The sequence below is a fragment of the Gymnogyps californianus genome, chromosome 5 (assembly GCF_018139145.2).
Source record: "Gymnogyps californianus isolate 813 chromosome 5, ASM1813914v2, whole genome shotgun sequence".
NCBI classification, from domain to species: domain Eukaryota; kingdom Metazoa; phylum Chordata; class Aves; order Accipitriformes; family Cathartidae; genus Gymnogyps; species Gymnogyps californianus.
Window position 1 is genome coordinate 40,012,592 of NC_059475.1, and position 72,089 is coordinate 40,084,680.

Genomic DNA, 72,089 nt, shown 5'->3' on the forward strand with positions numbered 1-72,089 from the left:
TGAGAAGTGTTCACTCCCAAAAGAATATATAACACATGAGCATTGAAGAAAGCTGAATTTGTTTTTCAGACGAATCTTGTGAGGATTCAGTAATTGCTGCAAAACAAATCATTATTAATTGATTTGTACAATACTACAAGCTTTGGTACTTTCCTTTGTGGTTCTCTTGTTCTCTTGTTCTGCACCTACAGTTTAGTATTTTAAGGTCTCAACACCTACACCTTTTAATTTTGCTGTGAAATGTTCTGCAACTTCACTTTTCTGTTATTGCTTTGTGTTTTGCAGGCAGAGTATTGATTTAATTTACAAGCATTCCAGTTTTCTATAGCTACAGTTCTTCATTTTGCATACTTTTTGTTTGAATATGTCTAAATCTCTAGAAAATTGAAATGCCACACTAGTAATACCTGCTTCTACTTAATACGTCAAAAATGTAGTTTTATAACTGAGTATAAAAAAGACATTCATATTATTGACGTTTAACTGTAAAGAATATGAGACTGCCATTATTTACAAGTGGTTTATTACTTTCTTTTATGAATAGGTTTAAAGAACTTTGTTAATTATATGCTGTATGAGTGCAAAAAAGCCTCTACTTATACATTTTAAATGCCCCTTTTTCTATATAATTACCTTTAAAGTAAGATGAGCATTGCTGCACTGCATTAAATTTATACTCTCATATGTTCTCTGAATGTGCTATAAATGCAGAGGTTCTTTCTTTCTTAATAGAATTTCACTTTTCTCATCTAGAGTTTCAATATTTCAGAGGTCTTTTCATTTGATTATACATGCAAATCACTTGGGAGAGCTAATACACTTATCTAAAAATTACTCATTCCTGTATAACGAATTTAACAATCTTACCTACAGCGAATAAGACTTTCGAAACTGTTTCCAATTCCTCCACAGAATTGCTCTGTTTCTCTTGAATACAGATCCTGCCACCCAGCCAAACTGTAATCAGTGCCCTCTAAGGTCACAGGCAAATTAATGTTTATGTAAAATACAAAGTTTAAGCCGCCTCTGAATATTTTACGCTTCCTGGTTTGGTGGGGTCATGTGTACAGGGCTGATTCCTATGCATGACTGACTTAGGTTAAGCTGGAAGAAATACCTCCAGAAGAATATTACTATCGCAGCATCTGTGGTGTCAGGTAGTCACAGCCATGCCCCTTCGTTCTGCCTCTGCTAAAGAGACTTTGAGGTGAGATGTCGCCAGTTTCCCTCTGGTAGCAAGATACTCATCTGAGGCAGGCAGCTGTATGCAGGCAATGAGCAGTGTGACAGCCAGCAGCTACTGGGAACATCATCAGTTTAGTAAGGAAGGCAGCCTTCTGGTAGAATTGCAAAAAAAACCCAAACAACTAAGGTACTAAGTAGTTTTATTAAAGATTTGGGGAATTAATATAGTTTCAGAGTAAAAGTAGTAAGTATAATCCTTACACAGCTGTCTTATTACTACCAGTGTTTAACTGGCCAGGTATATGTAGACTCATTTTTGCCACCCTTGTTTTGAGAAATATTTTCTGTCCCCAGTATTAGTGAACCTACACGCTATGTAAGATACTCCACAGAGCAAGCAGAATTATATCACAAACCAATGAAAGTCAAACCGTGAGGAAACCATGGGTAACTACAGTTAAGGTCTGCAAACCCTGCAAGAGAAAGCTAGAAGCAAAGTGTTGAAGAATATAATATATAAACTAATGGAATCTCGGAATATTTCCCACTGGCGTACCACAGAAGTAGAAAAGCATTTCAGGGGAGTCTAATCCAACAGAAATGTAGATTTAAACAGGTAATACAGCTAAGGCAAAAATCTGAAGCTAGCTCCAGACTGCAAAAAGGGTAAGAATGGCTGGATCTAAAAAGCCTGGGGCAGGAAAGTGTTTGGTGGTCAAAATGTGGGAAAACAGGAAAAAAATAACAATCTAATTGACATTCCTACGTACAATTTTTCTGTGAGTGTCAGATAATATGGCATTATTCTTAAATTCCATTGCTCCTAGGGTCCTCAGATTACATGAAATATTTTTTTCTTCTTTTGAATTTTTCTTTGGAAAAACAGTTTCCAAACTTCATCTGATGAAAAATATTTCTTTAAACATTTTTAAAGCATATCCTATGAGATATAAGTAAAAAAAAGCTAACTGTAAATCCAAATATTTTATTTATATAGATAGATATGTCACATATATATATGTAGTTCATTATTTTAAGAAATTTTAATTACATGTTGTGATTCATAATTTTGGAAAAGACTAGTTGATCACACTGACATTTTAAAGTCAACAGGATAAGTTTTTTACATCTTAGTCTACTTGTCACATACAAAAACACTAATACTAAAGTCTAAAAAGAAGAAAGTGACCATTCTTGCCTTCAGGAAAGATATATATGTATAAAAAGATATAACATGAGGATCACTTGTATTTCATATTTCCAAAAATAAAATTAAGCCATGAACAGGATAATGATGAAAAGTTCAAGTCCAGGACCAAAAAGAGAAAGGGGGAAGGAACAGTAATCAGTTCTTGACAATTTTATGACTCCTTGTGATGCCACTGAATACTGTACTCAGAATATTGTTTTGGCATTCTAAATTTTACTAGCTACTTCCAAAAAAAATTAGCTTATTGAGAGAAAGTTTAAAACAGATAAACCTGGATACCACTATATATGCTATTAATTGGTTCTTCTACATTTTCTGTAGCAAGTTTCAAACACAATGAAGCCACAGTATATGGAATTAGATCTTCTCTTCCAGTTGCCCCATGCCTCCAGGCTCCAGCTACCACCTTTACTACTGCTCTTTTATTTCTCCAGGATTTTTTTCCCTTGTGTTATATTACATGCTAATAGCACAATTGTTGTTTCCCATGTCAAATACACTGTCTTTGGTAAATTGTAAGAACATAAGTTTTCATATTTGCCTCTGTGAAATAATAAACCCTTGTTTAGCAAAAAAGAAGTCAGTGGTAATAGCTTAGAAGTGTTCAACAAGTTAAAGGTTTAACTTCTAATCTATTTATCAATATATATATTCTATAGGAGAATATAGTCACTTTCATCAGAAAGCCTCATAGAAAGGCAAATGTTCTGTTAAATAATTTGGGAAAATACCATCCTCAGACAATAGCCCAGTCCCGAAGAGCCTATCAGCCAGCACTAGAGTTGCTCGACATCCTGCATAGTACAGGATTTCCTACGTTCAGCTCCTTTATCTCTTGTAAAAAGCATGTGGAACATGACTTTTTATTTTCATTTTTTACAGGTAGTTGGACACTTTTTTTAATGATAGATCGAGCTTCATATTCAATGGATCTATAAGTGGATGCATTGAATCCATTGCACATATGCCATCCGACTTACCCTTACAAGCACAGACTGATTTGTCCTCAACGTCAATATGAACAGCAGGGTACATTCACAACAGTGACTGCTCTGATTTTTCAACACTCTGTATATGGTGCTGCATGGGAGGGTTCATGGTCTTAAATGGTTTTGTGTATTATGAATTGTGGTATTCTCTTCTGAGATGCCTAACTCTTCCTTCCCATTCCTTTTATAAAAAATCTGGCTGGTCAAAGATGAATGTCTTCATGCTTAACAAACTGAAGCCTACTTCCTGTGGTAGATTTCATGTTTTCAAGGTATTCAAACTGCTCAGTGTGCCTAAAAGATAACTCAATCATTCTGGCAAAATGTCCCTATCTGACACCATGATTATTTATTTATTATTATTTTTTAGAATCCTGCATGCAGGAGATTGAGCTTTTTCAACACCCAGCTCTAGACAATGACTGTGATTCTTAGGAATGATCCCATGTTTATCACCTTCAGATCCAATTACAACATCCATCTTCTTGCAGTTTAGTTCCCCAGCATCATTGCACAGTGATCTTACGAGCCTGTATATGATCTGTAAAAAAACCCCATTGTAATGCACACAATAATTTCCCTTGGAGAAAGGACAAGAAGGCAACACTATCAGACTAGACTGGACTACCTCTTCTATTCTAAAAAGAAGCCTAGGGCCCAAAACCAATGACCCTGCTTGTAGTAAGAGTCGGTGTTACGAAGTTCAGCCTGGTTCATTAGCGAACTATGTATTTTGATATGCTAAAAAACTAAATTACATTACCATTAACGATACTATGAAAAACACCACCTAGACCATGACCTGGGACAGAACAGGAAAAACAGCATTGGACAGGGAGTTGATTTCCTCTCAGAGAAGCATCAGTGAGAACTAAAAGGAAAACGATTCCTCTCCAAGCCACACTTCAGCAAACTTCAACTGTAGCTCTTCTTTCACATAAAGAACACCAAGACACACTATCCCCTTCCAATTATTAGGGAAGTTGCTTTTAATTTTTTTCAAATTAAAAAAAAGATTTGTTCATTTCCTTCCAAAGAGCGAGGATGAAGTGGGTCTACTTTGTCTGGAGAACTAACTTCACTGTTCTGAAAAAAATAAAAAACTCTTAAATGAATGGAGTAAAAATATGCCTCAAAAAAGAAGACTGATTGCAATTGTAACTATGTAGAAATTATCGGTCCATATTAGACTCTCTGGTGTAGAGCTATAACCTGAGAAAGCACATGTTTTCCCCAAGGAAATGACTGCAGTCATTTACTTCCCTGCCAATTTTTTCAGTGTTCTTCTTTCCCTCCCTTTTTTTTAAGTTCTGATGTTATTAAAAATTCATAACATTTTACATCATGAAATATTTAATTGCACTAGTTGATTTCCCATTATTCTGTGTTTTTAGTGGTTTTTTTTTTAAGTAGAAAAAATTATTTCTTGGTGACATCTAGATAGGAAAAAAGGGACTATTAATGGGTGAATGAATGTCACTTGGTTGAGGGTAAAACAGATGATCCAATCATTTCTAAACGGACTACTTTCTATTCTCAGAAAGTGCTAACAGAACTAAATAGAGATGATCAGAAAAATGAAAGAAGAGTACATATTGGATACTTTCGACTTGCCTACAGCACATTGTACTTCTGAATTTATGGCAATTTGTGATAAGCTAGGATCCCTTCACATTAAAAAAAAAAGTTAAAATTATCAGTATATTCTAGAAGATATACTGGAAATTTCAACAAATGAGCTGCAGTCAGAAAGAAGTATAGAAAAGCTGTTGATATTAGAGGAAATGGTTCTATAAAAGGTAGAGAAATAGATACACCGAAAGTGTTCAGGACAGGAAAAAAGTTTGATAGTATATGAGCACTTATAAAATGAAAATGACAGATCCTAGTAGGAAAGGGCTAAAATAATTGAGGGATAAAAGAAATTTAAAAAAAAAAAAAAAAACTGTAGTTGAGTTTAAAGGACTTCTAATAAACAATGCAAGTACAAAGATTTCACACTTGTAACCAATTAACTCAATAGACGCTTTAAAATATTTTATAAATAATTTATTTCTATGTTTATTTGTGCTTTGTTTATAGCATAAAATTGCTCACCTCTGCCTATTTGTGGCTAAGAGCTCAAAAGCACTAAATGATAGATTATACTCGGTTTAACATGTTTCTAGGACACTTGTGCAGGCAGCCATGCTTCCTTCCACCTCTCATGCTCCATCTCACTGTATATGATCTACATGGGCAGCCACACTGTTGCTATCCAAGAAAGTGACCACATTCAGGCCACAGTAGCTGGACCATCTTTGTATTCCAGTCTCAGTGGTCATGCAGCTAACCTGTGGAAGACTGTTGTTGTTCAGATGCTCCTACTGTCCCTACAGACCTTCCCAAGGTAGACAATACAAGTGTCTCTGGTGCCACTTTTCCAGTTGATGAATCTGTACTGTCTATCAAACCCAAGTTTTATGCCTACATGATACCAAACAGCTTTATGACCAGTTTTCCACAGAGTTGTTGTCAAATGTATTCTGGGTTAATAAATCAATACAAAGTATCTATTTTAATAAGACTACCTAGGGAACACAGAATTAGTAGTTGCATTCAGTAGTAACAAAGTGTAAGAACTGAGATGCTTATGCAACTTTCATTAGGTCACTTTGTGGCTAAGTTTTGATACTACCAATCATTAATTAGAAAATCACATCTGTTTTTCATAGGATACTGGGCTGGCCAATACACAGGACACGTAACCCAGTAAGACATTATTGTCTATAAAAGACTTTTCCTTTGGAAACTGTAGCTCAGTGACTGAAGGAAGAGTGGAAAGAAAAGGGAGGATCTATGAGCTAACGCCATTAAATACTGCCATAGAAAACTGTAATCTCCCTTCCCTCCATGCTCTGGAAACAGAAGAACCATACCTTCTCTTGTCCTTTGTACATGCAGATAGCCTTTTACGACACCTTTTAATGCACTAATATATATAAAGGATATCTGCGCTGTGCAATGGTGTTTGGTGCAAAGATATACCTTGGATTCTGAAAGCTCCACACTGCCACAGACCGTGCTAACATTCAGTGTATGCTTGCTCTTGCTTTCATACACTGGCTACGTTTCCTAGGCTAGTAAGTTCCTGTCGTGGTTTAGGCCCAGCCGGCAACAAAGCACCACGCAGCCGCTCGCTCACTCCTCCCCCGCAGTGGGATGGGGAGGAGAAAATACAATGAAAGGCTCATGAGTCGAGACAAGGACAGGGAGGGATCACTCACCAATTATGGTCACAGGTAAAAAACAGACTCGACCTGGGGGGAAAAAAATCAATTTAATTTGTTACCAATCAAATCAGAGTAGGATGATGAGAAATAGAACCATATCTTAAGAACACACCTTCCCCCCACCCCTCCCTTCTTCCTGGGCTCAGCTTTGCTCCCGATTCCTCTATCTGCCCCCCCAGTGGCACAGGGGGGCAGGAATGGGGGTTGGGATCAGTCCATCACACGCTGTTTCTGCCGCTCCTTCCTCCTTGGGGGGGAGGACTCCTCACACTCTTCCCCTGCTCCAGCGTGGGGTCCCTCTCACGGGGGTCAGCCCTCCACGAGCTTCTCCAACATGAGTCCTTTCCACGCACTGCAGTCTTCCACGAACTGTTCCAGCGTGGGCTTTCCCACAGAGTCACAGCCTTTTCTGGGCCCAGCCCCCTGCTCCAGCATGGGGTCCTCCATGGGCTGCAGGTGGATATCTGCTCCACCATTAACCTCCATGTGCTGCAGGGGGACAGCCTGCTGTCTCACCATGGGCTGCAGGGGAATCTCTGCTCCGGCGCACCTCCTCCCTCTCCTTCTTCATTGACCTCGGTGCCTGCATGGTTGTTTCTCTCGCATCCCACTCCTCTTTTTCCTGTAGCTCTTCTTCTTCCTATCTCAGCAGTTTTTCCCCTTCTTAAACATGCTATCACAGAGGCGCATCCACCGTTGCTGATGGGCTCAGCCTTGGCCAGAGGCGGGTCCGGGTTGGAGCCAGGGAAGCTTCTAGCAGCTTCTCACAGGAGCCACCCCTGTAGCCCCTCCCCCCCTACACAAACCCCCGCCACACAAACCCAACACAGCTCCCTGCAAGCTTGAATGTCTTCTTGTGCTAAAGAAAATTGTTGTGTATAAAAGGTGTAGAAGAACGCTTACTATCCCTATGGCTACAGCACAGGAACAGGAAGCGATGGTGTTTCTCAAGCTTCAGTGCTGTGGGATATTTCTGCCAATGTTTCTAAAGCAAAACCAAGCCTTTCATTAGCAATATTTTGTTGTTCTGGTTTCTTTTATTCTTTTTTTTAAATTAAAATATTACAGCTTGATTCCTATTTAGAACAACAAAGAGTCCAAGGAAGGCATACTTGAATATTAAGAAATTGTAGGATTTGAGCATCTTTCCTTGTAAGTATTGCTGTACTTCAGTAATATATTTTAATCTAAAGCACTTGAAAAACTGTCCACAGTACAGTTAATGGATTTAATTACAAATAAACCTGTTCTGACCTTTCTCCATCTAAATGTAGACATTTCACCCTCTAGCAACTGCATTTTTTAAATTCACTGATGACATATTCTTATTAATAGACAAAAGACCATTGATGATATCCACAGATCTAAAGCTTTTGATTTAATCATCATGTTCCCTTGATTAAAGAAACCGCTATTCTTTGGTCAATTATTCCTGCTATTATCTTGGGTTGATTTTCATGGGCTATTGTAAAAATGTTAGAGACAGATTCTGATAAAACTAGTGCATTTGTATGTTATTTGAAAATGTTGATTGACCCTTATTTGTGCTGGAAAAACAAACCATTCGATAAGGAACAGCTCTCTGAATTGAACGCAGAGGCCTGGGAATCTCTGTTTTGCCATACATCAGTTTGGCAGAACAGATTTATACAATCCTGTGTTTCAGCAGAGGTTAATGGTACCTCGGGGGTGCTGTAAATGATGCCAAGTAAATACATTTCTGAAAGAACTATATGTTAGCTGAACATTATTGTGCACTATTTATACTGACAGCATGACGTCTGTGCTATGACTGATTGGCATGGGTCTGTCAGAAAACAGCTTGAGCTTTGTCTCAGGAAAAGGTCTTTCCACTTGGACTAGGCACTATGCAGGAAGCCCTGGATGAGCCTGTACCTCCCAAAGCTCGTACCGCAGCAGCCTAGTGCACCTGAAAGGAAAAGATTTTACCCTCTCTGTATAGCAGCTCAGCTGGGTCCTTCAGGACCAAGAGGCCCTATTTGAGGAAGTTTTTAATCCTGGGCTGGCCTGTTCATGTCACCTGTGCAACACAGAAGGAGGTTTGTGCTTGATCAAGCCTACCAGCTCTCTTTATTGCCTTAAATACTGGAAACCAAAACACAATCTGTGAATTTCAGAAAATTTCTAAAAACCACTCATGAGACTGTCCCCTCTAAGACAGTGACAGAAATCCAAAGACATCAATGAAGCCAGTAGCTTTTCTATAACTAGTTATGTGACACTATGCCAAGCAACCTGCAGGTTGTAATCCCAGCTGAAAGTTACATTTGCATCCTACCTGTTTACATGAGCCTATTTTTCCTTGAAATCTCTGACAGTGCAAATACATTATTTTTGCTTTGAAAAGCTCAGTAAGACTTACAAGCTTACTCACTTACTCTTACTGAGTTAAACTACATCTGATTCAAAAGTCTTGTTCTTCCTGTTATGAACTGACACTCCACTTCATGTATCTTGAAAACACCCCTGAATCAAGCGAGTTTAGTCATGCAGATTTATTTAATATATTGCATGTTTAGAAACCTGAAGCTTTATTTTCGCTGTTTGTTCCTACATCCTGCAACTCACCATATATCTTTCCAAATAGAAATTATTTACTTTCAGTTATGCTAAAATATGATCTACAATTATAATTCTACTTTAAAGGAGATATCTATACATATACAAGGTGGGTGGGTGGATGGGGGAGGGGAGGTTGGGGGGGTGTATGGACTTTGTCCTTGACAAAAGATTCCTGAAGTAGTCGTGTTCTTGCAGATTTCCCTTGGAGATAATCATACCACTTCAGGACATAACAGCCACCAGCTGGAATAGAACCTACATTAAATAGAGAATTTGAAAGAAATGTACAGACTGTTGTCCTAATAGCAAAATACTCAGTGGCCATGAAATGCAAACACTAACCTGACTGCTTATTTGCCATAATATACATAGTTATTTTATCTGCTAGCTAGCTCCAGAAGAGGAAAGCGACCTCGTTGTGAGATTCAGTCATAGAATCATAGAAATTAAAACTGTGAATGAATAATGAGACCATCTAAGCTTTCTCACTCCAAAGCTAGATTACTTCTCAGTACATGGATTTGATAATGCAGCCAAACTTTTTCATATTTCCCAGATAAGAAAACCTTTACTGGTGTTTTTCAAGTTACTTTGCTGTCTAATAGATTCTAGCCTTTAGAAGTGTTTTAAACACTCGGTTTAAATTTTCCTGTAATTTATTTCTTCTTTCTAATATATATGTACCCTAAAACTGCTGTCTTAAAAGGATTTCCCTTCTACATATATGAAAACTGTTACCATATTGCTCTTACTCACTGTTTAATCAAACTAGATGTATTCAGCTTCAAAATTAGTCTCAGATGATTTTTCCCATTGATGGAAGTGGATTATCTCTTCTAGGGCTGGCTTAAAAACTTGAAAGTTTTACACAGATTTTTCTTGGGTAAATTTGCCACTTGTTTCCCTATGAAAAACACTTATCCAGGTTAGTAGTGACTGAAATTCATTATCATATAATGGCAGCTGGTATTATTATAGATTTCTTTCCCCTGTGGCATATGTTTTCAATACTGCTATTTATGATACAGCCTGAATGCGCTAACAGATAGTCAAAATCACGCAGCAAGTGTGCAAGGTTCTGAGCCAGACGCAAATTTAAAATAAAGAAAGCATTTCAGTGTCAGTGCCATGATTCAAATGTTCTTTTCTCAGCCAAGATGGACTCATAACTAGCATATTTTGTTATCATGACTTTAAAAGATGTGTTTTTCTCTCACTCCAACTCTATCAAAAATCTTTCTTAGTGGAATTTTCAAAGTGCTTATATGAATTAGGAATACAAGGTCCATTAATTTTCCATTAAAATCTATTTTGTTTCTGAGGCAATTTGTTTTGGATATTTACTTTTTTTTTTTTTAATTAGCCCTTATACATATTGCATTATTGATCCATCTGATTCATTGTCTGTCAGTCCCCCTACTCCTCATAACTTCCAAAACTGTTGGCCAGTTTCTGCCAAAGATAAGAATGAGGTCAAAACCTTAAAGAGAAATCTCACAAGTTTCATTGAATTTGATGGCTGGATAGAAGACACAGAGCCAGATTGATGTCCCACTAGGCATAAAGCATCGGTCACAGCTCAGCAGTTATCTTTTTTTATTGACCTCTTGCTATCCAGTCAGCAGGTATTCTGCCAGCATGTCAGTGCAAAAGTAGCTCTGAACTACTGAGAGCGTATGATGTCTTCTGCAGAGCTGATATCTGCAGACATGAAAGACAGCTGAGGGGACACGCAAGGGAAGTCTAATGGAGTTGGGCATAAAGCTCAGCATAAATGGACAAAGGTGCTGCAATGGGGCAAAGGAAGGCATGTAAGAATATCAAATACAAATCCCCAAAAGATCACTTCATTAGCTCTGCTGTTCTCAGAACAATTTGTTTTATTTTTTGTATTAAGACAACAGAAACCAGAACACAACCAAGGAACCATGACAATAAAATGACTCCTTATTACAATGAATTTTGAACACCAACAGGAACAGAAATTAAGCACAGTATCTAAAAGAAAATGCATTCTCTTTTTAGATTGTATAGATTGAACACAGCCAGCTAAGTGATCACGCTATAGAATTTTGCAGAGGAGCTTGAAGGAGATACACAGCTACATGATATTGCAGTTAGTGTGATAGCATCTGAGGAGTCCATCTCAGCACCCTGCCGCACTCAACACAATGCGTGCACATGAAGAAAACAAATATTCTCCACTTCCCATGTGATTTGGTTTTCATCTGTCTTCTTTTATGTCTTCTCCATCTATACATAAGGATAATTCCAGGGGCAGAAGAAGAAAACCTCATTCACAGCAAACACCTAAAAAACCCGCTACTGTTAAGTCAGTTCCCTGTAACAGCTATTCTGGTTTTTTAGTGGCATAGGGATAAGATGACTGTGTGATGGACCCCAGAGTAGTCCCCGTAGTATTCTGTCAACTTGCTGTCAATTTTCACTCCTTCTCATGCCACCACTGTCAAGCTTGTAAAACCGGATGCTATGTTACTGATGCAGTGAGATCAAGTTACATTGATATTGCAGAGGTAGGTTTGTGAGTAATTAGAGAACATTGGACTTCTGGGCTCCTGACTGGTACTATCTTGAGCAGTAAATTTATCGCAGAGCAGAACTAAAAAAAAAATTGGTTTGACTGGCTGTTTGGTTGGCTGGTTTGAAAGAAAAAGGAAAAGGAAAAAGGAAAAAGGAAAAAGGAAAAGAGGAAAAAAGAAAAGAAGAGAAGAGAAAAAAGAAAAGAGGGGAAAAATGAAAGGAGAGGGAGAGGGAGAGGGAGAGGGAGAGGGAGAGGGAGAGGCAGAGGCAGAGGCAGAGGCAGAGGCAGAGGCAGAGGCAAAGGAGTTTGCTTCAGTCCAGAAAATAAAAAAGGAAAACTTAAAAGTTTTAGAAATAAGACCTCTTAAAAGCCCCCAGGAGTTCATACTACACATTGTTGGCTTTTTTTAACATAGTAAGACATAATGCAATCACTCAGTCAAGAAAATATTTTGAGATGCTTTTCAAAACTTTTTTTTTTAATTTTGGATAAATACGGAAAAATTTATCCAAACACCAAAAAATTATAAACCATGCAACATCCCTCTCCCCCGTAAATGTCATGAGATTGCTTAGAAACAAGTTATTTTCAGAAAACAACACAATTTGAATCTTCATTTATTTTTTCTGGGAGTTTGGGAAACCTTTTTACTAGTAAACTAGAAAATCCCTTATTTTTTAATGTTAGAGTCCCACTTCGTAAAGAGCAGGGTGCTGGTCTTTATGAGACTAGGGACCAGAACTGCAGCTAGCACCAAGTATCCCTCAGGCTTGTGGTGAGGTTGTGAGAAATCCATTCTTGGGAATCTTTCACTGGTTCACAAATATCTCATTAGCCTCCCTTTGTCCTCTTTGTTTCAAGGGTATCAATAATTCAGGAGGAGCCTATACCAGCAAGACATTATTCCTAATCCAAAAGGTTATGAAAGTCAACTCTAGGGGACCAGCTTCCTCCTAACCTCCTCCAGCCACTGTTGCAATGTACATTGTGAGCACTAAACAGTGCCTTTTCCCCAAAACTGGGGGTCTAGGCAGACCCTCCTCCCCTTCAGCCATGGGATAACAACATGGGCGGCATAGGTATGGGCTGGTACACAGCCTTGTCCTTACCTGATAGAGAGGAAACATTTTATCCATTTTGTGTCATTTCACTGTTATACAGAAAGAGAAGAAATGGCAGACTAGTTTCAGATAGTATTGAAAAATCAGCACTGTACAGCCTTATTCAAAGTACTTCCCTTAAAAACTTCCCAGGAATAAGAATGCTCCACACTCAATAGAAAATAGCTACAGCTTGGTCATAACCGAGGAGACGCAGCAGAGAACTGTTTGCGATAAAGCAAATATCTCTTTTTTTTTTGCCTTTCGTGACTCCTTCATTTTGTGCTCTGGAGGTTCTTAATGAAAAATGTGCACTTAAAACATATGAGCTTTTTACAGTCTAGCATGAGCAAAGAAGCAGCTATTCATAGAGGCATATGCCCAGCAGCTTATTTGAAATACTGTTCCTGCTGATAGCCGAGCAGCATTCGGAACAGGGAGTTTGTGTTTTGGACAAAGCATTTTTTACAATTACTATGTGATATGACAAGAAGAGAATACAAAGAAAAGCAATGAGAGGAAGGCAAGGACAGAGCTGATGTGGTTTCATCAGAATTACTGTAATTACAAAAGTTTTCAGCAGTACCGTGTACGTGGGTGCACTGTTCTTTATTGAATACTTGAAATATATCACCTGCACCCCTGAGAATGCTGACAGCAAATTCAGTACTGGCAGGAAGGTGCAGGGACCTGATGCCATTGCTAGTCAGACTGTGATGCTCCCCAATCATCACAGTTTCTTCCTCTGCCCTTGTGCATCGTGTTCCAGCTCCCTAAGTGGAGTCAAACCACCCAAAGTCACTCAGAAATAGGTCCGCAGCAAAGCAATTAGATCCCAGCAACAGTTTTGTTGGCTCCAGAAGACTTAAAGCTGGGTAGGTGTTTTACTGCTCTCTGGATCTGGACCCAGTTCTCATATTCAGGCTTAAAGATGCTGCAAAACATTTCCAGAGAACACTTCTCTCTTTTTTAAAAATGTGTTTAGCCAAAGAAACATAATTAAGAAAGCATGTTTGGCCTTCACTTAGTTCTTTACTAGATTTCAAGGAAAAGCAAGCAAAAGAATTTTTCCAAGTTATCCAGAGCAATAGAGCCAGGGGAGACCACGTTATGACATTCTCCTATTTTGATACTGTCCACAAACCTCCCAAAAAGGGGCAACTCCATTCACCAAAATGTTGTTCTTTCTTGCTTAAAGAAGCTTTTGTTTAAGGGTAATGGAAAGCATTTCACTGGCATGGCTTTATTTGCTTTCTGTTTTTTTAAATAAGGGACACAGCTTTCATGTCACAGGTGTGTTGAATTGTCACAGCAGCTAACAGAGGAGTCATTCTTGTCATCTACTCACTTGATTATGTCTTTGGTAAGTCATACAATAAGCTAGTAACATGTCAACTGACTAATGCACCATGGAATTATTTTTTTTTAATAATTATAAGTTTGGGGGTTTTTTCTCTGTCCAAGCACTAAGGGTCTTGTATGCTGTTTCCATTAATGTAGCTACTTATGCCATGAAATACCACTGAAATCAATGGGACTATTTATGGAGGCATTTGCTATTCAAAGGGCTTGATTCTCTGATTATTTATTCTGGTTTTTCACCAGTGTTACTCTGCTTACTTGAACAGAGTTACTTCTATTTTAGCTGATACAAAAGAAACTACAGTCAAAGGTGACAGAGTCTGGCACTAAATCGCTTTGTAAATAGTTGCTTCAAAATAAAGAAAAATAATATATTTGGATAAGTGCAGATCAAGGTTTAACAAAAAGCCCAATCTGGATTTTGTATGTTCAGTTGGATATTCCAAACAAAAATTAATCTTCAAAGGTAGCATTATTTTTGAAGCTCGAACGCTCCCTACGTGCTTGACAAATAGCATCTGTCTAGAATTAAATCATGCCTCCCTGATGTCATTAGGAGACCTTAAACAGAGATCAGATTTCATCCTGGAGAAACAGGCTTACAAAGGCTTTTGTTAACAGAGTTCTTCATTTCATAATGCAGAGGTGCCCAACTGATGGGCCATTCCAGCATATTTCAATTATTTAATTGAGTCCACGATCTACTTCCAGCTACCTCCTTTCCCAAGCGCCTCGAAGATGCAGATGGAGACCAAGCTGCAGGTGAGAAGGATAATCCTGATAGCTGCAACCTCCTATTTCACAGTCATCCTGACAATTTGGTCCTCTGCCCAAAACACAAGCATCCTGATTGCCTGACAGGTACAAAGCTCATCCCCTTGCAGGGTGGGGTTTGAATGCTCCCCTTTTTGACATTTCCAAGGCAGGCAGGGAGCAAGAAATGATCTACAACTGCCTGTGTAGGAGCTATTGAAGGAAACAAAAAGGCTTCTAAGAAGCACCAGACTTATTGTGCTTGCTTTATACGGGCTCTGTGTAAATGTGTGCATACTTTCAGATTTTATGCACATGTGAAGATCAGCTGTCCCGGGTACGCATGGTGGGTGGCATGCTGTGGCAGGAAGAATGGGCTCCACAGTCATAATTGGTAAGCTTCTGATGAGCTGACTGAGCACAGTACACATCATGTAGCACTTTTCACATTGCCAAGTTAACAGCTATCACCAGAGGTAGAATTTAAACTGCTGGAATAAACAAAGTCAAGGGGAAGTATCTTGCTGAAATGTCACCTCCCACAGAGCTTGTGGAAAGCCATTACTATTGTAAAGATGCATATATGGGATTTCAAAATGTATATTATGCCTTAAAAGGTATACTTCAAGAATGCGAAACATACAGCAAGGGCAAACAATTATCTTTCCCAGAGTTTAAATAAGATTGCCATTTTTAATATGTTGGAAACTTCCCGGTAGCTTTCAGATGGTTTATTATTATACAAAGTAATCTGTCTAACTCAACTAAAATAGTTCACTTGAGAAAAAAAAAATTAAGTAATTTGTGGTTATAAACTTTATAGAGATTTAACTTGTCTGCCTTACTTTGTCTGAAAGATAGGGCTATAATCTCATACAGCTACCAGGAGAATTAACTGGCTCGCAAATTGGAAGCACTTTATCTAAGTGCCAAGTGTACTATTGTCGGAGGTAGAGCTGCTCAAGCAATAACCCCGTGCCAAAGTAGCCCCAGAACTGTGGGTCTCAAGAACAAATATCTTCCTTCTTTATTCTGTCCTTTCTTTCAGGACTGTAAACACAAAGATACCTCCAGCTACCATGTTTCTCTTATGGCCTGCCTTTCCTGAGAGAACAGAGGACCCCTCCAGCCGGACCAGCTGGCTCTGCTGGGCTTTGGAAAGGTGGACTGAAGGGCAGGGCCAGAAACCAAGCAGCCTGTGCAACCCCCTATAGGTTCCCTGGGGGATGCCTGATGCTCGAGACCTGAGCAGGCTGTGCTGCAAAAGGGAGGGCTGTGCTGCATGGAGGGATCTGCAGGGCTGGCATGGTGGCCCAGCTGAGTGCTGAGTTTCGTCTTTGGCCCTTTTCCCTGTCCTTCAGGGCCAGGCCACAAGGCTAGGGCCCTGAAGCACACTGACAGCAGGTACCTCTTGGTGCTGGCGGGATCTTATCTGGGGGGGCAGCCCCAACCACAGAACAGGGAGGAAGATGTTGAAGGCTCTGAATCCAGCTAATACTGTCTGATTTATTGTTTATGGGCACTGAACAAAGACTAGGTAGCTAGGGAAAAGGGCAGCACATTGCTATCCCCAAAAGAGAAAACAGACTGGAGACTGCATGTTTCGCAGAGGGTTTATAGGCTGATACAAAAAACGCATTTCCAAAAATAACAGCTGTAGGGATTGATGGGCTGCCCTGTCCTCTCCAGGATTTTTTGCTCTTGCCCTGGCAGATCCAGCAGCGAGGTGCCTTGATCCATAAGAAGTGTCAGCTTTGCCTGAGGAGCAACTAGAGGGGGTGGGAAAGAGTGAAGAAAGGGATGGTTGCAGAAGCGCGGGTTGCTGGTCAGAGAGCTCCCAGCCCCGCTCTCAGCCCGGAGCAGACCCCCAGCCCTGGCCCCAGCCTTGGCCGGGGGCAGCTCCGGCTCGGCAGCCCCGTGGCAGGGAGGTGCCGGCTGCTCCGTGTGAGCAGGACAAACTGAGCCATCACGCCACTCGCTGTAGAGCGTTTGCTGGCGACCTTGGCCATGCCAGCAGTCATTTTTTTCTTGCCCGTAGCTAGCACGGGTCATCCAACCTGTGGCACTGTTGCACACAGTCGCTGGCGATCAAATAAATAGCTAGAATATGGGAAATGCAGCAATTCAAAGAAGACCAAGAGCCAGCAATAGGGAAGTGTTACCTTGGTATCAATCACTATTCTGTTTGAAATCCTTGACACACAGAAGAATTGCATCTTTTTTTAATTGTCCTCTCCCCCGCCCTTCCCTGTCCCCCTCGCTGAGGTGACCCTGATGTATGCGATGTATGCAATATGTGCATGTGAAAGCGCTATTACCACGACTGTGAAATCCCAGAGCAGCGTGTATTTCCCTGGCCCTGGCATCATTTCGCCTCTTGCACTGGAGTCTGGGGGGAGGCAGCCGAAGTGCTGCTAACAAATTAGAGAAGCTAACAAGCCTCAAAAGGGACAAAGGCAGGGCAGGAGGGGTTAGAGCAGCCCGCAGCCCCGCGCCGAGAGGAGGCGATACCCAGCAACCCGGACAGGGAGGAAGGAAAGAGGAGCCCGCAGGACCGGGGAGAGAGCAGGGGTACCGGGGCTGTACCCTCGAGAGACCTGCTCCGGTTCCTGCCCTCCTGGCTGCTTTGCTTTTTGATTGTTCTTTATCCCCGATTTGAAGGAAAGAAATATAAAAGTTGTTTGTTTTTTTTTTATGAAGAGGGCAGACAAGTAAATGATTATTTTGATTCTTGCTTGACTTGAGGGCTAGAGACTAACCTATTTAGCCCTTTCGTTGGTTTGAATTAATGTCAGGAGGAAGAAACGCACCCGGGAAAATTAGACAGGAGAAGGATCACCTTTTGCTAAAAACGTATTTTCGTTACTTTAATTTATTTGTGCTTATTTTTCCCACGTTGGTTCTCCGATTGTAAGGAAATATGCCAAGTGTGAAATAAATGCTTCGACAAAGTAAATAACTGTTATTACTTCTACCCGTCCATAAATATGGTATAAAAATAATAATTGATCACATCACTTTTCATTTCCCTGCTTCCACTTACTGAAGGACACCGTGCAACGAAAACCGCCAAGGGCGTTAAAGAAACGAAGCGTGCTTTGAAGCGAGGACGGGCGCTCAGAGGCGATGGTCCTGCTGGATAGAGGCGATACAAGCCCTCTTCCCCGCAGAAGAGCTCGGGAGGGCTGTCTGAGAAGTGTGCCAACGAGGAAGCTGATTAGAAAAAGGAGGGCTGGAGAGATGCTCCCCAGGCTGATGGAGAGGTCTGAGCTTACGCCTAAGGGCGCGGGAGGCGGTCCCCCCGGCCTTCAGGACCCCGTTTTTTCCCCAAAGCCCAGGGTTCAGGTGCCACTTGGCAAGGTAGCGGCACACGGGGCGGCGATGGGTCCTGGAGGACGTGCCAAGGGGCGCGGGAGGAGGAGAGGACCCGGGGGCTGAGCTGGGGCTCCCGCCACGTCGAGGGGCGCTCCCCGCAGCGGCGGCGGGGCCAGGCGGAGGCGGCTCGCCGAGGCCACCGGGCCGCTGCCGGGGCAGACGGGTTCCCCCGGCGGCTCCGCGGCGCTCCCCGGCTCGGCCCGGCCTGCCAGGGCGGCGGGGCCTGGGGAGGGGGCCGGCAGGGTTTGCCTGTCCTCGCCAGAAGCCGGGCAGCTACGGCGAGATATATGGGAATGCGCCAAGGTATTCCCTTAGGGACACCTCCTGTGGTGGCCCCGGTGTGTTTTTAGCCTCCTCCTCTCCAACGGAGTCGAGAGCAAGGATCTGCTTCGTAATAGCCCTGGTAAAAGCAAACATACTGGCAGGCTCCTAACAACCCTCCAGAGAGGGAAGCTGACATGACGGCTAGGATGTGACATCCAGCGGACACCTTTCCCCTTGCAAGGGACCAGTAATCTCGTTTTCCTCCCCTCCGCGGCTGTAGCGCTAGGTTGCCGAAGCGGGTTATCCGGGGAATTAGGCAGTCAAACCTACCCACTTCTGTAGGAATCGGGGAAACACAAGGAACGTGCAAAAAAAAACCAAAAACCAAAACAAAACAACAACAACAAAAAAAAACAAAACACAAAACCCCCCAAAAAAAAGAAGAAAAGAAAAAAGAGGGAAATTACAGGTCTCAAGTTTTCCTTAGTTTATCTGCCAAGGCTTCCAAGCAGGAGGGAAAAGGAGCCTTTGCCTTTTTGCTAAAGGAATCTCTGTGCATTCCCGACCGGAACGAGGTCTCTACACCGCCAAGCACCTCTCTTGCGAGTATGTTCACATTAGTTATGATGATCATAATAATAACAACAATCCCCAGAATTATGAGACAAAAGCACGTTTGACAGTGTTTGAGAAATTCAAATACAGCTGCATCGGCTTTGTCTCTGGTTCAGTCACATTTATTTCCCCAAGCTAGGCAGACAGCCTGAGTGAAGCATGACAATGAGTTTTGTAAATAGCAAATGGAAGGGTTTGCTGGGTTGTTGGGTTTGTGGGTTTCTTTTTCTTCCTCCCCTCCCTGTTTGATTTCACTCACAATCCAAATAACCTTCCTCAGTGAATGTTTCAAACAAGAGAATGTGAGCGGGAGGGGACGAGGGGGGCTTATAATTGCAGGTTCCCTTTGGAGCTGGAATTAAAACGCTGACGGCATGTGTTGCAGAGGAAAGGTGCAGAGGCAGCCTCCGCTCTGACTGCAGGACGGCTGTGTTGTTGCTGCCATAGCGTTTATTTACAGCCAAGCACTTGAGAGCAAACACCGCTTCAAAGCGGGAAAGTTGTGGGCCCTACTCTCTATGCCCGATTCGCCAGGGTCCCCCTGGCAGGAGAGGGACCCCCGGCGGGAGGGACACCCGGGACCGGGGCCCTGCTCCCTCCGCTGGGACGAAGCAGCCCGACCCCGCAGCCGCGCAGGGAGCGCCCCGGTCGCAGGGCTGCCTCTGGGCAATGCCGCGTTCGCACCTTCCCTGTTGAGATCTGCGCGTCCCGAAGCTGGGGGGGGGGGGGGGGGGGGCGGGGGGGAGGGAGATGGTCAGCTGGAGGTGGCTTAAAAAGATGTTAGCCAGTACAGCAAAGAGGTGGATATTAAGACAGCTCGTTTCGACCGCTTACTCTTGTCAGGTTCAAGTGTCCTGTGCTTGGAACTGCGCACAGACCCGTACCCCAGCGAAGGCACTGAGGATGGGGTGAAATGAATCATTTCTTTTTCGTGCACCAGAATCCTCTCCCTTATTCAGGTCAGGTCGCCACTCCTACGGACCTCTCCTGCTTTCGCTGGGTGAGAAATGTATTCCTTGCTTTTATCAAGCTCTCATTCTCACCCTCCCCCTTCCATTGTCTCAGGGGAGGGGGGGGGGAAAGCAACTTGTTCTGCACAGACGAGTTAAAATACATTTGCAAAAGCGTCTGCAGCTCTTCGAAACTTTCCCTGCTTCCTTATCAAAGCCACCTTCCCCGTGGGAGAGTCGGGGGAGCTTGTTTGTTTGTTTTGGGTTGGCTCGAAACTCTCAGTCTGTTGCTTGTTATTGCCTAGCGTGCTCGTCTCCTCACGGCCGGCTTCCCTGGATGATGCTGTGGTCCTGGCAGCTGGATCCGAGCCGCTGAGCACTTCACCTGATGCACAAATAACCCCCAAAGTTTCCCGCAGAGACTATTGTGCTTTGCTAAGTTTGGCTGAACATACCAGTAACTATTTTTCTTGGACTCTTTTTAGGCTCCGCGCCTTCAGTGAAAGCCTTTTCTTGTGGCTGCCACTGCAGCCCCTATTCATGAGGGAGGGCAGGAGACGGACGCCGGAATCCTTAACTTTTCCTGGGAGGGCAGGAGGGAGGAACGAAGGGAAAGCGTTGTCGCTTTGGGAAGCCTCTCACGATGCAGGCGAAGCCTGTCCCTGCTCTCCGCAAGGCAAGGAACGAGATTGTAATAATAGAATACAAACATGTGTTTTGTTTTCCATTAAGTCGATAGACCAGACAAGGTCTGCCCGGGGGAAAAGATGACTTGAGCTGTTAATGAGAGCTGACACTAAGATTTGAATAGTAAGGGCTCGTTTCGCCAGCGGTGTCTCAACAATATTGCTTTTTTTTTTTTCTCCTTTACAGCTCCGGGAAGTGCCCACGCTAGGCTCGGGCAGTGAGCGCAGGGAGAGTGCCGGCCCACGGGGACACCTCGGAGGGGGAAGATGGAAGGGACCGCCACTCCTGCCTTTCTGCTTTGTTTTCATGGAGGTCTTTCTTTTTTTTTTTTTTTTGGGGGGGGGGTGGTGGTGGAAGGAAGATGAAAGCGTTTAGATTTTTTTTCTCTCAGTGCCCCGTGTGCGTAAACACGCAAAAACGACACCTCGAAGAGGGAGCACGCGTTTTGTACTGATACCAACACTGCACCGAAAACTTTGGGGCGTCGGGGGGGGACGGGGGGGCGGGAAAATACAACAGTGCCTGATCCTTAGAAAATCAACGGGAAACCGCGTTCCGAGGGGCGGGGGAGCGTGAGATGTGTTCCCCCGCACTCGGGCAGACGGGCAGACCAGGTAGCTCCTCTCTCTCCCCGGGCTGGCTGTCTCCCGCCGCACCGCGGGCCAGCGGCGCGGCCGGCGCTGGCGGCCCTCGGCCGCTAGATGTCGCCGGCGCCGTTCGCATCGGGCTCCCTCGCCGCGGGAAGGCGCCGAGCGCGGCCGCCGCTGCCGCCGCTCCCCTCCGCGCCCGGCCCGGGGACGGCCGCCGGGCACCCTTCGGCTCGGCTCGGCTCGGCTCGGCTCGGCTCGGCTCGGCTCGGCTCGGCTCGGCCCTGCCCGTGCGGAGTACGCGGGCGCCCCTCGCCCCTCCGCTGGGCACCGCGGGCACGGGGTCCCAGAGGGGAGCCTCGGAGGTCCCAGGGGCGGCAAGGTTTTCTGCGGCCCCGGCCGGGGCTCCCTCGGTTGGCGACACCGGGGCGGGGCGGGGGGCTGCTAGGTGAGGGACTTTTTGATGTGAACTACACCGAAAAAATGGTCTCTGCGGAAGACACACGCGAGGTGTCGAGCGGGAAACCTCGGTAGCGTGTCGCCGCGGGGATGTGCGGAGTTTGTGCTTCGGATGGTTTGCAGGGGACTGGGGGACCCCGGGGCGCTGCGGGGTGCTGGGCTCCGAGGGGATCAGGGTCCCCTCGGCAGCGGCTGCAGGGCACCCCGGGCTCCCCCGCCCGGGGCCTCGGGGCCGCCTGCGACAGCGGCGACGCACGGAATCGGCGGCTGGCCTTGGGAAAGGCTCCAGAGATGAGCATTTCTGTTGTGCGAAGTGCCCGCATTAGCAGCCCGAACACGTAGGAAAAGGCTGACATCTGCGGTTTGGTAAGAGGCACCCGAGAAATGACAGACCTCTTGGTTCAGAGGGGAGCCCCCGCCTCGGCTCCCGGCGGGGAGGGACCCGCCGGTCCCCGGCTGCGCCTGCGGGAGCGGCTGGCCCGAGGGAAGGAAACCTCCTCTTCTGAGATTTCCTCAAGTTTAAAAGCAGGGATACGACACAGTCTCTCGATTTGGGACATTCACCGTCAACGCCCAGAAGTGAGAAGACAGAAGGAGACCTTCGGTATAAACTTTGAGCCTGATTCCAGTGGGAGCACAAATAATGAGAGTTTCCAGGCTTTTGTCCCCGGTTTACAAAATAACACATAAAATCGAGGGTGCACCGTGGGTCATTTTTCTCAGCCTTTGTGTCAACGCACCTCTGCTTTTGACTCCTCACTGCATAGTTTAATCCACCCCTGAATTTTTCCAAGCCCATCTAGATCTCTGGCCTGAGTTAGAACGAAGCCAGAGCTACTTTATTTGTAAGGAGCCGCAAGGGCTGGCGAAACCCGCCTGAGTAGGGGAGACATTGGGGAGCCGGCTGTGAAGGACTGCGCTGCGCCCCGCCGCACGGGAATCCGCATCCGCACGGGTCAGTGTAGGGTCCACCCCCTTATGAGCACACACGCAACAGGGGCAGAAATTTGGAGACTTGTCGAGAGGGGAAGATAAATAAGAAATAACAATAGAAAAAGAAAAATTCGTTCGGGATTAAAACAAAACAAAACCAAAAAAAAGTCCGCAGAAAGAGGAGTCCTGAAAGTTTCCTCTAGCTCTCCTCTCATTTTCTGTAGTTTGAACTGGGGTGTTGGAGTCACACCACGGAGGGCATATGCTGTCTCCGCGGGTCTGTGTTTGTATGATCAAAATATCAAGGGGCACTCTTTCTACTTCGATGGGTTTCCCAGTAAGGGCTCAGAAAGGAGCAACACGGCTAAATGGCACCTTTAAGAAGCAAGCTATGGGGCAAAGGATGTATTGTAAGAACAGATGAGGGTATGCTTGGCATAGCTGATATTTATTGACATTATCCAAAAGGAAATAAGTTAAAGAAATGTTAGGTATTCCATGACACAATTGTTGCACAAACTGCATTCAATCAAGTTGGTTTGTTTTCAGGGCTCTTTTGCAAGCATCTTCCACACGCTTGGTTTGAAGGGAGAGTTCTCATGGGCTGTTCTGCATTTTCAGAGACGATCAAGTCAATCCTGAGAGAAAAGAGTCGCTTTAGAAGGAGAAAAACTGCTTCTTCGTGGAGTTTAATGTATTTTTTTAAAAGCCGTATCTCAGAGAAAAGGCCTCTTGTAACAGATTCCTAGATCGTGTCAAATTATAACAAACTGAATCGCAAGAAGCAATTACAAAGCAAATATTGTGATCGGTGTTGTGGGTAAAATCGGAGCCGGGTTTATAGAGGAATATTAACTCTGATTTTTTTTTTTTTTTTTTAAATCAACAGTGATTAGATTTGTGTTAAGCCTAAAGACCTTTTCCTGTAGATGGCGTCCTTTGGGTACTGAGTAATCAATAATAATACAGTCGTACTCAGGAGACTTTATTAAGCCTTGGATAATAAAATAATTAATAATCTTTTTTTTAGCTATATATTTATTGAAAGTGAAAAAGCCTTGATTTATCGTAAGCAAAGTGTGTTTCTCCTTCACGTGGATGCAAATAAAAACTGTTTGAATAAATAAGTTGTTTCTGAACATTTTGTTGTCAAAGTGTTAAATGTCCCCGTCATTTTTATTCAAACACTAACATGATTACAGCCAATTATATATTCACCAGTGTTCTTTATTTTAGAGTAATTGTACTTGTCACTAATAAAACAGAGACATAATGGATCGCTACTGTTCTGAATTTTAAAGCAATTTTCTGTAATTTGATTGAATTATACATCGTCTCCACTACTTTTTTTTATTTCTGTATTTTGAAATCCTATTTTCTTGAAAATTGCAGCTCTATTCCTGTTTTGTTGTTCCTGAAGTAACGAAACCTTCTGTAACATTTATAAATAGAGCCTCGTCCCTTTTGAAATGTGGAAAATCATCATTTCAGCCCCAACATACTGAAAGCTGTAGACTTAAAATCCGAAAGTCCGGAGGAGCGCCTGAACCAGAACACTTGGCTCAACGCGGTGCCCTTCTTTGAGATGAGAAGCAGAACATAAGCAGAGAAAACAAAACTGCGACATGCATAGGAAGGTTTGATCACTTTATTGCAATGATTTGGTGCGCTTCTTGGGGCTCAAACATAGAAACACGTCAAAACAAGCAGTTCAGTTGCTAATATTTACCACGGGAGAATAGGTAAAGACACGGAAAAAATATAACGCCAATTACATCCCTCCAGGCAATTAGAGCGATTATCCGTATACTGTCCGTATGTTCTTTTAGGTGGTGATTACAGGTAAGAAGCCCAGGAGTGACTTGGCTATCTTGAGGCACAGACAATAGAGACGCAGAACGAGACAGAAGTATACGGAGATACCGCACACGCATGGAAAATACCGCGCTGCGTTATTGTACTGCTCCTCGGGTTGTTTTGCTGAGGATGGGTTGTTTTGCTGAGGATGAGCTCTCAGAGGGTTGGTTTTTTGTTGTTGTTTTTCAAAGCCGAAAACATGCCTTTAATTTAGCAATTGTATCAACCATCAACGCGATGAGATATGATCCGCGTTGTCGCCAAACACAAATCAAAAAATGATACAAAGGCTTTCACAGGTTAATTTCATATGACAAAACACATGCCCACCACAACAGATAAAGTTAAACTATCGTTTGCAAACCGTGCGATTGCGTGAAAAGGTATCTCTTAGGTACAGTTAGCACAGTCAAACATGAATGTTTTTTCCGCGATTCTGTAAGGTAAAAATAAGGGAAGGCGCGGGAACCCAGGTGGCTCACTGTGAGAGCCTTTCAGTGAAGCCTTAGCGGGACATGATCCCGACCCTCAGTGAGAACAGGCTTCTTGCTTTTGCGTATTCACTATTTAATATAACCACAGAAATTAACTTGTAGTCGCCTTGGAAGGAAAAAAAAAAGTGATCTACTCCTAACCGGATATCGTTTTATTAATTCCAACGTGTACAAGGACTTGTGAGCCTTTTCTTTACCCTTTCATTGATGTTTTGAAATGAGTGTGAAAATAAAGTGTAATGCCATCCTCTGCTAGTATTCTGCTAGTAGGCAAATGGAAATTATTTATTTGTTGGAGTTTCCGGAGCTACGGCATGATTTCATTATTTAGGTGGAGTTTATAGCTCGATTACAACAAACATTGTTTTCTAAAAACTCCCTAGGAAACATAACCTCTGTGTGTGTGTGTGTGTCTGTGTGTGTGTGTCTGTGTGCAAGCCTATGCCAGCGCCCCATCTAAAAGATGGAGAGGAGAAAACACACAAAGGAGATGCATCCCGGGAGAACTCTTTCTTTCAACGTTTTTCCTCTCCGCATTGTCAGTGCACGGCAAGTCTGTCTGCAGCCGCTTCTCTTTCTTGGTCAAATTATTGTCGAGGCAAAACTACAAACCCCAGGCTTTAGCGAGGCACCGTCCGTGCTCGGTGGGAGGGACACAAATGGGATTTAACTTGTTGCCAGTCATTTTTGTGTGTTTGTTTGTTTGTGCTGGTGCTTTAAAAGCGAAACAAATTCCAGAAACAAAGCGGGGGGGTGGGGGTGGGGGGGTGGGCTGGGGAGGGAGGGAGGAGGAAAACAAGCTCTGTATAAAAGACATATCATATTAAAATAATACATGAACACACCCACTGATATCAAGGCTATGATATCAGCCCTTCCCCAAGAAACTTATTTATAAGTGGTAGCGGTTATAATCATTCAACAAGCCCCTTACCATCACTCTCCCCTCCCTCCGCTAAAGAAAGAAAGAAAGAAAGACAGAAAGAAAAGAAAGATAGAAAGAAAAGAAAGATAGAAAGAAAAGAAAGATAGAAAGAAAAGAAAGATAGAAAGAAAAGAAAGATAGATAGATAGATAGAAAGAAAGAACGAGAAAAGAAAGAAAAGAAAGGTAGAAAGAAAGAAAGAAAGAAAAGAAAGAAAAGAAAGGTAGAAAGAAAGAAAGGTAGAAAGAAAGGTAGAAAGGTAGAAAGGTAGAAAGAAAGAAAGAAAGAAAGAAAGAAAGAAAGAAAAGAAAGAAAAGAAAGGTAGAAAGAAAGAAAGAAAGAAAGAAAGAAAGAAAGAAAGAAAGAAAGAAAGAAAGAAAAAGAAAACATGGAGACCACCCTGCCCGATATAAAAAGTGTTCAGAACAACCTACATAAAGAGGCAACTCCTGCGAGCCCTACTCATGCGAGGAGACCAAGGAGCGAGCAAGGTCTGCTTCCCGGGCAGCCTCCTTGGAGCTAGAGCAAGCCCCGTCATCCTGACACCCGCAAAGTGCGGGTCCCACCGCTACCGTGCGGCGGCCGGAACGAGCACCGGCACCTCCTCCTCCTCCCGCCTCAGCCCCAGGCACGGAGAAAGCTAAAATCGGCTTTGCTCCGAGGCTCGCCAAACGCCTTCTCCTGGAGGGGTGTATAGCTGTTTATGGCTTTTGTGCTACACCGGGCATTTTGCTATGGTTACAAGGGGGCCCCGGGGCGGGGGAGAGGGGAGGATGTTGCGCTTTTGTAGGCCCTAAAAATTGGATCCGCAGCTGATGTCGCCGAGCCCCAGATGCCGCTGAGCCGAGGGGTGCGGTGCGGGGAGAGGGCGGCGGCGGGGCGGAGTGGCGCCGAGCGGGCAGCGGCGGGCGCGGCGCGGCCAGGTAGGACGGGCGGGCAGCCCCGGGCGCCGGCGCCCCCCGCGCCCGCCTGCCTTTTGCGGAGCGCTGGGGTGAAACAGCAGCGGCGAGAGAGGCTGTGTCTGTCCTTGAGCTGGGGGAGGGGGAGAAGGCCGGGGAGGGGGGGCGTCTTTTCACTCGAGTTACCGAAAAACTGCAAACCAGATACATGTGTCATTTGCCAAAGATTACGTTTGTAAGAGGCTAAAGAGCTTGAGAACACCACCATGAAAATATTCCAGCAACAGTTTCTTAGGAGTCAAGGAGCAGCTAGAAGTCTCTTCAAGCACTGTTTGGGGTTTTTTTCTCTCCAGGTCTTTCTCTTTCCCTGTATTTTATTTCCCGATTCTTTAATTCAATCTGGTAACTCCGGCAAAAGCACTGTGTCGGCCAAGAACGTTTTAGCAGTAAACACAGAAGAAAATAAAATTATGTATTTAAACCTCGAGAACAGTACAAGGCTTTTAACTTGTCGGTTTTTTCCCCTGCATTTTATTATCGTCGTCTGCATAACTCTGTGGATAATTCTTAAGGGATATTTTAATTTTCGATTTGATTCCTCAGTTAGGGAGAGCTTTTATTACACAGGGACACGTATTACCTAGGCAGGTGTGACGGCTCTCTTATGCACGCTGGCATATAAAATAATAGCGACATTTAGGATCTAAAAAACGGCACGTCTTAACGTTAAAGTTGGCAGCGAGTGTAAAAATATTCTGTTCTGAAAAATTCTGGCAGTGGCAGCTGAACACACCAAATCTAGTGGATGCTCTACACTCTGTAGATAGGCTTTCTGTGGATGGTATTCTACAGCTACAGGAACAAATAAATAAAATCTTCAGCTTTTAATTAAGGCGATTGAATTCAGACCTCTCCACCCAGCATAGCCGCCGTGGGAAATGCATACTCTAATGTTTACTCGGATCTCTTTCTGTCACTATTCTATCTTGTCTTACGCTTACGACATCAGCAAAGCTTTCTGGCCCCTACAGGCATTGTTTCCCGTTTCCACGTTCTCCGTCCAACCTCTGCCCGTCCAAGAAACTTCCTAAAGTTCAATAGGAGGGGAACTCTTTGCACCTAGTTGGTTAATGTCATTGTTCTAACGCTACCTCTCCCCTGGCTGCGCAGGCTTCTCAAAGGTATACAGTGCCCCGCTGGCTGTTCTTTATGGTACAGTGCAGCTTCTCAAAAGATCATCGGATGGAGAAATTTAGCTCTTCTTGAAACATTTAAGCAACTGAGCAATTAGTTCTGAATGGGGGTGGGGGGAGGGAAGACTAGAGAGCTTAAAGGAGGGGGGGAGAGGAGATACAACACAACTAGCCCGAAAACAACAGGGGTGGGGATGCATGGGAGGGAGACTTAAAATGTTTGTATTTAAAGGGTGCTTGCAAGGTCTTCGGCACAATATGTGCTGCTCTCCTTAAAGGGGCACTGAGTGCCAATAACCATTAGTCATCCAGTAGGGACTTTTCATTACAGATCTATCTTTAGGGGGAATTCCCCGAAGTCTCCGAAGGGAACATAGCTGCGGATTTCAAACCCGGTCCAGTTCCAGTCACACAGTGCCTGCGTACCTGCTGCAATAGAAGGGAGAGATACTTACCAGAGTTTCGGGAGTGCGCGGATAGCCCAAAGGTCTCTGCAGTGCTCCTTTCCTCTGCGGAATACTATCTTGCATCCGAGGCAGTTCCCAGTCTATATTTGATGTTAACATTTATGCTATCTCAAACACGAGGCTCTCCCATAGACATTTTTTCCAGGGTTTTCAAGCAAATTTCTCGGTGCCACAATGTTATGATGGAAGGATGCTGAAATGACAGGCCTCGTAGACGCTTGTCTTAATCATCGGCTTCTTAATTTAGTTTTAGTGCTGTGGTTTTGTGTGTGTGCGTGTGTGTGTCTGCGCGTGTGTGCGCGCAAGAGAAGCCTCTGACAACCTGCAGCTTCCTAATGACTGACGAGGCAGGGCTGCTGCAGCAAAGTAACACTTCCCTGGTGTGAAGACCTCTTACTGGGAAGTTTAGTTCACTACTGCTCTCGCAATCCTAATCGTATAACCTGTAACCAAAACGCATGGAAGAAGGATACAGCATGCTAAATAGACTAACTCCTGATCACTAAACGTTAGCACTGCTACCAGCTGTTGAGGATTAACTGGAAGTTGGCTAGAGACGGACACCTAAACTTAAATCTACAAATGTGGATAGAAGGGTGTACCGTTGAATACTTCTTCCTCTCCCTCTTTGCCTCCATTCATCCATCCACCTTCAGTCCCATTCACTCCTCTTCAAAATGTTTGACTACCTCTTTCTCTTTGTTAGCGCACCGCTCCGTCCCCATTCGCCATGCCTTAGCAGCAGGGTATCAGTGTCTGCTGAGCAGCCCTTACCTTAATTGCCCAGGTAACCTGGAATAAATAAGGCAAGCTTAGAGTCAAGGGGGAATAGAATTATATGTGCGTACATCCAGGCATTTACTGTACCGAATGTGATATTACTGATTGTTAAACCAAAGTGTCCCGACTCGTTTCATGGAAGCATGATACCATCGAAGCGTGGTTATTAAATACCCTTTCTTCATGGCTGAAAAAATCCTCATTCATTTCTTAAGCTGTCAGTACATTTTAGCAGCTTAACCCCTTGAAAGAGCCTGAGAGTACAGAGCCGCTGTACCCGTGTGAAGGGGGATTGAAGGCTGGAGCTGGGGGGTGGCGGAGGGTACGCTATATCCATTGAGCTTACAGTGGAGAGGGTCTGTTTTTCCTTTGACCTTTAATTAAAAAAAAATTGGGGAAAAAAAAAAAAAAAGAAACGGGGGAGAAAAGTGTGCGGTTGAAACACTATCCCTACGAGTTATACCCAAGAACTGCACCGAGATCGCTGCTGAATGGCACTTCAGCCAGGACGTTTCAGGTCAGCTATTCACCCCCATCCTGACCCCGGAGCTGGACACTCTCAGCCCATCCCCGCCGCTCAGTGCGGCGGGTCCACACCGCAGGCGAGCGCGCAGGTGAGGGAGCATCCACGCTCTGCAAAGAGCTGGGTCCCCTCTGCACACCCACCCGCGTTTCGCCCGGTTGGGGCCGTGCGCTTCCGTTCCACACACAAGCTTCTTCTCCAGACCCCCCCCAAAAAACTTCCCTGTTAGAAAATGCTGCCACGAGGGACCTTCTTACAAGAATTCGAGTTTAGCCAGAGCTGAGGGCTCAAATCGGCCGCTCATGCAGTGCTACGACGCACAAAGCTACCACTGAAGTGGAGTCGTGGCCAGGGCAGAGCTCAGGGAAGAACTGGCGTTAGAGCAACACTCCCGCATTTCTAAAGTAAATATCTCCAGTTTTATAAACGGAGAATTTTCTGCGGAAGAAAAAAAATAGAGGGACTCGAAAGTTAAAGTCCAGCAGAAATAATAATTGACGTGGCTTCTTTTTACATATCCTTTTCTGTCCTGTAAACAGTGAATTAATCTTCATGGGCTTAGAAAGATATGTACTACATATTGGACGCAACATTTCCTTTTTTGGTAGAACTGTATATCCACAGCATTAAAAAAAAATATAATGTAAATCCTAAGTTTGTGCACAGAGCTTTATTCTGCACCCGTGACAAATGACTGTTAAATCTAGATCATCAAACGTTTTAAAAGCGTGCTTCTTTCGGTGTTAGCCCTTTGCTCAGAAATGCAAAAAGAGAAAACGTTTATTTTCTTCCCTGCTACATTTTCATCCCGGATCACAACGCAAAGTAAACTCAGCTTTGACCTAAGAAACACCTCAACGCATTAAAATTTCAACAGGCAATGTCAGTGTTACATTAAACGAGAACTCCCCCAGTTCGCTGCAGAGCTGGGATTTGAATAAAACGTTCAATGTTAACAAACAATACACACGTTTGGCACTTTGTGTATTAAATGGATCAAAGAGATTTGATAAGGCACAATACACCATTTGTACAGACCTGATTGAGTTAATATAATATCAGCAAATTTTACAGCGAAATGAATCTGTTTCTTTTCTTTGTGTTTAAAACCAGCACAGATTACAAATTTTAATGATCTGAAAATGTTTGGTATACAAAATCATGCTTATTTCAGTATTAGCAAAAACACAAGAAATTTTTCAACACAAACACCCAGCTGTGTCTATTTTAAAAGCAGTTCAATGACAGCTTGCACTTATGAGCATGCAATCAGCTAATTTCGCTTTTTTTTCTTCTGTGTTAATCAACACTTTCCTTCCTGCATATCAGAGTACAAATAGTATAGTTACTCCACATCAGTAAATGTTTACGTAACCTGTCCTTTCTCAAGAATCCGGTTACACCGAATCATTACATGCTAGACCGAGTAGGAAAATGCACTGGGCCCAGCCACCCTAATGGGATCCTAGCGCACCATAATGACACATAGTAGTTAATGATCATCATAATCATAATACTATGCAAGAATCTTACCTTTCCTCTTACCCCTTGCCATGGTAGAGTCAAGTCATATCCTCCACATTGCACTCTTCCTCGAGGATTCCCATACATTGGCTTCAGTGTTGAGCAATGAAATAATTACAAATTGACATGATTTTTTAAAAACCGCATTTCTAAAAAAAAAAAAAAAAGTAAAAAAATAAGTGTGGTTGATCATTGACTTTTATCTCTTTTTTTGTCAGTAGCAACCTGTTATGAAACTGGATAAATAAATACTATTGTGGTAAGGTCATTCGAGGTTAATCCAATGCACAGAGTTCATGCCATTCCCAATTGCAATTGTTTATTACCGGTCCATTGTAATTGTTCTCGTTATTTATTCTCTCTTTCTCACACTCGCTCTCCCTCCCTCACACACACACATACACAAACACATATATAAACCGCACATCTACACATAACCACGTTTGCTGCACTGAGCTCTAACCTGAATTTCCCCAGGATAAATTGTTTTAGCTGGGGTTGAGCTACACGTATTATTTCTACGGAACGTTTTTCCCCACAGCATAAACGTAAACTTTAGGTAGCTTAACGCGGCGCTATACATTGCCTTTGCCTACAGCTTCGGCTGGAATGTGATCAGCCCGCTCTCTATCCATTACATTTCCCTTCTACTTCCCGAGTAAGAAAGCTGCGCGATTTACTTCGCTTTGTTGCAGGGTCGATTTTTTTTTTTTTCCCCGTGCTGACAGTAAGAAACGATGTGATGTGGACGATTAACACCCATTTCCTTGGTCCCGGGAAAATGTAGCCCTAAGCCTGAGTCTCTACCACGGCATCTATTTAAAGGACGTTAGGCAGAAAGCGGCGGTACCAGACCGTTTCATCTGCCCCGGGAGCACCCGAGCCGCTGCCCCCCGCCCTCTCCCCTCCCCCAGAAAGACTAAACCCCGCGGCACCAAAGCCCCGCGGCCGGACACCGCGGGCCGGGCCGGGGGGAGGCCAGAAATCGCCATCTATATTTAATGGGTTATTAATATTGTTATTTATTTTTTTACACCTGACACGCGGCCTGCGCTCTTCTGGCTGAAACCACCCGGCAGCGCAAAGGAGGACACAGAAGGACCCCGACACCCCCCGCGTCGCTCCGGCGGCCCCGCAGGGGGAGCGGCGGGGGAGCGAGAGCTGCGCGGGGCTGGGGAGGGAGCGGCGGGCAGGGAAGCGCGAAGCCCGGCTCCGCCGCCGGCCTGGCGCCGCGCCCGGCCGCCGGAGACACAGGGAGAGAGCGGAGAGGAGGAGAGAGGAGAGGGTTTGCTCGTTTCCGTGCCTTCCCAACTCACATTCCGGAGCGTGGCGGACACGGACCGAGCGGGCCGGAGGAGACCGTCTTCCCCGGCAGGCCGCGGGCAGCGGCCTCCGTCCCGCCCAGCCCCGGGCCGCTGCCGGACCCCGGGCCCGTGGCGGCCGGAGGCCCGCCCCGCCGTCTGCGTCCCCTCCAACTGATTATCTTTTTTTTTTCTGTCTCTCTTGGTAAAATAATAAATAGAAATAACCGACACCGGGGCCTAGAAAAAATAAACTCGCCGAGTGACTTCGGCGGGATCCGCAAAATAGTACCTCCGCCGCCGGTGCGCCGCGGCCTCCTCACCCACCCGGCCTCCCACCCCGCCTCCTTCGCTGCCCGAGGAGGGGGCAAAGAGGGACGGGGCAACTTTAGTCCACCGGAGAAACTACGAAGTAGGAAAACCGGCCGGGCCCGCAGCCGTGGGACGGGCGCTGTTTGTTTGGCGTGAGGGGATTTGTGCTTCGAGCGACGGTCGGGGGAGGGGGGGTGTGGGGGGGGCATGGAGGGGGCGCGCAAACCGCCGCGGTGATGCGCCCCTGCGCCGGTATCCCTGCGCCGCGGGAGCCGCGGCGGTGGCGGCGGGGGGCGGGCCGGCGGCGGGCGGGCGCGGGGAGAGGCGGAGCGGCGAGCCGCCATTGGCCGGCGGGCGGACAGACGCGCCGGCACGCCGCCGTCCCTGATTGGGCGGCCGGTGGGAAAGGTTAAACCAAAAAATTTTTTACAGCCCCGGTGCGTGTCTGCAGCTCTGAAATTAATTGCGGCCAGGGCGGTCTGTATAGCCCGTCTCCGCTCGCTCCTCGCCGACCCGCGGCTGCGGCTGCTCCTTCCTCCCCCCTGCTCTGCCTTGCCGGGGGAACCAGGCACCATGAAGTAGCTTTTTTTTTTTTGTGTGTTTGTGTGTTGGTTTTTTTGTTGTTGTTGTTGGGTTTTCAGAGGTTTTTTTTCCCCTTTTTTTCTCCTTTTTTTTTTTTTTCCTCCGCTCTGACTCGGTTTGATTTTATCTGATTGGTGATTATTATTACTATTATTTTTTTCCCTCCCCGGCGGTTCCTGTCCTTGCTACATGACTTGCCAGCGCTTGAGACTGCGGTCCAACTGCGCTGCCGCCGCCGCCGCCGCCGGTGGTGCCGCCGCCGCCGCCGCCGCTGCCGCCGCCTCGGCCGCCACCGCCGCCGCCTCGGCCGCCGCCGCCTCCGCCGCCGCCCCGCGCGCTGCTCCCTCGGCCGCTGCAACTTTCCCCCTCAGACTAGTGTGTGATGTTGGACATGGGAGATAGGAAGGAAGTGAAAATGCTGCCGAAATCCTCCTTTAGCATAAACAGCCTGGTGCCCGAAGCCGTCCAGAGCGACAACAACCACAGCAGCCACAGCCACCACAACAGCCACCACCCCCACCACCATCACCACCACCACCACCACCACCACCACCCGCCGCCGCAGCAGCCCCAGCGAGCCGCCGCGGCCGAGGAGGAGGACGAGGAGAAGGGCCAGCTCCTCCTGCCGCCCCCCGCCGCCGCCGCCGCCGCCTCCGGCGCCCTGGAGGTGGCCAAGGCGGACATGCTGGCGGGCAAAGGCGACGCGGGCGCGGCGGCGGCGGAGCTGGAGGAGAAGGAGAAGGCGGCGGAGGAGAAGAAGGGGGCGGCGGAGGGGGCCAAGGACGGGGAGAGCGGGAAGGAGGGGGAGAAGAAGAACGGCAAGTACGAGAAGCCGCCGTTCAGCTACAACGCGCTCATCATGATGGCCATCCGGCAGAGCCCCGAGAAGCGCCTCACGCTCAACGGCATCTACGAGTTCATCATGAAGAACTTCCCCTACTACCGGGAGAACAAGCAGGGCTGGCAGAACTCCATCCGCCACAACCTCTCCCTCAATAAGTGCTTCGTCAAGGTGCCCCGCCACTACGACGACCCGGGCAAAGGGAACTACTGGATGCTGGACCCCTCCAGCGACGACGTCTTCATCGGGGGCACCACCGGCAAGCTCCGCCGGCGCTCCACCACCTCGCGGGCCAAGCTGGCCTTCAAGCGGGGCGCCCGGCTCACCTCCACCGGACTGACATTTATGGATAGGGCAGGATCCTTGTACTGGCCTATGTCCCCCTTCCTCTCCCTGCACCACCCCCGGGCCAGCAGCACTTTGAGTTACAATGGGACCACGTCCGCCTACCCCAGCCACCCCATGCCCTACAGCTCAGTGTTGACTCAAAACTCCTTGGGAAACAACCACTCCTTTTCCACGTCTAATGGGTTAAGTGTTGATAGACTAGTCAATGGAGAGATACCTTACGCCACTCATCACCTCACAGCAGCAGCTCTGGCCGCCTCAGTGCCGTGTGGCTTGTCAGTTCCCTGCTCCGGCACCTATTCCCTAAACCCCTGCTCTGTAAACCTCCTAGCAGGACAGACGAGTTACTTTTTCCCCCATGTTCCTCACCCTTCAATGACTTCTCAAAGCAGCACTTCAATGACGGCCAGGGCAGCCTCCTCCTCCACGTCGCCACAGGCGCCCTCCACTCTCCCCTGTGAGTCCTTAAGACCTTCTTTGCCAAGTTTTACAACGGGACTTTCCGGAGGACTTTCTGATTATTTCACACATCAAAATCAGGGGTCTTCTTCAAACCCTTTAATACATTAACATCCATGGGATCAGACTGTAAGTGAACATTTTACACACATTTGCATTGTAAATGATAATTAAAAGAAAAAAAAGCAAAACAAAAAAGTCCAGGTATTTTTTATTAAGTCCCCCATTTTCTGTACGTTTGTTCAGTCTTTAGGGTTGTTTATTATTCCACCAAGGTGAGGAGTGTCAGCAAGGTGCAATGTGGGGAGATTACGTTGTAGACTATGAAGTTCGGAAGACAAAATTATAGTAGAATGTGTATCTAAATAGTGACTGCTTTTGCAATTTTTTATTCAAATACGATAAGTCTATCACTAAAAGCCGCCAGATTCTCCATGTTTGCAGTATTATAAGTTACCATGGATATGTCGGTGGGTGCAGGTCTTGAAAGAAAAAAAAAAACCACCACCACTAAATTTATGAAAACTATAAAAAACTTAAAACGTAATTTGTATTTAAGCAGAATACTGAATATTGAAAGATGCCCAAGAACTACATTTTGGCCATTTATTATTTTATCCTTTTCTGTACTGAACTGCTTTTTTTGGGTTTCTTTTTTTTTTTTTTTTTTTTTTTTTACTTTTAGACCAAAGATTGGGTTTTAGAAAATGCACTCAGTGTATGGAGTAATTTAAAAAACAGCAACATTATTTCAGTTTGCAGCACTGCCCGTTCAAATGAATCAGAAGGGGACAAAATTAATGATTGCCTTCAGTTTGTGTTGTGTATATTTTGATGTATGTGGTCACTAACAGGTCACCTTTATTTTTTTTCTAAATGTAGTGAAATGTTAATACCTATTGTACTTATAGGTAAACCTTGCAAATATGTAACCTGTGTTGCGCAAATGCCGCATAAATTTGAGTGATTGTTAATGTCGTCTTAAAATTTCTTGATTGTGATACTGTGGTCATATGCCCGTGTTTGTCACTTACAAAAATGTTTACTATGAACACACAGAAATAAAAAAATAGGCTAAATTCATATATACTTGATAGTTTTTTTGTCTCTTTTATTAACTAAAATTAATATGCCAGAGGCTTTAAAGTTACAGGGAGATCAGAGCGCTGCTTATTACAGCAGTCCACCATTTTTCACATGCTCCTTTCTCCCCCCCCCACCCCCCCGCCCAGATCATGTTCTCTTTAAGAGCCGTATTTTCAAATGTAAAGGATCAGGGTATTTAATTAAACACCACGGCCACTATTGTGATGTCCGTTTTAGGGCAGAACTCTTATCAAGCCTGCTTAAAAATTGTTAGTACGAGGTAGGGTGTCTTACTAAAAACTCTGCCTTACGTTGAAGATGCTTAAAATTGCGGACATATATATGCACATATATATACATACATATAACATGTAAGTATATATGCACACATCAGGAAAAAAACAAGGTGCATTATTACAAAGATACGTGTTGTTCTTGCAATCTCTGAAATGCATTCAAAGAATTATTGTTCTGAAACAAATTAATTTCGACTCTATGATCACTGGAGATATATGAATGTGTGTGTGTGTGTATATACATATACATATTAGCTTTCATATAATCATTTGATCAAATTTAGCAAGCTGTGATACGTATGCGTATAAAATGCAATTCTTAACGTAAAGGAACACGGTTCCGGAAGTATCTATACTATATGTATTTATATACTTTTAATGCTGCAAACACTTTGGCTTTAAATATTGTAAAAGTAGCGATAGTTTTTCAGCTAGAACCTCTCTCTGCCCCTCTCGCCCTCCGGACGGGGAAGGAGCCGAGCAGGGGTGAGGTGAAGTTGCAGTACGTTGCAGTGAGGCAGAGGGCTGGAGGGGTCACGTGACGCCCTGGCTTGCATACCGATGTTGAAACTTTTAAGGGGGAAAAAAAAAACAAAAAACCAAACCCAAGCCTGTGTGGATGCACTTAAATTTAAGCTTTGGAAATGGAGCTCTATTTCGCTATCTGTCTGCCGATGGTAATGCTTGCTGCAGCCCACTAACCCACGCAAGCCTCCGTAAGTATGCTCCGTTGTCCGGAGAATCAATCCATTAGTTTTCAGGGGGCAACGCTACGACTAATTTTAAGAAGCATTTAATCCTAAAAAGAACTGGTTTCTTGATGAGTTTAGGGAAGCCTATAAAGGCCGCAACTCTTGAAAATAATTAGAAAACTTGTGCAAAAGGTTTAGGAACTAATTGGATCCCGCGGTGAGTCCGCAGAGGACAAGTTGTTCATTTGTTACGTTTGTGTAGTCTAAACTGGTCTCTGCAGCAGTGCAATAAGCCGGCGACTGCTCACAACAGGCCCAATGAAAAATAATCTCTAGGTCGGAGATGTTATCGCAAACACTTTAAAGAGCTGATCTTACAAAGACAGAAAAGAGGAAGAAAAAGAAAAAGAGAAAAAAAAAATGCCAGGGGGTGAATAAAGAAGCAATAGCAAATCTGAATTCTTGCAAACAGAATATTTGTCATGCTGAAAGAATAAGGGAGGGAGGGGAAATCTTCCGAAAATAAGTAATAAATAAACAGATGCAAGCAGATCTGCAGGAAGAGAGAGGAGTGAAAGGTTACGGATGAGAGATGGGACACCCAGCTCTGCACTATGTGGGGGAGAAGGAGAGAAATCTCTGATATTCTTGGCTTTCACTCTCACTTCTGCAATTCAAAATTAATCATCACTATGAGAAAAAGGTTGCTTTGTTTGGGGATGAAGAGATGATACCACCACTTGGAAGCGCCTACCCTCTCCCATATTCTTCGCTCTACTGTCATTAAAAGAAGTAATCGCAAAAAACTAAGAAACAAAACTCCTTTGCAACAAACCTATAGGAAATAATAAAATGAAAAAGGTGTGATTTAAACTCTTGAAACCTCGAGACCCCATTCTGTATACTTGTGCCTAAGCAAATTAAAAGAATGGCGTCTGCTGCAGCTGACAACGGTAATGATTTATTATTTACCACTTGCAATTGGTTGTATACTGTAGGAAATCCAATAGCACATACTTAATGTAGTTGGCAATGTAAAAAAATCCACTGACAGTGTACTAAAAAGAGGAAAAAGACAAGTCAGGTCGGAGGAAAGCACAATCTCGCCATGTCAGAGTTTGGGGTTGGCTAATAAGCATTAATTAGATAAGCGTGATGCATAATAATTCCTGAAAAGGGTAGCCTTGATGTATGTCTCTCCAGACTTCGTTTAAGCAAGCACTCTCTCTCAATGCTCTCCTTTAGGTTCAGTGTAACAAAGTGCTGCCTAAGTAGTTCAGGTGCCACAGACTTTTCCCTCTTTCTCTTACACTGGGGGAAGGGGTGGTTGTTGAGCTGGTAATTTATTCACGTTTCCATACACATATTACCAGCAATGAGACTGTCTTTGTAAAGGAAAAAAAAAAACAACGCTAAAGTTGTCATGGACTGTAGCAGGACTGCCAAGGCCCCAAATATGCCTTTACCTTTGCTTGCTCCCCAGCCAGAGAAACCCTTTTGCTCGCTGAGGATGTATTTTAGGCTAATCTTTGCACAGGCTCGTTCGGTACTGAATGTGAGGTGGTAGTTTTGGTTGGTTTTTTTTTCTTTTTTTTTTTATTTTATTTTTTTTTAATAAGCAGGCAATAATTCTGTTATCTGATACTTGTTTCCATGGTGGTTTATATGTCAAATCCTCAAGCTAAGCTTTTAGGATTTTTTTTTTCTTTTTAAATATGTACATTTCTACAATGTTGCGGTGTCTTAGCGTCGTTTCTTTAGCGTCTCCTGATTTAGAGTGTTTATGGGGGACGGGTGGTCTTTATGGAATTAAGGAGCTGTTGTTATATTCCTAGTTGATGTTTGAGGTGGTTAACTTTGCTCGCATAGATCGTAGGAGAAGAAATCTGCTCATCAAGAAACCTCCAATTACGATTTCAAGATTGGCTTCACAAACACGTTTGAGGGATAATAAACTATAACTCGAATCCACAATGCGATATTTGGCCAACCAATTTTTGACATATTTTAAACATTTTTCTTTTGTTTCAGTAAAATAGCGTCCGTTATGTGGAATGTATTTTTACGAAAGGGTTTAAAGGAAAGTGAACAACAATACATTTTGCCTCAAATGGCACAAAACTACTGTTTGGGAGGAGTGATAATTTTTTTTTAATCCGGTACTTGAAAAAATAGTTTAACCGGGACGTCATTTTGTTCCGTATAACTTCTTCTGATGATTATTACGATTTATGTCAGAAATTATGATTCAGGTACACACCTCCTCACCACTTGTGTTAATATGAGGTCTCAATCACCACGTATTCACTATTCAGTCAAGCAAAACTCCCACTGAACTCCGGTTACGTTTTGACTGAACTACATCAGAATTTTGCTTAAGAAAGAACATTGAGCAAGACTCTTTGTTTTATTAGTGACTATATTCTTTCATTGTTCGTGTTTTCCCTTAGGACGGGAAAAAAAAAGTCTCACTGTAGAAGAAAGTATACGCGCATACATATCACACAACTACAAATTCAGCGAATGGCAATAAATATGTATACATACATATAGACACACACAACCCTACAGAGGTGTCTATCCATGCACTAGTGTCTGTAGTAGCTTCTCGGCAGTTTAGTGCACTGAAATGTTCTTGTTTTGAATCCCCCCCCCCCCCCCGCCCCCCCCGTCCCGTGGTGAAGGTGCCTGGGTAAATGGGTTAAAAAGTGGTGGAGAATTGGGTTAGAAAGAGGTGAAGGTGAAGATCATTAGAGGTTTTAGGGCTGGCTGTGGCTGTTTTGCTGGGTTTGTGTGACTGTGCCCAGAGGGCGGAGTTCCTGCACATTCCTACCTCACCGGAGAACCTGCCCTCAACTCCACTGCAGCTACTCCAGAGAGATGGGACCCTCCAGAAGAAACCTGCCCAGCAATCCCAGCAAGCCTTCCCGCCAGAAGGGTAGGTGCACTTCAAGAAAACCTTCCCTACTTCTTCTCCCAACAGGCAGATCCATGTGATACGAATGAATAGAGATGACAGACTTCTGTCTAAACGTACTGATTCCCCGTGCCCCCTGATAAGCAGATCTCCCGTGCAACCAAAGCACAGTTTCAAAGCACCAGTTACACCAAAACTGCGTGTGCCTAATGTTAGGATTTTTTTTTTTCTCTCTTTTTTTTTTCCTTGGTCTCTTCCTCAAAGTGTTTCCTCCCCCGGCCTCCCCCCTCCCCCTCGGGCTCTTTCGTTTCAATCGGTAAGTTGGAAGTTTCTTCGCCGGTTTAGCAGTTCTCATGGTTTATCTGTAGATTTTTGTAGCTTGTTTTGTTAACGTGCTCTTTGTTTGCTTGTTTGCCACTAACACCAGAGAAAGTCACACGGGTGCAATGTTGTGTTTGCCTTTTTTAAGATGCCGGGAGAAACTACCTCTACCTGCAAGAAAGGCGCACGATGGCACTTGGGGATGGGAGTCCTCCGCCGGCACCGGGTGAGTCCGGATTTTACTCTTCTTTTACACTCAGGAATCAAGTAGCTACACTCGTGATTTTTGTCTGCTGGTATCAGGACGGGAGGGAGTGCGGTTTCCTGAGCGTGCCCTGCCTTTTTGGTCACGGTTGAGCATAGAAATATTATGGGGGCTAGGCAAAATTCCCCGCCACCACTCATTCTGGGATGAAATTTGCTCCTTGTTCCATCTCTGCTGTATGAAAGACGATTTTAGTATGGCGAGTATAGGCGGATTCCGTAATGAATTATTTCTAAAAAATCTGAGCCTGTCATTTGAGAAAAAGCTACGGGCTTCTCGCACCTTTCGGGGGTTGTGTAAAGAGTGCTAATATTCCTAAATTCTCAGGAAAGTGATTAAATGCCAAAAATTCTGGGAGAGCAACGAGACAGACCTTGTAAAGAACCGTACATCTAAAAGTGAGCTGGGTTTTGCTCTGAGTGCTCCCGCGGAGCAAATGCGCCCTTACAACCGCCGACCCCATCACGGGCAACGTTCATGTTCATCGGAGAGCTCCAGGCACTCCCTTTGTCTTCCCACTCCCCAAATTCCGTGGCTGCGTTCCGGATATATGGAGATTTACGTGCCGTAAACCGAAATCTCGGGATAGGGGCGGAAGTTTAAACCACTGCTTTGCTCAGCTTGCTCATGCTTGCGGGTGGGGGCAGGCGTGCGGGTGCGTGGGCAGGACCCCGGGACGGGGCCCTCTGCGGACCGACCTGTTCTTGTTTTGTTGTCCCGACGTGACGGAGGGAAAGAGCAACGGCTCGTGTCCCACCCGGTGGATGACTTTAACCCTCTTGGTCCTGCCATTTGCGACCTCATGAAAATAACTGATTTTTTAATATACAGCAAATTAAGTTTTCCATGGTGCTGTGAGCTGAGACACCTCAGCGTAGGAGGAAGCGGTACTGAGCGGCTGTTTCCTCCGCACCGTAGGAAATGGCACCGGTGCACGGGGAAGCGCGCACTCACACACGCACAGCACACGCCGGCGTTAACTTCTGACAGAACCGCCGGCCTGTTGTCTGCCCGGCTCAAACCTGCCCGGGGATGCCCCGCGGGTCCCGCGGGGCACGGGTGGAGCTCCACACGCCCCGCTGTGCGAAGAGCGGCACCCACATTCGCGTGCCGCCGGGACAGCAGGGACCCGGCGCTGCCAGACCCCCGGCGGCCTCACGCCCCGCGCAAAGCCGCGCCAGAAGCCGCCGTGCCCGGACACGCGTGTCCGCGGGGCGAGGCGGGGGCCGGGCCGGGCGGGCGCGGGGGGGTGGGGGGCGGCGCTGCGCGGCGGCGGCGCTGCGCGTCCCGCGGGCTGGGGGCGCTCTTGCCTCGCGGGAGAGCCGCCCTGCCCGGCTCCGCGGGGGAGCCGGCCGCGCAGAGCCCGGCCGCCTTTTTAAAAGTCGGTGTTTACTCGGGGCCTCTCTCACGTCCCAGCGCTCACCTGCCGGTCGGTAAAACCGCGATTTGCAGGCGACAGGCACTTGTGTTTGGAGGGCTCGAGTCCGTGCCTCCTCCCTCCCCTTCAGAAAGGAAGAAAAATTTGGAGCGTCCTTCTCCGTGCAGACTTAGGTTTGCCTCTTGGTAGCCACCAAGAGACACATGCTGCCGTAGGGAAATGCGTTTAAAGTTCTCTTCCTGCGAGCTGGTCCAGGATGCTCCCGTCCAGGAACGGTACCGCAAAACCCGCCTCCCCCTCCACTGGGGCAAAATAAACCAGCGAAAACTCGAAAAACAAAAACAAAAGAAATAAAACAAACGGCCAAAATAAACAAATAACCAAAGCGACTACCAGCAACTTCCCCCCCCCCCACCTTCTTAATACCGTGTAACAGAATACAGTATCAGGCTAGCGAATTAGTCTTAAAGCGAGCGGATTTACTATTCTCAATCGGGGAAATTAATGCAAAGTCCGTTTTAAAGAATTATCTCTAGGGAGTCCTCCAAGTGTATTTGGGGTTATCCGTGATTTGAGAGGAAAGACTAAACGAGAGGGAGTCTGAGAAAAGCCTGCCATTGTCACCCTACCCTAAGGTGAGTAAAGCATCCCTGTAAAGTTAGCTGCAAAGAACTGCTTAACCTAAGACCGAGAGGTGAAAGCTCGCCTCTCCCGGAGCCGCCTGGCCGGGGAGCCTGAATTTCGAGCTACAAAGGCGGCACGAAGCCCGGGTTCTCTTGGGTTTATTTTTTTTTTTCCGCGATGGGGAATTCAGAGCGCTTTACAATCGATTTCGCAGGGCCATCTTTTACAGGGAGGTAGGAACACGTGAAAGGAGCCCTTCCCCTCCGGGGCGCTCCCGGTCCGCGGCGGCGGGAGTTGGCGGCGCTCACGGCAGCTCTCCCGTGACGGTGGCGGAGGGATGGGGTCTGCAGCGGGCGGTCTGCGGGGGAGACCTCGCCGAGCTCCGCATTAAGTTGGAGGCCCTCCAAGTTAAGTCTTCGCCCTGTACTGTTCGTTAGTGGAAGGAAAAGAACTCGCAGCCCCCTCTCCGCCCCCCCCCCCCCTTGCCTGGTTCCCACCCAGAAATGATCTGATCGCAAGTATTTTATATTAGATAGTCTGTTAAATTAATCATATCCAAGAGGAGACAGGTATCTACCAAAAAATCTGGCTGAAGTCTGACTGTAGAGTAAAAAAGAGGAATTCTTTCTCAGCCTTGGAAGACAGTTAGAAAAAAAAGAGAAAGAAAAAAAAGTTGCATTCTCATAAAAATAACCAAACCTCGTTGTGAAGCACTGTATGTCCCAAAAGGCTGCAATACTTTTGAGAACTAAGTCCTGTTACCAAACTGGTTTTTTTGAGCAAAAGTCTACGTGATGGTATACTAGAACTTGCGTTTCCCCCCTTTTCATGCTCCTTGCACACCCAAACACACTCGCATCCGCGCACCAGTATATTTCCAAATGAGGATGACGGCTCTGACAAGACTTTTCACCAGACCTCGAACGAAACAAAGCTGAGACAGATTATTAGAGAGCTCTATGGAGGGATATGGTTAAGCACGTCACATAATCACTTATATATTTGTCATGCCATGGCTCATAGGTAACTTTAAAACACGCTAGTGGTAAGTAAATCTCCTTTTAGGTTTCTGAACTGCACTTCTGATGGCGAGTGCATCTCGAGGAGAGAATCACAGTGGTACAGAATGGCAACGGGTATTTTTATTAGCGTGTAGTATACACACACTCGTATGGGTCTATGAGAAAACAGATGAGAATTATGCAAATAAAAATCGCACTGTTGTTTTATCAGTGAACTTTTCCCACTGTATCTATACCTCTATAGCGATATATATATACACGTGTGTATATATGCACGTATGTATTTGCCTGGTCTTTTCTGAATGCGAAAGTGTTCTCTACTATTCATCAGAAAAGGCAGCACTGCATGTTCCTTTTCTTGCTTGCTTGTTTATTCTGTTTGAGCAAAGTTGTTTGTTTTTCTGGGAAGCGTAAGTTGCCTTTAGTTATGTCATCACTGTCATTTGCGTTTAGGCGGAAGGGTAGGACTTATTAGCTTTATTTTTGTTATTAAATCAGTGAAGGTAAAAGTACTAATAATTAAATACAGATCTCTGATTGCAGGTTGGAACAGCAAAATCGATTGTCTCTTCGTCAATAAGCCAAGTGTTGAGTAGCTCGCTATTGATTAGTATGTTTATTTATGCAGAACTTTAGGTATTTGCTTACATATTTCGGGTTCTTTGTCTGCTAATTATTATACCAGATTGGTTTGAAAGAAAGAGCTTAGACTGGGAAACACACTTGACAGATCCATTCTTAGCTAACCTGATAGTGGATTATTGCAATCCAATAAGTTTAACAAATTACTTATACGTGCTTGCCTTTCGAACAATTAGGAAACCGTTTCAGATTAAAATCCCTTGTTGCATTCGGGGTCGGTTCATTTAAATAAGGGGGCATTCTGTTTAGATATTTTCCAAATGAAAAATGATTTTCTGGATCCGCAGAGGCTGAACAGGAGTCGATGTGTGCTTCGCCTTCCGGGCCCTTGGCTTCCTTTGTAAGTGTAAAACACCTTCCCAGCAATAGAGTGGTCCCTGGGGTTTCCTCATAGATGGGATTTAAGAATCGGAGGTAATCTGAATATAGAAATCAGGAGTCGATATGTTAAAAGAAAAATAAAAATAGAAGGATGGGCATTCAAATATCGGAATGCTCCAAAGCAGGCGACATTTTAAGTTGCTTTTTGGCTTAGTGATTTAATCAGTTCAAAAGGAATCGCCGCAGCCGCTCTGCTAAACGGTCTGGTTTCCAGCCATCCCCTCCTAGGACCGCAGAAAGGCTGACATTTTCTTATATTTTTTAACACATTCCCCCCCCCCACGCCCCCCACCCCCCATCCTCCCCCCGGCCCCGCCACTGGCGTTTTCTTTTGCGGCCGTTTCGGGGAGGGCTCTGCTTTATCAATATTTTTCCTTCTCCGCTTCGACCGTGCTGGCACGGGCACCTCGGCGGCGGAGAGCGAGCTCAGGGCGGGATAGATGCCGGGGGGTGGTGGTTGTGTGTGTGTGTGCAAGCCAGGTGCGGGGCGGGAAGGCCGGCTCCCCACGGCCCACGCCGGCCCACGCCGGCCGCGCTGCCCCGCGCCCCACCGGGGCGCATCTCCCGCCGCCCTGCCCGCCGGCTGCCCGGGGAGCGGCGCCGCGGGAGCCCGAGCTGCAGGTTCGGAAGCGGGAATAGGGACTGCGTGCGGTGCTGAGCAAGTGTCAAGCCCTTCTCCGCGACGAGGAGCGCTCTTCATTTATTCCTTGTCTTTTGCTTTCGGCAAGTTTTGTCGGGGAGGGGGGAGGAGGATTTCTTTTTTTTTTTTGTCTTTTCTTCTTTTACCTCCAGCAACTGCTGCTTTACAACCTGGAGAGATAAGACGGCCTCGCATCAGATGATCACAGAGATAAGTAATCTCTCCCCTCGGCCCGTGGTACAGCTGACCGTATGCGCTTGAATCTCAGAGCGCTAAGTCTTTCCTGTGAATGAACGAGAAAACACTCGACAGGTCGTGAATAATCGTTTTAATGAGTGTGTAAAAGCGTGCGATGGGGTGCACGGAGCTGTCGGGTTAAACAAACAACTTGTACCCTGACGAAATCCGATTGTTAAAGTGCAAAGTGGTGTCAGTCCAATTTCCATCCCAGTTCTAAAAACTACAGATCTAAGTCGCGGGAGTCCAGTTTTCCCCATTAAGAAAAATAACAATATTTTCTGAACGTAAGCGCGATCGTCCCTAATGTTAACCTTTGACGAAAAAAAGACCAGTTGCATATCCCAAAGGTACCGAAGTTCTTTCTGTTCTTTTTTATTATTTTTAAAGAAATTAGTTAAAAAGTGTGTATTTGACATTTTCCTAGATATTATCAGATCAAAGCGGTAAATATTTTCTTTTTTTGTGTGTGTCGTCGTCGTCCCCCCCCCGTTTGTTTTTTTTCACAGATCACTGGAGGCAAACATCGAATTAATTGGATCTCAATGACTGAGGTTGGTAACTTTGTATTGAACTAAGGTTATCTCTGTCATAGTGTCCAGGTGTTTACAGGGCATTTCAGGCGTTTCTAGAAAAGGTAAATCCAAAGAACACATATGATAAAATTAAAAGGGGATTACAATATTGTATACTCCAAATTCAAGTTATCTTACTCCTGTGTGGGGAGACAACACTCTGTGGTCTGGAACAATCTATCCAGAGACTATAAATTTCAGAGAAAAATTGTAGAGTGTTTTTTTGTTTGGTTGGTTTTTTGTTTGCTTGTTTGTTTGTTTGTTTTGGGTTTTTTGTTGGTTGGTTTTTTTTTTTTGGGGGGGGGGGGGGGAAGCCTGCCATCAGAATAGCCAGGTCTGTTTCCGTTACAACTAGAGGGCCTTGCACTATTTTGAAAATGCAAACCCCACTCCTTTAAGTCCACTGATTATTTTTTAGGGTTAGTAATGACGCATATTACTAATGTTTATTGTTGCTAAAGACTTCCAGACGGACTACAGGTCTGATTCTCTCTGTGAAAAGTCATTTTCGGATGTGTCCTCCCTTTCTTTGAAAACACCGGTTTGAGCAAAGTGAGGCAAGGCAACCCCAGCTGGAAACCAATGTTTTTTAAAATTTCTCCATAGCACGGTTCCGTTTAACACTTGGATTTTCAAAAATAATATGACAATGGAAAATAAACGACATGCCAAAATGTATTGCTAGGCTATAGACATAATGGGAACCCAATGCAGTTTCCAGTGATACGAATGGGAAATTTACTTTTGATACCGGTGGAAACCGAATCTGGCCATTCATGAACTGGATAGGAGTATCCAGATGGCTTTGGTCTCAAGCCGATCTCCAGCGTTTGCAACACTTGGAGTTAAAACGCAGATTTTTTTTTCACCAAGGCAATTTTGTGTTGTGCTTTAGGAACGATGTAGGCATTGATAATGAATATCGTTGATTTTCGTGTCCCTAAGCGCGGCAGATTCGCCCTTGCGTACCTTCCTCTGAAACCGGTGTTAGAAAGAAAAGAGAGAGAGAAGAAAAGAGAGGGAGAGAGGGGCAGAAGGAAAAAAAAGATAACTCAGCCCCGCTGAATTTGGTAGCGGATCTATAACTAATGAGCCATACGATCATGCAACAGTATTTAACAAGCATCTGACAAATGTTCTGGGCATTTTCAAACATGGCTTTGTTCAGACTACATGACTTGAAACACGTCGTTGCCCGGACCAGTCTGAACGCTGAAGACTGTCAAAACCGAAATGTTGTTCCCACTGTTTTCCTTAACTCCCTGCGGGCGAAAAAAGGGATGTAGGCTCAGCCCCACGGAGGAAAGATAGAGGAGAATGAAAGACAAAGCGCAAGGACATGTGCCTCCCAAGCACAACAGGACAGAAGGCTGCATCCTGAGAGCTAGGAAACATTTCTCATCCCAATGAAAGACTAATGCCCTCCTCCTGCAACTGCAATTTGCTTTACAACAAAAACGCGCGTAAAATGGGCACGGTGGATAGAAAAGACCTATCAGTTTCTTGTTGTAGTTCTGCTAATAAATAAACTTCTAAATGTTTAAAACACTCTATCTGTCACATTCAGAAGATAGGTACTGTAAATTCCTATTGCAAATATACAAACAGAGATCCAAGAGGTTGCCTCTGTTTTTGTATCTCTCTCTCACAAGAAATGCACTATCAAAACATTAATTATATTTGAAAGGGAGCAGATTATTTGTTTGAGAAAGAATTACATTCTTGAATTTATATTCCACACAGATCTCTCCTCCTGTCTGCTGAGAGGGTTGAACTGTAAATCTGTCTCAAATGATGTACCCCTAAAATGTAGGTAGGTGTGTCACATTAGAGTAGTAGAGAGATGGGAAATAATCTGTAGGTGCTTTTAGACACCTCTGTGGGATGGGTCGTTAGGTAATGTTGAAATCAACATGAAATTGCAAATCTAACATGTGAAGAACATACACCCTTATTCTTTGACAATGGAAATACAAACACACATAAACACGCAGAGTTGAACCTAGGTAGTTATTAAACACTGACTCACGGGAGTTTGGGCCCACAGTTCTTGTTGTGGTTTTTTTTCTGGTTGTTTGGGTTTTTTTGTTTTGTTTTGTTTTGGTTTTTTTTAAATGCCACGTGCACATCTTGCAGTAGCCAGTAGTTGCAAGCTACCAACCATGTGAGTTATAAGCCATCATTGAAAGATTTTACCCTATTTCCTGCTTTTTAAAAGACTAATAAAAGGATTAAATAGACGCCCTCATATCTTTACCTTTCTTCTGAGAAAAATGGCGATCTACTGGGGCTTTATTCGGACCCCCTGAAATACTGTCCTCGGCATCTCCTTTTTCGACTCTCTGCTAACCAGCCGCTCAGTATTTCCTAGCCTACCTTCAGATGCCGTTAACTATCTCTGCAGCATCGTTCTTCAGCATTGCAAGTATTTTGGCAGGGACTGATGTGAACAGCCCAGTCAGAAAGGTGTCCGGGGCTGTCGTGTCACGCTTGGGGAAATTCGTCACTAAATCGGTACTCTTAGCTTGGGATCCGGGGAAGCTGCGTTAGCACCAGGTCCTGCAGACCAGGTCCCTGCTGGGCCCTTTTCTCTATTCCTGTATTTCTTGAGCCCTGGGAAAACCAAGCCATGGGGCCTGAGGGACGGTCGCAGGGAGCACGGGGCGGGGGGGGGGGGGGGGGGGGGGGGCGGCGGGATTTTCTGCCTGCGGCGGTGCCTGGGATGTGCTCTCTCCCTGATTAGGTATCTGTGGAGGAAGAAGGTGACGTGAGGAGAAACGCCTGACAGCCAAAGTGGGGAACTGTCCAGGAGAAGGATCCGTGATGAATGAATGAGGTCTGCATGGTCATGATGCAAAAGCAGAACAGGACAGTGTGCTGGCACCAAATGCCGGTTTTTGTTCGCTAGAACCAAAAAGAAAAATGGAGGCGGGGGGAGGTAGTGGGGGTTGGGAGGGAGAGATCGGAGAAGTTAGTGGCTGTCTGGAGTGTAAACACGAGTCATTCATCTCCTCGGGAGAAGGGGAGGCTGCGTTTGTCAAACCCGCTAGAGCCCAGTCGAGAGGCAGAGGCGCCACCGGACCGCTCCGAGATGTCGCCGTGAAATCTGGATCCAGGACGACTCGAAGGACAGTATTTTACAAAGTAATCAGTCCCGAAATCTCCCAGGCAGATGTCCGAGGTTAAGGCAGGCTTTTCGATAATTGCCGAACAATCGTAGGGAACAAAATCTGCCCCGGGTAGGGGATCGGGTGGGGCGGGGGGGCGAAGTGGGAGAGGCGGGATGACATAAACCAAAACCCACTAAAACTGCAAACATTATTTAATTCCTTGGGTAATTTCGTGCAGATCTCAGGCTTCTTCCGCGGGCTTGGCGGGGAAGGCTGCGGTGGCCGAGCCTGTGACTTCTTGCATTGTTTTTGACCGTGCACTGTATTGCCGTAATGCCAATAAACGCTTTAAACGCGTCTTACTAGCGGCCAGCAGATGCTCCAGCTTCTCAGGCCCGGGCTAACCAAGGTGTCCCGGCCCGGGGCTGCAGGGTCGCTCCCTGCCTTTGGGTGCAGTTGGTGCTCTGGAAAATGTGGGTGAATGGGCGGGGGGCTGTTTGCATCGGCCGCTAGTTTTTCTTTCCTTGGAGGGGTCAGTCTTGGCTTGCAAGGGGTCGCAGAGGCAAGGGCTCGCTTCGTTTCAGCGGGGTCAGGATTTCAGGACTTTAAGTTCAGCGCCCGGAGACACCCCTGCCAGAATTTTGCCCGACTTAGTGGCTGTCTACGAGGAGAAGCCGCTCTCCCAGGGACGAATTCCCTGGTGTGACGCATGGCCCATATCGCTCACCCTTCCAGCAAATGCCAGCAGATGGATGCAATTAAACCTCGGCGGTCCTCCGCTGCCGGACACCGATACAGGGTGTGAGAGGGTTGGCCATTATGCGGTGCCTATAGTCTAGTATTCACCCCCGGCAGCTGCAACAGGGAGGAGGAACGAAAGGTGGGTGCTCCCAGCTTCCCCGTCCCATGGCAAGGGGAACACGCCAGGACCCCAAAAGTTCAGGAGACAAAAGGCCAGAAAAAGAGAAAAAGAAGGAAAGCTCTACACACGTGTTGGGGGCATTCAAATTGCTATGTAATATTATTAATAATCATAAAATTCCAGCAAAACAACGTCTCTCTTATAAAAGAAATCTGAGGAGCGCAGTGAGCTAAGTGGAAGCTCTGTTTCCAAGGCAAGGCAGGATTAGTTCACTGCACATAATAGCCAGTGTGTAGGAATTGCAAATGAACATCAGCAGCAGTGCTGGAGTTACCCTTCTTAAATTAACATCGAGCTGGCTTCTCTGCACAACGTGCAAACAACAGACATCTCTTAGCTTTCGAGGGGAACGAAGATTTAAACTTATATATATACACATATGTATTTTCCCCTAGTTTAAGCCAAGAAACTCCTTTCCCGGTGTAGCCAGTGAGCAGTGCAGGAATTTGGGGTAACGCCCCCACGACCTGTTTTGCGGGTTAAAAAAACATGGCCAAACGACGACGACGACAACAACAAAAAACACCGGACCAAACCCGACACCCGCGCAGGCACAGGATAAGCCCGGTCCCAGGCCGCAGATGATGCGCAGCCCTGCCGCGGGCCGGCGGCGGGCACGGCTGCCTCGGTCGGCCCCGGCGCGGAGAGCTCCGCGCCGCTCCGCACCGGCGGCGGGGACGGGCGCCCCAGCGCTCGCCCTCCTCGGGGTTTGTCCCCGCTGAGCAGTGCCTCCTTCGCGCAGCGGGGGCTGCCGCCGCCGCCGCACTCTCCCCGTGTGCCGTTGCAGACGCAGGCCCGCGAATCTCGGCTGAAGCAGTACTTCTGCCCCGTCATCAGGCATGCAAAGGGGGAAAGTAATACATCTGATCTTCCGCTGCAAAGAGGGGAGAGAGAATACTAAGAGCTCCAGGGCTCTTTCAAACACTTCAGGAATTAATGGGGGAGGGGAAGGGGCTAGGAAGGATAGATGCATTAAAAACGGTAAAATAAAAACATGATATGAAGATATATTTACTGTCAACTCAGAGCCAAAACATTTATGCTCCCACGCCTTTTTTTTTTTTTTTTAGCAAATCGGAACTTAAGTGATGCATTTTAATTATTTTAGGAAAATAAGCAAGAAGGCTCTTTTTCAGAGTCTAAATAAATAGCAGAGTGTTCTGTGCTGATGATGTCTCTGGCTCGTGATGGCCTCATCTATGCAGCCACTACTGTGAGCTCTGAAAACCTGGGAAGAACAGGGTGTTACTGGCAATTTCTGAAAGAAACTATCCATTATTTGTGGGTTTTTCTGAAACTGAACATGCAAAGAATTTTCTGACAGTCTGAGAGGTGAAAAGCGAGCCAATATTTTCCTAAAGCTTCAGTTTAGAATGATGGGTACCTAAATCTCACTATTGTTTTAAGCATGAGGTGAGGAGCGATCTTCCTTATTTTTCAAATAGTTATTTCAACTCCTTGAAAGTAGTGGGGAAAAGATATGTGTTTTCCTGACACAGAAGGAGCTGGATGCCTTGCAGTCTCTTAGATCATCTTGGTGATTTTTTTTTCTCTGCCCCTCTCCCCCCCCCCGCCCCGATCTAATCCCTGACAACTTTCTTCCTGCATACAATGTGTCCCTAATCTTCAACAGATTGCAGAGACCTTCCTGAAGGAGAGTGATACTCAGAAGAGCCACTTTTTGTTTGGGGGAGAGAGGAGGAGGGAAATACTCCCTTCACCTAGAAGTAGAACTTGTTTGAGTGTAGTCAGAAAAAAAGAAAAAAACAAAAGCAAGTGAGAATGCAGCAGAAGAGAGTCCCTTTAAGTTCACATTCAAAGAAAATCTTGAACCAGTGTATAACAATTGTAGGGAACACTAAACCACACACACTGGCAATTCTATTGCAGAAAATATTAGTCATAATCTCCTTGTGTAAAAAAAGCAAATCAATGACGGGTTTCAGTTCTCTTTTCAGAAACACCTAAAGCATTTAAGGCCAGCAGGGCTTAGTCCACAGTTTTCCCTCCAAACAGGACTTCCCCCCACATCTTTACTGAAGATTTTCATTATGTTTCTGATGCTCCTCTCCTCTACACCGACTTCCATTTTGGATAGGGTAAATTCTGTCACTCAAACAGTGCAGCCACTTTCTGTCAGCTTAAAATGAGCTCAGTGAAAAGGGCAGAGTACCTATAGGCAAACTCCTTCCTTTCTCTTTGCAGCGTGTTTGTACTGCATCTTCAAGACTTGCCAATGAAAGGCCCAGAGCTGTTGCTTTGGAGGCTGTGCCATCAGTCTAAGGGGTGCAGAAACTGCAAAAAAGTGCAGAGGTAGGGAACGTCACACGTTTTTCGTTCCTGATTCAAGCAGAACAGCAACATCAGCAACAATAACAACAGCAACATTAAGACCACGTCAAGAAAAAAGAGAGAATGAAAAGGAAAGAAATCCTAACAGCAGTGAAGGCAAGCAAGTGGAAGTATTTTACAGAGCAGGGTAGTACTACTGATTTTCAGCCTACATAATTCCTACCCCAAAGATGGAATAGGCCACAGCTTGTAGTACCCAGACAGGTGACAGCAGAAAATAGCCCTGGTCTATGGGTGTCTGAGTGCTGTCTCTGTTTTGCAGCACATGAAGCCACCTCTGTCAATGTCTCTAAGAATTTTCTGACACATCCATGCCCCTACAAGCAAAGCAGAAAAGTGCTTGCTGCCTTGTTTTCATGAAGATCCTAAAGATGACCCGACTTTCCCTGTACATCTCCACCATGACCTCTGTTGAAACTATGAAATACAGTGTCGTTGCTTTACAGGGAGGAACTTGGGTATCAAGACTTCCATAAGAAGGTGTGCAAGCGGATGCGTACAAGAAGCGTGTGTGAGAAGGAAGTGGCCTAGCTGCCTTATTCTCTCCAGAGAACTTTCTCCCCTTCTCCTCCTGCAACACAACGGAGCTCCTGGCACTTCCGTTTTCTTTCCAGCTCCTCCAGAGTCCATTGAATCTTTACCTCCTTGCCTGATGGTCCTGGATTATCACTGGGAGAAACAGACTAACACTAAAAACCTGTAAAAATTAGGTTTGAATGTTCTTGAAATATTCTGGATTGATGGAATCTGGTGGAAAAGATTCTTCAAGTAAATTCTGGAAGCCCCATGAATCTAGCCATTTGATGCCAAGTTTGCAAAAAATCTAGAGAATAATGTAATCTGAGCAACGTTCTTTCATTGACAGGGAATAGATGGCCTAACAGCATCTTTCATCTGTACATTTTTAGAATGTATACTTTCACAAAAACGTAAGCCGAACTAGCATATTAGCTTGGGATACTCATTTAAAAAATCAGTTATTTCAGATTTTTTGGGGGCACCATATTTAGCTGAAGCTGAAAAAGAAGCAGCAATGAACAATGTTGACAACGCTGAACAATATTGACGATGCTGAACAATGTTGACTTACAGAGTGTCATCATTACACTCCAGAAGTAACATATTACTGCCAAGAAATGGAGTTTTTCAATCTTCTTTTAGGGCTGTTGGTTAGGAATAACTTTGAAGCTTCCTTCTGGCCCCTAGAATAGGACCCTGCATTCTCTGCTATTGAAAAGCCTACCTGATGTTTGGAGGAGCCACAAATCTCATAATTAATTAATGAATTAATTAGTAATGGACTGGTAGGGTCTGTATAAACTGCTGAAGTAATGAGACAAATGATCTATTCCATTTCTTTTTAAGATCTTCACCTACTATTGAAATAGCACAAAAGCACTGCTCTCCTTGCCCATATCTAGCTTCACGAAAATAATCCTCAAGTCTGGATGTATGTACTAGGTTTTTGCTTATTAGGGACAGGAGCTCTTTGCCAATTGCATAATTTGCTTTGTTTATTTGTTCATTGATAATGGTAAGTCTCTGGGGGCAGTTTCTGCAAGACACTTGAACTCAGCACCTTGTAGGGATTTCATATGTTCTCTGGATAGATTAGATGCCTAGTGGGAACTGGTTTTATGTACTAAATAAGAAGTACACTTGAATAACTTGGCCAATGATTTAGAGACTGCTTTGTATGAATGTACATTTTTCCATAAGTAGGACCACCATGGATGCCATGTAGGGACTTAAGTATCGTGCATGCTGTGCACAATAGGAAGTCTGTCATAAGAAACAATGGACATTCCTGTACACGAACAGAGGAAGAAAAGCTGCTCCTGATGTGTTGCGGTCCTTTAAGGTGACACTTTTTCACGGATGAGAAAGATGATAATGGTATACGCCTTTGCACTGAAACAAGGCTAGCGCAATCAGCGTGTGGGTTCCACGCAAAGGCTGGTCTCAGGCTTGCTGTTCTGCTTTTCTGCTCTGCTATGGTCAAGTAAGTTCCTTTGCTCAGTGACCGATATGTGGAGAAGCAGCCGTGTTGGGGCAGATTCTCTTGACACGTGAGCCTGAATTAGCTTTCAGAGGAAATATTTCAGAAGCCGTGTGTCAGGCTAGAGCTTCCAATGCTGAGCTTTGCTAATTCTTCTCCTCATGAAGAGGTGAGTAGGAAAGGACTACTGAAATATTGCAAATCCTGAACAATCTTCTGTTGCAATGAACTATTGTAGAAAAGATAGTGTGTTGTAAGGGCAAGGAAACAAGAGGGGAAACCATCACTGCTGGTCTTGAAAATAGAGGCTGGAGATCATGACGTGGTAGCTCTCCTCCAGTGAGAAGGCCCCAGATGCATGCATCTGGGGGCAGCACTTGCTGTTATTTCAGTTTTTCATGTTTCACATGGTAAAGTTCCTTACACAGATGCACCACCATATGTATGCTCAGAAAAACCCTTAATGGTGAACCTCTCTTCTGGATTCCTAAGTATCTAATATATTCATCTGCCATTCATCTATGAGTGCTCTAAGTGGACTAATATTTGGCATATTGCAAACTCCAGTTGTGGACTGAAGGTTCACACCTAAAAGTGGAGCACCAAAGGCCTGATATCTCATTCCAACAGATATTTTGAGGTGTACAAAATACTATTGGCCAAACAGACAAAAAAGCATCTCTGTCCAGGACTTATATAAAGGTGGCTGGGATGGTCTGTTTCAGGCTGCTGCATATTTTAAAGCCTAAACTAAAAGAAGTAGCTTCCAATTTAATAAAAAGTGCTCTGAAAGTTACTAAGCAACTTCTAGAAAGTTTGCTTTTTAAGAAGTTAATTTGTTTATTTAATTTCAGGAAAAGATTGCATATTATTATCTAAGTTCCATAAATCAAAAGAGAAATGCATAACGGAAATGCAATAGGACATTTCAACATTTACATTGCTTTCTATGTTTTGCAGCTAAAACGCCTTTAATTGTCTTGTGAAGTTTCATCAAGTATTCAACAAATGTTATTTATGTATAAAACTTCAGCAGATTATTGAGTACGCAAAGAACCAAAGGAAAAAAATTAAACAGGTTTGTCATATGGTATGTGTTTATCTTAACCTTTCTTCTTCAAAAATCTCATCTACTAAGTACTTTTATCAGACACTAATTATATTCCTTCTGAAAAGAATTTCTCCAACACCCTTCAGTGCCTACACCCTTTAATCATATCTCATTACATCTACCTAATCCATCTCTTTTTCACATTGCCAGGGCTCGTTAATAGTTTTAAAAGCCAGTCCTGGATATTATCTTTCCTTTCTATAGAAATATAAATAATACCAATACTGATTTCAGTAGATTTCATAGGCATTTGAAATTAGATCAAAAATTATTTGGCAATACTGAAATTTCCTCTAAAAATAACTTTAAAATGTGTAATAGAATAGCAGTAGAAAGTTATAAGTCTTTTCCCAAATGGTTGTTTTTATAAGCTGTTTTAACAGTGGATCAATAATCACTTTGAAAGGAAGTGATCTTTGACTAACATATAGCAGATATTGTGCTTGACAGATGTTTTATAGGTGATACATGTACCAGCTTGTAAACAGTCTGGGTAGTCCAAAGAATCTCTACATGATTGTGAGTGAAGGAAAAAAGATGAGGCCAACAAATGGCCTTCCTTCATTCCTATGCTGCCTGTGTGCCTTACATCACTGCAGTATGAAAAGCTTATAGAAAATGTCTCTACTATAGTATCAACTGAAGTGAACTGATCAACGTAGAATGAATAACTGACATGTCAAATTTTGCTTCTTTTTCTGTTCTCCAATTGTCTGCAAACAAGCTAGAAAATTCTCTACTACTTTTACCCTTTAAAATTATTTGAAAATCACTTCAGTGGATAATCCTCAGTCTATAGACCCTTCCTGTTTGTTGTGAATTTTGGCAATTTGCAACTTACATTGTGTTAGTTAATTAAGTAAACTATGTGAGTTTATTTGTGCTCTTATTTTCAGGATGGATAGGTCTACATTATGCTAGCTTATCTCAGCTGAAAGTCTGAGTAATGACATAAAAGCATGCCGTATTGGCTCATTTTCAAAAGTCATAACATGTCACGATCGTGGCTTTGAGGTAAAACCAGTTGCCAAATTTTGACTAGGAAGATTGCTTTTCCCCAGATCTGACTAGAGGGACCACTGAATAGTTTTTTTGTCTCCTTTGTAATGAGGAATATGATTGTATTCCATGGATTATCTGGGAGTTTTACTTAACATATTAAATTTTTTACTACAGGAACCAGTGACATTTGTTCTCAACCTCTGACACGTCTAAATTCTAGCTTTTGACCTTCTTCTATAAATCCTAAATTAAGTTAATCCTAAGATTTGAGGAAGTGTTTTTTGACATACTTTGGCAGAGGGCATAGATGTTCCTTGGACCTTTAGTGTCCTTGACCATTGTGAAGAACCATGGACGCAGTTTGCAGCAAACACCTGTTCACACTGTAGTTCCTTAGAGGCAGGAAAAGCAGTCACTGCTTCCTGAATTTCAGGGAACTTGGGCTGACCAAGGCAAATTCATATCACCCTTCATCTATTTAATGGCTAACTGCGATTATAGGGGCAGCCTTACGGATCCTTTCCGTTCCATCTTCTTATCCAGCAATGGAAAATTCAAAACTGATTTTTTTACTCCTTAAATCAAAAACATTTGTAGAAGCCAGTATAAATGTGAAATTAAAATATATTTGTATCCAATATAACTGATACCCTATACACATATGGCCAATATAAGTAACATATTATTTGAAAGGTAATTGAGCGTAATCCTCAGAGTCATCTGTGTATATGGTACTGATTTGTTATGTTTGTAAGTACTGCTTCTTTTCTCTAAAGAGCTGATTTATATAGGCCAACACAACATATGTAAAAAATTGTAGATATAAAAATTACAGTCAACTGGAATTTGCCTTTGTGACTACTAACGAATTCAAGCTGAAAAATATTTTCTTAAGTATTCCTCATTACAGACCTACTGTATTGTTTGCAGGAAGCAAACACAAAATGTCACACCTAGAGCTAACCTAAGGGCAACATGTTATTTCCCAGTCTGTGAAAATATGTATGGTTTGAGATGTCTTTTTGTTCCACACTGGAAATAAAACAAAACTCGTTGGAACATTTTTATGTCATAAAATTGCATATATCTGTTTTGGGGCCAAAAAGAGACATTTTTTTTGGTGTGTGTATTTCTCTTTCCAACCCTTTCTTTGTTTCACTCTCTCATTAGGAAATGACTAAATAGACAAGCCAGGATATTTAGAACATTCCCATTGAAAACTTCATTAAAACTGACACATTTTTATGAAACATTTTGGCTTCAATGGAAAGACATATTTAGATGAGAAAAAAAAAGTCAAGTAAAGTGTAACTGGTTACAAATACAGTCAAACTGATATTCATATTCAAATTCAAACTAACATTTACATGACATTTTTTCTAGAGATTCTTCAGACCAAATCGTTTGAATAGACCTGAGTAATGCCAACAGCTCTCTACCCAACAACCAAAGCTATTGGAAGACAAGTGTCTTCCATTGCAGTAAGAAAGGTTTGGGCTCCATAGGAAATGGGAAGCTGTGGAGGTTTCCAGTATACTCTCTCATCCACGCAGTCTCTGCCGTTGGATTCACTGTATTATGGTTATTTCAGGGACTATATTTAACTTTTGTTCTTTATATTTACTAAGAAGGGTGGAATTCCTTCACAGGCCCCATTGATGCTTTATTTTCTCTAGCTATCAGTTACTGAATTTTTTTTTTTTTTTTTGCATATAGCTAAGCATAATGTTAGCACTCTGTTTCAAAAAGATGGAAAATGGTGTGTTTTTTCTTCGGGTCCTGCTCTGGTTACTGTTTGGCAGGGCTCAGCATCTACCATTGACTAGATTATATTATGGCTAGTAGGATTGTTTAATGGCAGCAGGATTGCTATACACATCATTATCTTCAGAAATCAGTGCAGAATGTTTTCAGTTAGTTTTCCATTTGCTTGGCTGCAAATGTGGGACACAGAAAATGGCTAATGCAGGAATAATAAATTTTTGGGAAATCCTGTCTTTCTAAAATAAGCCATTTTTTGGCACTAGATGTCTGTGTAAAATAAAGGAAAATACTGACCCGTAACAAGAAACCCTTATAATTCCAGTAGACAACACCTTACCCTCTTTGCAATAAGAGATCAAAAGCAACCCCTGCCTTTAGGAGAGCATGCTCTACTAATATGAATGGAATCTTCCTTATATTCAATTTTTGTAATTTCAGAATGATGAAATTTTCTTTTAGAAACCAAGATTTCTAAGGGATAGCATAAAACATTAGAACCCAAGCAGAAAACTGACCACTAAGTCAAAGATACAAGCTAAAGTTATAATTTTACTCCACAGATCTGATTCTACAGTTATCCTGTATTTAGGAGAGTTAAGAAGTTATTCTACATTTACAAATCCATTTACCTGCTTGCTCTTCAAATACGGAATGAATCAGCACAAGGCCTTGAAGGATGGATTCTTTATATTTTTGAGTGTTGCAGACAACCAAAAGTGATGTCCACGAGTGTTAAGTATCTACATTATCTACATGTGTTCTAATAGAACAAAGTAATTGAATTTTAAAGCATAGGTTACAACAGACATAGAATTTATCATGTTTCTTGGAAGGCACATTTGCCCAGACATAAACTAACATTTATATTTTGGTTTGTTGTCCTGAGGTGGCTTCAGTTTAAGCAGATGGGCAAGACAAAAGCCATAAAAGTGGCAAAAAAAAAATAGCCAAAAACCTAATAGTGGGGTCTTTTTCAAACATATTTGTGAGGGATAAGCAATGAGAGTAAATGCTTGTGAAGCTGGCAAGGTACTCTTTGAAAAATGGATCCAAAAAGGAGGCTGGCACCATGGGACAGGTACAAAGTCATAGGCAGAAGCAGCAGCGTCAGAAAACTGTGGCATAACTGCTCCATCACGAGTGTGATGGGAGAGGCATGGTATGGGATTGTAGTTACAGGTGGGGTGTTGCTAGGAAAAGCCTCAAAGAAGCTTTAATTTTACTTGGAAAGTCAGACTGAAGGAATGCAAAGAAAGGAAACTTTCCCAACAGATGGTGAAAAAGATGGAATAGAAATCCAGATGAAGTAGGTAACAGTCAGTGCAATGAAAGACAATGGAGATATTAACATGTTTCTACCTGTAGTGGTGGAGAGTAAAAGGCAAGGCAAGAGGATTACTAAGATTAAGCAGCTGTATTGATTTGCAGGGAGAAAAAGGGACAAGAATGAAAACCCAAAGTGGCTTTGTTGGTTGAGTGCAGGATGAGAGTAGTCCTTCCAGGTGCAACAGAGAAATGGAAAATATGTCACTTCCTCTGTGTTGTACTGCTGCTGCTTATAAGATGCCTAGAATACTACTGATGAGCATGGACGTTGGCTTAGGCACTATAAAATGACAAGAAGATATGGTGACTTTCCTGAAACTCTTATGATTCAAACTGAGAAAGTAGGTTAGAAAAAGACTAAAATTTGCTGGTGATGTCCTAAAGCTCTAAGAAAATTCCTGTTGTGAACATGTGTGTAGCTTGGAAGATCAGCTCGGTATCAGCCATTCTTATTTACCTTTCCAAATTATGGAGCTCAGGGACAGAGGGTTGGAGGCCATCCGATTGTCCAAGATGCATGTTGTGTGAAAGGGAGCGGGTGCTACTTAGAGCTCACTTCAGTACAAGGACTCCTCAGGATTAGTCACTTTGACCATCAGGAAGAAACAGCGACACAGTTTGCAGGAAAAAGCAGATTAAACTGCTATTAAACTTCTTTAAAGGTAGAAAGAGCAGCCACAATTTGTTGAATTGCGGGAGTGACCAAAGCTAATTCATATTGTCCCATGAAGATCAGCGATTTTCAGTATCATAGTTTAAACAGAAGTGCAGAGGAGGCTTTTGGGGTGATAGGTACAAAAGCCAGTGGCTGATTTTTCTTGTCAACACCACAGGTAGGCTGGGGATCACAGGTGTTAATAGAAGTGGTTTCCTTTCTCAAAGGAGAAGAAAGTAGAGCTTGATTCAGAAACAACTGCAAAATTCAGCTGAGGATATACACAGAGAGAGGGAGGGAAGGGCTGAAACAAAGAGGAGTGATGAAGTAAAGGGCTGAAATGACGGCGATAGAAGTAGAGTCATTAGTTAAATGTGTAGCTTGAATCAACAAAGCATTTTACAGATCGAGTGGAAAGACTTTCCAACTAGAAAGATATATTGCAGAGAAATATTAGAAGGTTACATGAAAAGTTTGGCTGTTAGTTTTGTTGTCTCTTTCATCTCCTGCAAACCAGTTGTTTTCATTTATCTATTTAGTGCTGACTGTCTGCTCAGCCTTGTACAGAAACGCAACAATAAAGACTGCTCTCCTTTCTCTTCAACAGGCTTCGCAGGATATATTAGCAAATGTGAATGCTTGCTTTTGATTTCTTTATATCCTTTGCACGATGATGAATCTTGATGAGATATGTCATGGAAGACTCTAAGGAAATCTCCTATTATCAGGAAAATGAAAAATTCATCTTTGTTAACCCATATACATTTTTCCCCCCAAGTAAATTAACAATTCAAAATCTTGCACTAAACTTCATTAATTTTCTTCATGAATAATTCCACTGACATCTAAGCAATTTCTGTGTGAGAGGATGAGAAGACTTGTCCTTTTATATTGCACTTGCTTGTATAAAAGTAGACAAATTAGAGGGAACTAGTCTACTATCCACATTTGACAAAGGAATATTGCTATACAAAATAGTTACATAATACTTTTGACACTTATTGATGTTTTTAGGTTACTTAAACAATATTCATGTTCACCTTAATTGTGACTGGAAATATTCTTAATGAGCATCCTACAAACTGTTAGATATGTGGGATAATGATACAATGAACTAGTATAATATACTCAACTTAAATCCCTGAGGAGTCTCATTAGCTACAGCAGGAATAAAATATGAAGTTTTTTTATACGAAGAGAAACACTGTAGTCTCAGACAGTGACATTTTTGTACTTCAGTATAAGCTTCATTTTAAGTCAGTTGTTAAGAAAAAAAAAATCACATCTTTAATGATCACAACTGTGGACACCACTTAGCCTCTGGTTTAATTTCTAGCTAGCAATGGAGTAACCATCCTGAATACCAATACAACTTTACCTATAGTTATTTGTCAAAACTGTATCTGTTAATTTTTGTTTTTTGGTCATACACCAGCTAAATCAGCAAGTGTTTTCTTTAGCGCTTGAAGTCATGTCATGGTGTAACTTTAAAGCTAATTAACATTCATTGGCAAATCATTTAAGATTGTATGTAGGTTGACTTAAAGACATTTCTTCCAAAACAGTTGTTACATTTTTTCCATGTTGCTGCATTGTGGATTTTGTGCTTAGCATCTGACATGTTTTCTCAACTACTGCTTTTTAACTAAAACATGAAAGTACTCAGGGGAATGTGATAAAAGCAAAAATTCTATGATCTCTGCAAGGTAAATGACAGCATGGAAATTGTCACATCTGGATCAAAAATATTTCATCTGTTTACCTAAATAAACATATCTACTCATGGGTAATTAGGATCATAACTCAATGTATGTTTCCTTTAACAGCTTCTCCTTTTTCATTGATAATTTGCTTTGGTCATAAGCATTTAAATTATGCATGTCCTGTTTTTCTTTATTTCAAACAAGCAAAAGAAGATTAAAAAAAATTATTTTTTGTCTCTCGTCCCTTTTCCTATTAACACCTTGTAACTTTTTTCTCTTCATAGGAAATCATGGTCATTTAAATTTATTCATGATATACATGTAGGAAATGACAGAAACTGTTTTCAGGACAGCAGAATAAAACCCAGCAACAATACTGATATTATTGATAGTTTTAAAAGAATATTTGTTATTCAGTTTAGGTGAAATTTTGCTCCTTTACTCACACTGGTGAAATCACTTATATTAAATGGACTTCTTATGTGAGCAAGCCATGTGAGCTTAAGCATTAGTTCTCTGTCTAGCTACAAAAATAAGCCTGTAAAGTATAGAGATTTGCTATCATGCATTTGTAGAAACGCAGTATTTTAATTCAAAAGTGCCAGTAAACATGTTAAAATTGCAGTTCATTTAAAACACTCTTCATCATAGAAATAAATTGCTCTAGGACTTTTATTTAACTGATTATAATTTGTTAACCAGTTTGTGATTTGAAGCAAGAGGATGTACTTTGTAAATTGCATTTATTCACTTTTTTTACAATGAAAATATTTTTTAATAATTGTAAAGACGGAGACTTAAATATTTTGTTTCAATTCTAGTCACATGTCTTGCTTTGAAATTAAGATAATCATACCTCCTTGTTGAGCTGAAAATGTTTTCTTTAAATTTGGTCACAGGTCCTACTATTCAATTAATATAATCATACCTCCTTCTTCTGCTGAAAATAAAGCAGTTGTTTAATTAAACATGCCAGTTGTTTATAATATAATGTTTCTGAAATACTTGTTTGAAAGAAAGGCTAAAGATTTATATCAAACATTTCAATCTGACAAGTAAATTATATTTCCTCTACCATAAAGAAAGGTAAGGCAGGAAAATGGTTGCAATATAAAAGTAACTAAGATTGTTGCATTGAGGAAAAGCACACTTGTTCTCATTACTTGGAGATATGATATGCATCAGTCTACAAAGCTAACCTTTTACAGTCTAGGGATTAAAGCGGAATATTTTACCTCCTTAAAATAGGGAAATAGACATTATTTTGAAATTGTAACTTTATTTTAATAGCTAATCAGTTCAGAGATGAGGAAAAAAGTGTGAGATTTTCAGTTTAAGAAGTGAACAGAATATAGTATCTGTACTAACATCTTTAATAAAAGCAAGAACGATGCTTTCTCTAAGGGTTTAAAAAGGTCTTATCCTCACTTCCTTCCCCAACCTCAAATTGTGTCTAAGACCTAAAAGATGCAGGCTGCAGGAATGGTCTCTCCTGTATTGAAGCTGGCATGATTTGCAGCTTATCCCCTCCTGTAGGCAGCTTTTCCCATAGGAAGTTCTGGTGCTGGAAATGAAGTACTTCATGGTTTCCTACAAAATCCTGGTTCTGCTTCTGGTAGCTGTGGTCCAGGTTATCTGGCTGGTGGTCTTCAAGATTTTATTGAAGGAGTCCAGTGGTTCTTTAAACAGACCATATGTTAATTTAACCTGGTTGAAATTAAAACATATTTTTGAAGGGAAAAGGGCTTTAACTGATCTATGTTATCAGGATGTGCAGTCAGAGCTTCTTGATGCCTCCCTGTCTCAAATCACAAAACATCTCTGATAATAAAACAGATCATTTGAAGAGAAAGGAGGGAACAGTTTCAACCTGTCATATGAATCTTTTTCAAACCCTGAAAGACTACTGCCGTGTGCTTTGATAAGCCAGCCTAGGCAAAATGCACGGACTTGTCGTTGGTAACTGAAGAAACAGAAAACTTAACTGCTTTCCTCATGTAATTAGCATAATAAAATAAAAAAAAATGTTAGCTGCAATGTTGTTTTATGCCTACACTTCAGCATGACTTTGCACGGTCATGGGGGCTTTTATTTTTCCTTCGTGAGCCACAAGAATGAAGATGGGTATGATTTTTGCAAGGGTGAAATAGGTTGTCTGTCAGTTGGGTTTAGGCGACAGTCTGTCTGCAGGCCGTAAGATGATCTGCATAGTGCCAGAGGAAAGCAGGCAGAATTCCTGGCTTGCAAGCATAGATATTGATCTACCTTAGCCACCTAAACAATGCCTCACCTGTTTGCCTTGTCCATACCTTATTTTACGCAGTCTAATGCTTGTTTTGTTTGACTTTTCTTTTATTTCTGTGGATCTGAGCTTTGATACACTTTGGGGAGTACATAAACACAGTGTTGTACTTGAACATCACCATCCTGCAGAGTACTCTAGTGGCTCTGGACCACCCCTCCCTGTATGAGAACAGCGCTGTTATTGAAAATTATGAGCGAGCAACTAAGTAAGTAGGCCACATACACAAGCATTTGATCTATCAGACTAGTGTCCAATGACATTGAATGTGAGATGCTACTAATTACTGCACTACGTATTCCCAGTTAAAATTTCTTAAATTGGAGCTAGTAAAAGGCTCTATTTTTATAAATTCTTCTTTTTTTTTTTTTCCAGCTGATGGTTACAAGATAAGCCACAACAGCGTTTAGAATCCTATCCACTTATTTTGAAAACAACTATGTTATTGTGTACTGTCTCAAGCAGGAATGAAATAGAAAACGGCATTCATTTTCCCAGTAAACTATAATATAAATATTTTACCACCATTTATTATTAGTTTGCCATTTCCTGCTGACAGCAATTCCAACTTTGCCAACAGGCACTGTGTCTCACAATCGTATTGTGTTTGGAACAAATTAAGACAAACACAATTTCTTATAAAATAAATGAACAAAATTTGCAACAAAAAAACTCTACTGAAGCTAAATGAGCATTTCTTTTAAGTGCTGACACTTGGTATTATTTAATTTGCATACAGCACATTTCACTTTTACTGGAAAACAATTAAGTTAATGAAGAACTAAGTCATCTGTACTTTCAGGGATAATTGAACATTGCTCGATTTAGAACTGTTTTACGTTAATGCTGTGAAGGAGCAGCCTACATCATGGTAAGTTTGTCAGCGGTTTCAAATGCAAGCATACTTTTGGCCCAGTGACATGCGAAGTGGATGGATCAAAATGGAATACAAAATAGATTGCAATGACACTTAAGCTGAGCTGATATAGAAATACTTTAAATACAGGGACTGACACAGCCTTTTTCCTTCTATGAGACGTACTCCTTACTTCATAAGATTATTTGATGTTTTAAGGGCTAATACAGAGCGAAAATCTTTATTTCTTATTAATTTTCTCTCATCTGGGTACTTTCTCTGAGGCACTAAAGTATTTTCGTGGATGAATTGAGACAAATAAAGAGTGAGCTTTATGCTGGGGTTGCATTCCAGTCTTTGTTACAGGTGTGTGAAACTGCAGTGAATCCATGACTTTAGGCTTACATCCCGAAGGCTTTGAAGACACACTCTACCTATAGTACTGATCTTGAGAGTGTGAGGTGTTTGGTTTTGGGTGTTTTTTGCATTTAGACTTATAGAGTAGACGTAGATAATCCTTTTGGATTTCTGGTGTAGAAAATTACAAGTAAAACTCATTGCACAGAAATAGAAAACTTAGATTTAGAACTAGTGTATTCCTTTAGACATAGCAGTCTGTCCAACTCATTTATGCCTCACTTGAGCTGAGTTTGATCTAGAAGTGAAAACTTTGAGCTGTTTATTCCCTTTCTGATTTTTTCCCCCCTCCTTGCTGAGTTCACTCTTACGGAAGGTGCCCAACTGATAGCATAGGTGACAAAAGTCTGCAGCTTTCTACGGAGTACCTGCACCATGTTTAAAAAAACTTTCCTGTAAAATTCTGCAGATATGCTCCAACCTTTAAATCAAAGAGCCCACCCTTATGGATGAAAGGCTGGTTTAACCTCTCCCTGCTGATTCATTCTTTGGCCGCTCAGCTGGGAATATCAATTGTGATAGTAATTCTTCTTCTTTAAATAAATTGGAAGGGTGACAAATTACAGCTGCCTCTGAGAAATTTTTGTAGTCAGAAAAAAAAGTAATTTTAAAATATATTCCTTTAAAAAATTTAAATAAGCAATACAATTAGCTAAGCACTTACATTTTATTAGCAATAGCAAGTAAAATTAATAAGTAAATTCAATGAAAAATGATTATGTGTCACAGTATATAGTTTTTACATTGACATTTCACATAATCTGACTTTGCTGAGAGGAGAAATCACTCGTCTGTTAAAATTACTTTTTAAAAGCTGTCAAAATTGGAAAACCTGCTGTCAAAAATATGATGAGAAAAGTTTAAAAATGGTAAAGTATGTTGACTTAGACAAAAAATATTACCTTTAGAGTGGAAAACTTGAATATTGTATCATTATCTTCTACACAGATGAAAAACGTTATCTTTTTCGAAGCTGGCCATTTTTTTTTTTTTTACCTTTTAGATTTATGTTTTGCATTTACATTTCAATATGAATGGGACTTCATCCAATTTATACTGCAGCAGAAGCTGAAAGTAGCAAGTATTTGGACATTTATATTTTAATTGTATGTTTGAGTTTTACTACTTTTAAAAATTACAAGATTAACAGCCCTCTAAGGGTGAAGTCCACTGTTCATCTGCACTCTGGTCCTGCAAACTGCTGTGTGTGAGGGCCCTTGGAGTGGAGTTTGGCTGATGGATGGCTGGTGGGCTGCTAGCAGGAAGAGGTCCACACACAGTAACATCCCCAGCCTGCCTCCAGGGAGTGGGTTCGGCATCACCAGCGATCACAAACCCTGCTTCTCCAGCATGTCTCTGCCCTGTTTAAGAAGGACAATTCTGAAGAAGGTGACAATTCGTTCTCAATGCACATTCAGTCTTTGGCCTCTTTGTTGAGACTGCCAGCAAGGATGCCAATTAGTGCCATTCAAAAAAGCCCAGATATGCTGTGGTAATAATGAAGTACAGATTTAGAGGGATACAATCCAAAATCATAATTAAATGGAAATGAGACAAAACAGAATCTGAAATAAGATTTGACTAAGAATTACAGAAGTACATCTCTCAAAGTACGTCTCATTTTTGCCAGTTACTTTTTCAGCCATTGCTGCCTTTAATACTGTACAGCCTTTAATACTGCACTGCCTTTAGTACTATACAGCCTTTAATCCTGCACTGCCTTTTATAGTACGTTTTCTCCAAATCGCATTCCCTGCATGCATATAGGTAAGACTGGCTATGAGTGAAGCAGTGAGAGTCACTATGAGGGAGGAGTGCACGTGGCAGTGGAAGTTGTGGAGTTGATTGTGATGCCTTGACCTCAGTTCTAAAGGATCTAACTCAGAAGTCATTGGACTGGACATGGGGGATGGAAGGTAAGCAAAAAATTATTTTGTTTTTGCCTTACTAGCACTTAATGTATTCTGGCATTATGTTTGTGGTGTTCTTTCACTTTCTCAGCAGTGTGAGTTGAAGGGAATGAAGTACTTTTGCTCTCAAACATCGTTCCTTGAAGTGCAGCCTGATTTAATCTTGCTGTTTAGCCTGGATTTAATATGTCTTGAAACATATTCATTTTTTCCAGTTTGAAGAATGGCTACTGAAAAGTGCTAATGGCAACCTGACAAAACATATAGGGAAACCATTCATGTAAATGATATTTCCACTCAGTTCATGAAGCAGAGCGCCCCATGTTTTTCTTTTGTGTTCCCTCCAGATCTGAGTAGCTCTTTACCTTTCCACATCCAAGTGCCCCCAAAACATTCTTCCTCCCAGGTTTTCTATGCAAACAATCCTTTGCAGCTTTCCTCACAGAGTCTTTCTGGCTCTCTAGTCTGCTTTTGCTGCTTAGACACATTGATTCATGTCATTCTTTTAAAATTAATTCCCACTGTGATGGCTCAAAAAATCTTTTCCTACCTAATCCAGTAAGCAGTATTGTCTAAAGGCTTAAGCATGCTTCGCTATGGCTCACACTGACCACAGAAGTACTTAACAATCTTTAAACTAGATTGAGCAAACGAAGAATTTTTTTTTAGCAGAACGAATGGGAATTTAGAGTCAGATGTGGGAGGCTGCATCCCTTGCATTTTATAATCAGCCTGACTCACTTCAGGCTGTGTGGGGGCTGCTCTTTTAGTTCATGAATACCACCACATCAACACAAGATTCTTTGAGGTCCATCTATCTGTCTGTCTATCTGAACTCCCACATTGTTGCTTGAGTATCTGAGTGCCTCTGGTGCATGTTGTCCAAGCCTCTTGACACTTAGTTACTGCTTCAGATCGCTCTGTAGAGGCAGGAGGAATAATTTCACAGTAGCCTAACACATCTAACAAGGAAACACATTTTTAGTTTGTGTTATCTGAACCTGTCTTTAAAATAACTCTAGTTAACACAGTTATTGTTGCCATTGAATCTAATGGTGATTAAAACAGAGGTAGCTGGCCTCCAGTAGTTACCTGTCAGATGCTATCTGACTTATGTCAAGTGTTATTTTGGTATTTGCAGAGAAATAAATTTATCATAATGGCAATCCATGTTGGATCAAAAGAGACTATACCCTCATATGAATCTAAGGCCTGAAATTCTGGCAATGGGATCACTGCTAACACAGAAACTCCCTGGAAACTGTGAAGACAACAATATACACAAGGATCCTGGATTAGTATTCAGAGAAAAAGTGAAATACGATAAATGAAGGTTAGTTCCCCCAGCAACAGCACCAGTTTGCCACACAGAGAACACCTTGTAACATTTTCTGGCTATTTTTGTAGTATTCTATAGCATGGAAGAAACTAAGCCTGACTTACTGTGTTGCAATACAGAATGGCACGTCATTGCTCCAGAGAAGACAAGGGGATACATTTTTTGATAAAAATTGTCTGAGTCTATTCTGAAGAGAAATCACTAGGGAAGAATCTATCTGTACCTGTTACAAAGTCTGGCCATACATGACAAGACAAAACATTAGAACCTGAAGCTGAGATAGGATAATAAGGAAATGAATTAAAATCAGGAGAGAAGTGAGAAAGAACTGTTTGCAAACTGAGGATAATTGGAGTTCTTAGTTGGGAAGGGGTTGACCAGTATTTAAAAAGCATGTGTATAGAATTCATATATTAAAAGCCTAGTGGAACCTTCCCTTATATAAGAGCTGATCAGGTATCAGAACACTCTCGAGTACTCTTTTGTAAATTATCAGTCTTGCTGGTAATCCTTTGGAAAGGTTGGGCCATGCTGAATATAATTCTTGTGAGTCAGGGAAGAAGGTATATACAGGTACCTGAAGAAGCTGGAAAATATAACTGGGAGGCTCTCATGCCATTGGAATAATTTGTTGAGGAGGTAAACAGATGAAAATAGGGAATAAAAGGAAAATTTCACTCGGGCTCCTGAAACTCACAAGCTTTCTGGAGAATTTGTCCTTTTTAGCTGGCCTTTATGTGGTAAAGATCCAGATTTTATTACAAATTTACTATAAATATATTTTAGTAGAAAGATTTCATGATGAATTTATATAATCTCCTTTATTAATTTAAACAGCTGATTGCAACCATCTTGTATTCCTTACAGGTAAGATTTTAATTAAGATTACATTAGTTGGGGAGCTATTAGAGAAAAAAAAACCATTAGTGTCCCTTAATCTAATAATTTGGAGAAAAGAAATGAAGAGTTTCTTCTAAAATCTCTAAATTTTTTTATTATTATTGTTATTATTATTACTCCCACTTTCCAGGACCTTGTATTTGAGCAGATTTCGTTTGAATGAGTGCTGTATGTAGTTTCATCAGCAGACTGCAGATTCTGTTTTTTGATCATCCTGATCATCTCTGTCACTATATGCAGGAAGAAAGAGGAATCCATGCTTATAAAACCAGTCTGTACTGTCAGTAGACCATCAGATTAGCCAGAATGCACTTTTAAAGAGCAGAGAAGCTAATTAAGACACACACAAGATCTATAGTACCTCCATGGAAACTCAGGCTCATTTATGAACTGCTGCTGGCTTTATCCTTGTTATATGTTTTAGGTTAAACAGTGTTTTTAACGGCAGGTTTGTTCATCGCTGAGGAAATTGCACAAGCTCATCAGCATTAATGCCCCAAGGAAGGAAATACAGGCAGAAATGTAGTATGGCTGTATTGCCAAAATGTGAAAAAAACATTCTTAGATACAGAAATAAAACACATGTGTTTGGCTAAAAAACACATCTCTAACATTTTCATATTGCTTAGAGAGACGTTGGTCTGTGGCCTGGTCATTCTGTGTCATACCAGGGCATTTACAGGCTAAGAAATCCTTGTCACCTCTGGATTCTGCGGCACCAAGAATGTTGCTGAAGGGCATTCAGCAAATCAGTTTCCTTTCTAACTCAAATGGTGCTAAACAGTACTTGCAATGTACACATAACTTTCTTTACTCTGTCTAACTTAAAAAGCTTGAGCAGAAATAATTTTGCAATAAAATTAGCATAATTATTGATTTGCCATGCATCAGCTGCTCCAGGTTAAGTGTTTGAGCCTTTATGCTTACTGTGAAGATAATTCAAAGTAGCTCACCATCATTATCATGTGTGCTATGAGATTTTTCAGACACGTTTACCACAGATCAGAGCACATCTGATAACTGATTACTCTGTAATAATTTCTTTGTGTTTCAAAGTCCTTTGGATTCCAGAATATTATGCACATACCTGAAATGAGCTACATAGTGAGTGCATAAATCATGAGATTGTCCCTAAAAATGTGACACAGCTGAAGAGAGAGAAAGAGAACTGGAGACACATCTAGAAAGAAAGGTAGAGATAGAGGCAGAGACAGGCATAGGAATAGAGGTAGGAATATTTATGGTTCTTTTGGCTCACATTGATTCAAATCATATTTTCAGGACCTCTTGCCCAACTATTTTAATAGTACATGGAAGTGAACTTTAAAAAAAATCAAGACTTAAGATTCACAACTTTCATAACTTCCATTCTTGTTTTTAATAAACCACCAAATTATCATGACAGTTTGCAACAAAATCACATGCAGCAACACTGTGTTATTAGTTTTAGGCAACTGGCCTTCAGATTACTCTTGAGACTAAAACTGACTTCATATTTACTGTGTTTTTAAAATGAAGTTTTTTTCGCACGGATTCTTAGAGAGTGGCATCTTCCTTTAAGCAGCATTGCAACAAACTTGCCTTTGATGGAAAGAATTATTTTCATGTCACCTTCCCATACGGTGCTCAAAAAGAAATTTGATAAGCCATTCCTAAAGGACAGTTCTCTATATTCAGATATTGAAAAAATAGAATGATTAAGAAAAGAGAACAAGGCTTGTAGTGGGAATCGTTAGAACCCATGTAAACATTGTTTTTCTTGTAAGAGATGTTAAAAAAGGAGGTTGCATTGATCTGAAAGATTTTAAGATAGAAGAGTTTGATTAGTAACCCACTGAAGCAAATTGATATCAGTAGTTTAAAATCAAGGTATAAATGAACTGCAACTACTAAAGAATGTATTGCCTATTCATTTCTTAAAAATAGCATCCCCAGCTCCTAATCCCTGTTGCACTCCAGTCATTAGAGAGACCC

At 43.0% G+C, this 72,089-nt stretch overlaps 1 protein-coding gene across 1 annotated transcript; it reads left to right on the top strand.

Moving 5' to 3' along the window:
- The first annotated feature begins 34,105 nt into the window (after positions 1-34,105).
- FOXG1 (forkhead box G1) lies at positions 34,106-35,482 on the top strand. Its single transcript, XM_050898281.1, has one exon. It carries the CDS (start codon positions 34,106-34,108, stop codon positions 35,480-35,482), a length of 1,377 nt encoding a protein of 458 aa, XP_050754238.1.
- The last annotated feature ends 36,607 nt before the right edge of the window (positions 35,483-72,089 follow it).

Coding starts and splice junctions, on each gene's coding strand:
- FOXG1 (XM_050898281.1), top strand. CDS start 34,106: ATGTTGGACATGGGAGATAGGAAGGAAGTGAAAATGCTGCCGAAATCC.